Here is a 70,950-nt window from a genome sequence, read left to right as displayed (position 1 = left end):
AAAACAAAAAAGACATGTTTGGTTTCCTTCTTGATATTTGTGCTACCTGAACTCAGAGACCCAATCAGTCCTTTCTCCAAAATGGGCCAGCAGGCTAACTCCTTTCTGTATGAACTGTGTCCAGTGAAGACCAGCTCATTTGAAAGAGAGCTAAGCCCTTTTTAGAGAGTGTCTTGTGTGCTATCTTTAATCATACAGCTAAAGGCTTGGTGATATGTCTTTGGTGTACAGGCATGTGGCCTCCAAGTTTTACCAGCTTTTCGTGACAGGGATTGTATAGTTTCCCGGCACAGTGCACATTAATACATAACAGTTTTCTGTGAATGTGATTTGTTACCATTTTTCTGAGTTGCTTTTTAGTTGAGTTGATTCCTTTGATATCTTTATTTTTCTAGGAATGGGCATTAATACACAGAATCCTCGAATTTCAGGTCCGAATCCCGTGGTTCCGATGCCAACCCTCAGCCCGATGGGAATGACCCAGCCGCTTTCTCACTCCAATCAGATGCCCTCTCCCAATGCCATGGGACCCAGCATACCTCCTCATGCGGTCCCAATGGGGCCTGGCTTGATGTCACACAATCCTATCATGGGGCATGGGTCCCAGGAGCCTCCGATGGTACCTCAAGGACGCATGGGCTTTCCCCAGGGCTTCCCTCCAGTACAGTCTCCTCCTCAGCAGGTTCCCTTCCCTCACAATGGCCCCACTGGGGCACAAGGCAACTTCCCAGGTGGAATAGGCTTCCCAGGAGAAGGCGCACTTGGTCGTCCCAGCAACCTGCCCCAAAGTTCAGCAGACCCAGCACTTTGCAAGCCTGGAGGCCCTGGAGCTCCTGACTCCTTCACTGTCCTGGGGAACAGCATGCCTTCGGTGTTTACAGACCCAGATCTGCAGGAGGTAATCCGACCTGGAGCCACCGGAATACCTGAGTTTGATCTCTCCCGCATCATCCCATCCGAGAAGCCCAGCCAGACATTGCAGTATTTCCCTCGAGGGGAAGTCCCAGGCCGCAAACAGCCACAGGGTCCTGGACCTGGCTTTTCACACATGCAGGGGATGATGAGCGATCAAGCCCCTAGAATGGGATTAGCATTACCTGGTATGGGAGGCCCCGGGCCAGTAGGAACTCCAGACATTCCTCTTGGTACATCTCCATCGATGCCAGGCCACAACCCAATGAGACCACCAGCCTTTCTCCAGCAAGGCATGATGGGACCTCACCACCGGATGATGTCACCAGCACAATCTACAATGCCCGGCCAGGCCACCCTGATGACCAATCCAGCTGCTGCTGTGGGCATGATTCCTGGCAAGGATCGGGGACCTGCTGGGCTCTACACCCACCCGGGGCCTGTGGGTTCTCCGGGCATGATGATGTCCATGCAGGGCATGATGGCACCCCAACAGAACATCATGATTCCCCCACAGATGAGGCCCCGGGGCATGGCTGCTGATGTGGGCATGGGTGGATTTAGCCAAGGCCCTGGCAATCCAGGAAACATGATGTTTTAAGCTGCTACGATTGGATGTGCCGATCCTTGTCAAGATGAGATTCCAGGTCCTGCGAGCTGCTTTGACGGAGTTCCAGGAGTCCTTGCTGTTGGTCACGCAATAGGAGAAGAGAGACCGGGGCTGCTTTGAGGGAGGAGGGGACCGAGAATGTATGGATTTACCGAAAAACCACAAACTATTCATTTAATCAACAGGTGTGTGTGTTTTTTTTTTAAATTTATTTTTCAAAAATTATTTTTGTGGACTTGGGGGATCCCGTGATGGCACCTACTTTTGGGAATCTGTAGCCGTGCTTTGAGAATTGCCGTCGGTCATGTGTTGCACCGTTCTCTGTGTGTTTACGTCCTTTGGACTGGCTTCTCCCGGACTTTCTGTTTCTGACTTTTGATTTGGGCTTTATTTTGTGTGTGTGTACTGTACTATATTGTAAAAGGGATTTTAGCCAAGACTTTAAATCAGTCTTTGGGGCAAGAGGAGAACAGGAATGCTGAGCTGTTTACTCTAGATGGAGAGTCCATCTCCAGACCTTGGACTATTTTCTTTCAACTCCAGTGTATAGAAAAACCAAACTACGACCTCAGAGCAGAGTATTAATGAAAAGCACAAAAAAAGGAACTAAGTTCAGTGGGGGGCGGGGGGCGGGGGGAGATTTTTCTTTTTAAAAATACTGAAGCTTGGGGCATTTGTTCTTCAGTTCGCGTGCTCCTCCGCACGGTCTGTCTCTCCCAGTATACAACCCACCCTCACAGTTTTCTCTCCTCCTCTGGTTCCTTGGTTAAGTGTGTTTCCGTCCCCGTGACCCTGCTGGCGACCCTCTGCTTCCCCTGTCCTCTGCCCCTCGGCAGCTGCAATACCCGGGTTCTCCGGGGCAACACTGGGGAAGCCTCGCCCTGCCTTGGACGCCCTCGGCCTCTCTGCCCTCCAGCCCCCGCCCTGGTGTACTATTCCTTCCCACCCTGTTTCTTGTTCTCCTTTTCTTAGGAATTCCCAAGTGATTTTTATTAATGTGGGAATGGAACCGATGCTAAAAGCTATCCAGGATTTTGGGGTTTTGTTTTAAATTTTGTGTTCCTTCCTTCTCCTCCCTCTTCCCACGCGTGAAATGTTCTGTGTAATCTTCATTAAATTTGGTACAAAACCACTCGCCAGAGCTGTGGTGTCAGAAAAATAAATATATTGTTTCTTATAAAACTGAACTCCTCCTTTGTGCATTGGATTCCTGCTTCTAGAGTATTGGACGTGCTGGTGCCGTATGACCGCAGTGCGGGTACTGCAGTCGGCCGTGTTGGTTGCCATGTGACCACAGTGCGGGTACGAGGAAGTGGCCTTCTCAGGAGTCTCCTTGCTGTCAGTGACTATTTCTTGTGGAGGTGCTCTGCTCTCAGGACATCCAGGCATAGCAAAAGAGCAGCCCCTCAAAAACCCTGGGATCTTTCCTAGAGTGGTGGTTCTCAGCCTTCCTAATGCTGCGACCCTTTAATATAGTTCCTCATGCTGTAGTGACCCCCAACCATGAAATTATTCTTGTTGCTACTTCATAACTAATTTTGCTGCTGTTCTGAATCATAATATAAATCTGTTTTCCCACAATCTTACATGACCCCTGTTGAAAGGTCATTCGACCCCTAATGGGGCCGTGCCCCACAGGTTGAGAGTAACTGCTTTAGAGCAAGAATTGGCCTTTTCTAGGTGAGAGCCCCCAAAATAGCATAAATCAATTAGGAAGGCCAAGGTGTGCATCTCTAGGTATTTAAGTAAGCTCTGAGCCCTCCCTGATCTTCCTGATGTAAGATATTACCACACCCACACAGCCTCTGTTCCAACTACCCACGGGATTTTGCGGTCGATTCTATCCACCGCCCTCCCCAGCCTGCCCCTGGGGACCTCTGTTGACCATACCCAGTCTGCACAAGCCACTTCCCACCACACAGGCCTGGCACATAGGAGGCGCGTATCCTCCGAGGTACACATTGAGGAACTCTGCTGTGTTCGTGCACTGTTGATTTTGTTCAGTTTGTGTATGCCTTTTGAGCCGTGAGCGCTTGGAGCTCGGCAGTGAGTGGGCGTCTGTGTGTGTGTTTGTTCTTAGGTGAGAGAGGCTGAGCAAGGAGCAGCAGGTGCAGTGCAGACTTAGCTGCAGTCAGGCCTTTACAAATTGGACTTCCCTGGTGTTTCACACTGTTACCTGCGAATGCCGTTCCCCGTGACAAGTGCTTTTGAGAGCCGCTTTTGTTGTCAGCTGTACCGTCTGTCTGCTCCGTAACACGGGAACCCCAAACAGGAACCCACGCTGCCAGGCTCCTCAGTGTGTGCTTTAGTTTTTAAGGGGACCTATGAAAAACATGATAATTGTATTTACAGATGGGATAGTTGAGCTCACAAGCTTAAGAAGTGACTTAACCCGTTCTACTGTGTTGATATTGGACAATACATTTTATGTCGTGGAGACATCAGGCTAGGAAAATGATTGTGATTCATAGATTTAGCTGCCCTAGTTTCTGATATTTCTGGCCCTGTGTTACGTAGCGGAGAACAGGGTAACAAGTGACACGGGTCAGCTGGTCTGGCTGGGGCCGCTGCACTCCTAACTGTGTATTGCAGTATTGCAGTCACTAGAGGGTTTGGTCCCATGGCTACCAACCCAGGGTTTTTTAGTTAATCTAAAAGCAGGTGCTCACTTGGAGGAGCAGCAAGAGATGGGTAGCTAGGTGTGGAGACAGCCACAGCCTGCTAGGGGGCCGTGGGTGTGGCACTCCTCTCCTGCAGCCCCCTGCTGGACAACTTGGAGTGGTGCAGGTCAGCCTTCCGATTTCATGTGTTGAGTTCTTGTTTCTCATCAGCATCACCCAGGCACAGTTCATCACAAAGATCTCTGTTAAGCCAAGTTTATGTGGGGTTTAGATATAATTTGTAACTTAATAGGATTAGTATAGAATCAGATTTTGGGGAGGTTGAATGTGGATTTATGGAAAACTTATAATGCAAGGGGTTTTTTTTGTTTTTGTTTTTAAAGAGTGGCAAAGCTGTAATAGTGACATAGTGGAGGCTCAGCTGGTTTCTCCACCCAAACAGCTTGAGTTTGACTGGAGAAAATGGAATCATAACTTTCCATAGCTGGTTACTTTGGGACTAAGTGGTGTGGGGTGGGTCATAGCAGGTTTTAAGGGTTGGTACGGACTATGCAACATTTTCTCTATAAACTACTGTGATCTAAAAGAAGTCTACAGCTAGCAGTGGAAATATACAAATATATAATTGTAGCCATCTAATGTAGGGTGTGGCATGAGAAAATTAAATATTATGTGCCGTGCAAAGGGACTGAACCGGAGGCCTCACAGGTACCACACAGGCCACCTACTCCTGAGCTGTGTACCCCTAGGCTAAAGCAGTTTAATGACATTTGTCAAGGTGGCTTCTGGATATATCACCTGTGTGGGAAGATGGGACCCAGCATAGTTCAATAATGGGAGGGGTCTATCAGTTTAGTATTCTTGATATAGAGGTCCCACGTTTCAGTTGTTCCCTGGGCTTCACAAATTATTTAGGTGACTGTGACTGATGTGGCTAAGTGAAGTCACAGCACTCCACAGTGACACTGGGACCAACTCCCTTGATTCCTAGTCAGCAGCCAGGGCACCCTGGGAGCAATGGCTACTGTGTTCCATTTGAACACTGTTGATTTTTTGTTTGTTTTGTTTTTTATTTTGTTTTTCCTTTTCTGAGTGCTTTGAAAGTGCTGAAAAGAGGAGGGAGTTGGCCTTAACCCCCAAGACTTATTTACTCAGCCAGCGGAGACAGAGCAGTACCACATGGTGACTGCTACAGAGGAAAAGGAACAAGCAGCCACCAAGGAAGTTTCTTCAAAGGAAAGGTGACCTTCGTAGGGTCACTTAGGGGAGGGAGGGAGACACTGGAAGACAGTGGTGAAAGAGAGTGAACAGCAAGGGCTTTCAGAAGGAAGGCAGGCATCGGAGAGAGGGGCTGGATCCTGCAGACCGTGGCAGACCCTGGTGTGCTCCTCTACGCCTTGGAACTTAAAGTTTTAGGCAAGGAGGCCTTAGGACTAGTGCTCTAAAGTTAACTGACCTCTCAAGGCTTGGGTTTGATACCCAGCACCATAGGTAAAGCAACGATGTCAGGGGATGGAATTGGCTTCTGAGGAATAGAAAGCTGGGTGGGGGAGGGGCGCCTTGGGAAGCCGAAGGCGGTAAACAACCGCTTATTCTATAAACTCCTTAAGCCAGTCTCTTCTGCTAAAAAAAAGAATCCTATTTCCCAAGTCTTCATCTGTACTGTCCCTCTTCTTGTTTCTAGATTTTCTGTAATTTTTTTCAAACTCATATACTCTTATTTTTAAGAAAAAAAAAATAGAATCTTAACTTGCTCAAAGCACAAATCCAGTTTGCCGACAGCATTCCTTATTGGTGGGAGCTAAGTGGGAAAATAGTGTTACTAGGGAGATAGGCTATAACGATCATAGTAAGAAGGACTTCCTCCTGTTAGTGTTTTCTGCCCCTGTGTGAGTGACCACGCTGTGGCGCTCAGCTCTCTGCCTCAGTGCCTAACTGTGCCAAAGAAGGTGAGCAAGTGTGTGCCTGGAAGACCAGGACCTCGCGCATATTTAAAAGCATGGAAAAGCTCAGTTATTCCACCAAGCACAAAAGAAAAGGTGTCTCTTGCAAAAAACAAAAACAAAAACAAAAAAAACTCCTTCAGGGCCTCCAGCAATTATGAGCTGTCTCCTGGTGTCAAAGCAGAGGTTAGAGTCCTGCAGCTCTTTGCTTGTTTGAGGGACAGGTGGGCCATGCCATTGCGGGTTTCTGTGGGGCTCTGAGAGGTTTTAAAAACACTTGCTTGGGAAGCAGCCCCCTGCCTTAGCTTGCTCCAGCGGCTGGCTGGAGTGCAGGTAAGGCCACACAACTTACAAATCTCTAAGTTACCCAGTGTTCAATTAATTAGTGTGAATTTACGTTTTCAAGATTTCGTTTATTTGTTTACCACAGCAGACCGCTCTTTCTATTAAAGTCTCTGGGGGAGCCTGTGTGTGTTTGTCTTCTTTACCATGCTTGCAGGGCTTTTCAGCTTTCTCACTTTCCACACAGGCGTTCCTAGGCTACCTGGGGAGTGACTTCCCCTAGAGACTCCCACAAATCGATCTGTGATCTAAGCGCTTGCTTCCCTGCCTGCACTGAGGGCTGTGGAGTCCTCGCTGTTGGATGTGTCTGAGTCACTCCTGTTGTGTTCAGGCAAAACGTATTTGGTTACAAAGAGACTGTGCGTTGCTGTGATTTGTTTTGTTTTCCAACCACAGAAGGTCTCCTAGGTCTGGGTAAAGTTGTTTATACTAGCTATCAGTAGTTGAGCTACTAAAAAGGTTTATACTTTTGGGCTGGAGAGACGACTCGGCAGTTAATAGCATCTAAGACCGGAGTTCCGTTCCCAGCCCCCGGGGTCAAGTGGCTCACACCACCCATTACTGCTCACACCTGCATACTGCCCCCAGCAGATCCACATAATTAAAAATATTTTTTAAGCTTTATACAAGCACACAGACTTATTTATGTAACTGTGCAAATAACTATGTTTATTAATCCTTTGAGACATCATGCAATGTGTTTTGCACATATTTACAACCCCACAGCTGCCCTCTGACCTCCACATGCACACCGTGGTGTGTGTGCACCCTCTGCTCGTATCCCATATGGAAAACAGACAGTAAGGACTCAGTGAATACAGTAACATAAGCAGACCCTGTCTGTCGCGTTCATCTTTCCCTTGCTGTAGACATCCCATCAGCAAACATGGCAAGACTCTCTACTTAACCTTCTAGTGTGTCCAGTCACAACTGCTAAGTGCCTTCTGTATGCTGACAACAGGAAAGCTTTTCATCACTCCCATAAGTTCTGGACACACAAGTTACCTGAACACCCCAAACTTAACTGTTCAAGTTTCCCATGATGCCCTTGCCCCATCCCAGTAAACAGCATGTCTTCCCACCAAGTTCTTATGTAGGAGACATTTTTTTTAACCATTGTTTATTAATTATTTGAGACTATCATACAATGTATTTTGAACACATTCACCTCTCCCATTTCCTCACAAACCACTTTTGTCCTTCACCTCCCAACTTTAAGTTTCTTTTCTTTTTCTCTTCCCTTTTAAAGCCAAGTTTGTGTTGCCCAATAGTTTGGGAGTGGGGCTTGCCTTGGTGTGTGATTGACATAGCAGGTGTCAGGCATTTCTCTCACTCTTTGTCTGTGTCTGTGTCTGTCTGTCGCTGTCGTCTGTCTGTCTCTCTCTCTCTCTCTCTCTCTCTCTCTCTCTCTCTCTCTCTCCTAGAAGCTATCGGGGACAGTAGCTCCACAGTTGGTAGTGATGCTTTGCACCCACCTCTCACTCTCATGCCTGAGTTAGCATGTGCAACTTCCCGGTTTTGTCTGGAAATATCTTATTTCTTTGATGTTACCAACCAACTGCCTGGTCTTAGAATCTTTCTACCCCCTTTTCCTCATAGATCCCTGACCTTGGGAGGAGGGGTGTGATATGTACGTCCCATTTAGGGCCTATCCCTCCACAGTCTCTTACTCTCCAAACATTGACCAGTTTGCAGGGGTCTCTGTTTTAATTGCTATCTACGGCAAGGAACTTTTCTGATGAGGTCTGAGAGACGCTCTGATCTGTAAGCATAGTAGTAAGTATTAGGAGTTGCTTGACTACTGTGTCCGGTTAGCAGAATGGTATTGGGTCTCCCCAAGGCCTATGACCTTTCTAGCCACAGCTTCTTGTCTTCATTGATAGGGCCAGATACGGGTTCCATCTCTTGGAGTGATAGTGCCAGATACAGGTTCCATCTCTTGGAGTGATAGGGCCAGATACAGGTTCCATCTCTTGGAGTGATAGGGCCAGATACGGGTTCCATCTCTTGGAGTGATAGGGCCAGATACGGGTTCCATCTCTTGGAGTGGGCCTTAGGACCACTCAGAAAGTAGTTGGTAATTCCCATAGAATTCATGCCACTGTTGCACTGGTGGGCACATCTCGTCAGGCCAGCTGTTGTAGTTTGCTGGGTTCATAGCTTGGTAAGAATGAGGCTTTCTTTTCTCCCTCAGCAGTCCAGCACCATGAAGGCCAGCCTGTGAGTGCCAGCTTGGGTTGTAAGTATTATTTATAATCCTTGGCTTTTAACAAACTCTCAAATCCTCCTCTGTGTCTGCTCTAAAATGTATCTGAAATTTTCCCACTTCTCCCCCATCACTTCGGATCACCAACTATCACGTGGTACTGGTTTCTATTGCTTTTAATTTTAAAGTTATTGTTTTATATGTGTGTATAGTGGGGGGAACCGGGGAGCATGTGTGCCATGGCATACGTGTAAGAGGACACCTTTGTGAAGTTGGTTCTCTCCTGCCTTTTCGTAGGTTCTGGGGCTCAAACTCAGGCCACCAGGCTTATACAGCAAACACCTTCATCTGCTGAGCCATCTCACTCACCATCCCTCTGCTAACAATCTCCGTTTTCTCTTGCCTTTCTAGTCAGGCTACTTTCCACATTGTAGAGAGTAAACTTACACACACACACACACACAAATACAGACACACAGAAGACACAGACCTACCTTACAACATACAACATAGTCTCTGTCTGTCTGTGTGTCTGTCTCTCTGTCTGTCTGTCTGTCTGTCTGTCTCTCTCTCTCTCATACACACACACACCATAGTGTTTGTTTACATCCCTCTTAGCAATAAGTTATCTGAGCCTCTCTCTCTCTCTCTCTCTCTCTCTCTCTCTCTCTCTCTCTCTCTCTCTCTCACACACACACACACACACACACACACACACACACACACACCATAGTGTTTGTTTACATCCCTCTTAGCCATAAGTTATCTGAGCCTCTGTATGAAGTCAGGGGCCCTGTTTCCTCTTGCTCACTTGTTCACTAGCATCTGGTGCCTGCACTTGACAAGAGATCAGTAAATATTTGTTAAATGGACCAGAGAACAGAAGGAACAGTGTGAGCATGGATAGCTAGGAAAGATTTCGTGGTGGTTGTGACACATCGAATGGAGCCCGAAATACCATGGGTAGGGGATGCACAAAGACGCAACACAGCTAAGGGCAGAGAAGTGGGAGGGAACAGGTAGGTAAAGGCAGCAAAGCCAGCTGACAGACGGCCTAAGTAAAGCAAGCCTGTTGAGTAAGAGCGGATGGGACTGAAAAGATGGAAGGAAGAAGAGCTTCAGAAGCCAAGAGAAGGGAACTCATCTTGATGCAGGACCCAGCTGGGATGCACTCTGTAGTCTTTATCAAGGCTGATAGTTGGTGCACAACTTATAAAATGAGTCAGGCAGGTCCATGCGAAATGAACAGGGTAAAGGCAAACCCAAAGACTGAAAGAGCTTACAGCAGCATACTCAGGATTCGATGGTGGGAGACAAGGCTGCTGGCAAGGGGGGTGGGGGGTGGGGCCAGTGGGGGGGGGACGACCATGTTTTGAGGGAAGAATACCAAGACTTCATTAGATACAGGGAGAGAGGAAGAGTCAGAGGCAATACTGAGGCTTTGAGACTGAGCAACTGAAAGATGAAAGAGGTGATTTAACCGCGGCTCCTCCACTGAAAGCCGCGCAGCAACCCTGGCTACGCCACAGATACTGCCAGTTCCAACAGATGTTTAGAAGCTTGTGCCACATTAGTTAGGCCTCTGTGGTGATGTGAATGGAAATGCCCCCCCATAGGCTTCTAGGGACGGCACTATTAGGAGGTATGGCCTTGTTAGAGGAGGTTTCAAATGTTCAAGACAGGCCCAGTGTCACTCTTTCTGTTGCCTGTTGGCCCAGATACAGAACATCCATGATCCTTCTCTGGCACCCTGTCTGTCTGGGTGCTGCCATGGTTCCTGCCATGAGGATAGTGACCTAACCCTCTGAACCTGTAAGCCACCCCTGAATTCAATGTTTTTGTTTATGAGAGTTGTCTTTGTCATGGTGTCTTTTCACAGCAATAGAAACCCTTACTAAAACAGCCTAAAGCAATGGGTCCCAATTCTGCTCTTGGGAGTAGACGTAGAACAAGGCCTGTCTTGTTTCCTGTGCCAGGCTCCTAGATGGTTAAAATGGCCCTGAGGCTCCTCCCATTTCTGTCCCATGAACTTGTCTAGTTCGTCAGTTGAGACGAGTGAGACCTGCCTTTATCTCCCAGCTCCCTCACACTTCCTCCTCATCAGTTTGCACACACCCCGGAGGAAGTGTTCAGAGCTAGTCTGATCTCCACGCTCATGTGCAGTTACCCAAACTCATCTTAAGTTTCATTTTTCTGTACTGTCTCCTAGTCTTAATGATGCTAGAAGCTTATCCGAACATCCCACCTGTTGATTCCTTGTAATTCCACATTGAAAGGAAAGCTATTCTAATTTTCTCACAAGTGATGGAAAGACCCAGAATGATCCTGAAACTTTGAGGCTTTAAAAAAATTTTTTTATTCATATTTATTTTTATAGTAAATATAAAAAATGCACAGTGTACACTTTATCATTTTAACCATTTTAGGTATACATGAAGACGCTATATATTTAGTGCACTCGAGTCACTGCATCTACACTGGCTGTTTGGGGTCAGTTTGACACAAGTTAGAGTCATCAGAGAGAAAGGAGCCTCAGTTGAGGAAACGCTACCATGAGATCCAGCTGTAAGGCATTTTCTCCGTCAGTGCTCAGTAGGGGAGGACACAGCCCATGGTGGGCTTGGGCATCCTGGGCCGGTGGTTCTGGGCTCTATAAGAAAGCAGGCTGAGCAAGCCAGTAAGCAGCACCCCTCTTTGGTCTCTGCATCAGCTCCTGCCTCCAGGTCCCTGCCCTGTTTGACTTCCTGTCCTGACTTCCTTTGGTGATGAACAGCAATGTGGAAGTATAAGATGAATAAACCCTTTCCTCCCCAACTTGCTTTTTGGTCCTGGTGTTTCATTGCAGCAGTAGAAACCCTGATGAAGACAGCATCCATGACTACCATCTATTTCCAGAGATTGCCCATGATAAAAAACTGAAGCTGTGCATGTAACAACTGCCCATGTCTTTCCTTTGGATTCTGGCAACTGCCTTTCAACATTGATTTTAGGAATCTCCCATGAGTGGAATCATATAATATTTGGGATTTTGTGACTGGCCTGTTCCACTTAGCATATCTTTAAGGTTATCCATGCTGTAAATATGACAGAATTATGTATGTTTTTTTAAGGATAATTGATACTGTATTATATAATGTCCCATATTTTGTCTAACTACTCATTGTATTTTTTAAGATTACTTTTTATAAGTGATGAAGTGACCCAGAATGATCCCAATGCCCATACTTTTTCCTGAAACTGTTAACTTAGAGCTAATCTTTACACTGATATCAATTCAGCAATTTACCCAAATTGTAAACGTACTTGTATAATCCTAAGTTTACCTGTTATCTAGTTTGCCTTATGCATTTGCCCATCAAATAACCCATTCTCTCTGTAGCTCTTAGCCTCTATTTCTGTGTCTCTCTGTCTCAGACACGGTCTTGCTATGTAGCCCAGGTTGGCCTAGAGCTTTCAGTCCTCCTGTGTCACCACCCCCAAGTGCTAGAATCACAGATTTACATTACTATGCTTAGCTCGTTCTTCCTTCCTTCCTTTGTTTCTTCCTAATTTATATGTTTGTGTGTGTGTGTGTGTATGTGTGCCTGCAGAGGCCAGAAAAGGGCATTGTATCTCTGGGAGTTATAGCCATTATAAACTGACATACATACATACATACATACATACAATAAACTGACATACATACATACATATATATATATATACATACATACATACATACATACATACATACATACATACATACATACACACACACACTGACCTCTGGAAGAGCAGCAAATGCTTTAACCTTTGACCCATCTCTCCAGCCTCAGGACTCTCTCAGTACCTAGAAGGCTAAACACTCATCCAGCAGTGAACTAATCCGAGGTGGCCCTGCACTGCTCCCACCAGACTCATGCTAGTGAAGAAGTCAGGCTGTTTACAAGCCCAGGCATAATGGGAAAGATGAGAGAGAAACTGCTGTCGTCCTAAGCTGGGTGACCTAATGGGAACAATTTTAGCAAATTTCCTGGGCATCTTCCATCTGTTGGCCTATTAGTCCAAAGGAGCAAGGAAGTCATTTAAGTACCATTTCCAAAGGATGATTGCTGCTTTCACTCCTGAGTGCTCATAGCCTCTGTTTCTGGGAACAAGGCATCACCAATCTTAGATGCTGTGATCCATGGTGGATTTTAAAAACGGAGGCTACCTTTGCCTTTGTATTTTCATTCTCTGAAACTAGAAATATGGGTCTCTTGGTTGTTCATACATTGCTGTGTGACAGAACTTATGTGAGTTCCTTGTCTGCCTTGGGGCCATCAGCTTTGGAGATCTGGACACATTCAAAGCCTGGCGCTCTACCGTCACTTCGTCAAGATCATCAGCCCTCTTAACACTGCTCATTTGGCCATTTCAGCCTGAAGACAGGGTTCTTATTTTGGAGAGATTTATTAGGAAAGCAGAGAATTTGGAATTGTGCTGGTTCATGTTTTGTCAACTTGACACAAAATAAGGTCATCTGGGAAGTGGCAGTAGCCTCAACTGAGAAAACGCCACCATCAGATTGGCCTGTAGGCAAGTCTGTGGGAACTTCCCTTGATAAATGATTGATAATGGGAGAGCCAAGCCCGAAGTGGGTGGTATGGACAGGTGATTCTGGGTGGTATAAGAAAGGTAGTGTAGATGACGGTGACCCTACAGAGCAAGCCAGTCAGCAGCACCCTCATGGCCTCTGCATCAGCTCCTGCCTCCAGGTTCCTGCCCTGCTTGAGTTCCTGTCCTGACTTTGCTTTCTGGTAGACATTAAGGTATGAAAGGAAATAAGCCCTTTCTTTCACAAATTGTCTTGGTCATGGTATTTATCACAACAGTAGAAAGCAAACTAGTACTGGAATTAACTGGCTTTACTAAAGACTGAACCCTGGGCTACCACATGCTAAGGCAAGCACTCTATCAACTGAAAACACGCCCTGGCACCAGCCTTTGGCTTTTGAGGTAAGGTCCTGTGATGCAGCTGAGCTTGTCTAAAAGTTACAATCCTTCTGCCTGAGCTTCCCAAGTGCTGGGGTTATAGTATGCACACCACAGGTTATGGCTTCTCGATTATACTTTCCCTCTATCATGGGCCTGCTTTTACTTCTATCACCCCCAGAAGAATCCCTTGGTTTTTCTCCCCACCTGACTTTACCCAAGTTTATGGCATCCTCATTAAAAGTGAAGGAAGCTGAGGAGAGGGACTCATTAGGGCTTCAGTGGTGTCAGGTGATGTGTTGTCAACATGTGACAGGTGAATGTGAGTGGCAGCGTGGGCTGCAGCTCTGGACTGCCTGTGGACATGAGGATGCTCTTCCTGAGTGTGAGAGAACAGAAAGCCAAGCAGCGCTAAGGACTAAGCCTGCAAGCTCCATGGTGGGACTGGGCGAAGGAACTCAAGCTCGCAGGCAAATAGGAAAATGGTCCCCACCCACCTCCACCTCCAGACAGGTGAGGAAAGGGAAATCCAGGTGGGAAAGAATCTGTCACTGTAGTAGCTAAGAAAGCAGGAAGTTGAAAAAAGCCCAAATGGTGGGGACAATGGCTTCAAGGGCTAAAAGAGACAACACAGGATCAATGCCTTCAGGAGACAAAGAAGGGTCACTGATGGTGGTTCTTGTCTCCCAGGAAGCAATTCTTGCAAAGCAGAAATGGAGGTGAGTGTGTGTGTGTGTGTGTGTGTGTGCGTGCACATTATGTGAACTAGTAGGTTTGGCAGTCACCAGGCAAGTGCTGCAAAGTAGATGGGAAAAATGGAAAACAGAAGTAAGCAAAGTGTGAGGCAATGAAAACACTGTTTTAAGACAGAAAAGAAAAACTTCACTGAGTGAGAAAGATTGGATAATAGAATTCCTGCCATCCTTGGCAAAGAAATCACGAGACACAGAGAAGGAATCTGGGTGCACGGTGGAAGATACCATACAGCAGGTGAGGTAGATGCCACTTGAGGTGGGGGAAGCCCATCCCAGAGGATAGAGCAAGGAGGCGCGGAGAGAACCAAGTCCGCACTGAGGCCAGTTTTTGCCTCTAGCCCAAAGGCAATCTCAAGTCTGTTTTTGCCTCTCTCTGGGTGCCTGATGTCAAAGATACTTCTGTGAAGCCGATGTCAGATAACACAGGTGCATGCACTCAGGGAGGGTTTATCTGAGCGTTTTTGAGTCACCTCAGAGTTTGCAATGCGAAGACAAGATCTGAAGTGGCTGCAGCCATGAGTTCAAAGGCTTACAGATGCATGCCCTTGTCTCTTACACACACCACCACCACCACCACCACCACCACCACCACCACCAGCAGCAGCAGCAGCACTTTTTTTTCTCAGAACTGCTCTCTGGGACAGCAATGCATCTATGATTTGCAGTTGCCTCCTGGTGGCTATCTACTTCATGACGGGACCCAAGGGTGACACAGCGCAGCAGCCCTGACAACCCCAGCCTGGAGGAGAGACTGGAACACTTGGAAAATGGTCAGATTGCTCAATCTCTGCCCAGACAGGGTTCTCAAGAGCCTGGACCACTCAAGGACAAATGAAGGTCAGCCGAGCAGCCTGCACCCAAGGCTCCAAGGTCTTCAGAGAGAGAGAAAAAAAAAAAAAAAGAAAAAGAGAACAACTGTCACTATCGCAATAACCTGAGCAAGAGCAGGAGGCCTGGTAATGGTATTTCCAATGATGCTTTGACCTTAGACACCTGCTGGAGACGGGAACAATCACTCATGTAAACTGTGGAAGTGCTGCTAGAGAAAAAAACGTATTCATTAAGCAAAGGATATAACTGCATCAGTTGTCTGGTCGGGGAACTATGACTGTGCACAGGACAAAAGTTAGTTTTTCCAAGCACTTTAGTGCATCTGTCTTTAAGGTTTTTAAAATAAAGGCATGGTGAGAGAGAAACAGCAACAACACATCCCACTGAGTGTCACCTCCCTTGACTGCTCATGTCACCCTTAGTGCCACCTGGCTCTGTAGCCCACATGCAGCTCCAGCCCTATGGTTCTGGCTGGAGCCAAATTATGACTCTTCTATTTGAGGCCTCTTGCTGCTCCCAGTGTCGAGATAGCACTTCAAAGCCTTGAAGAAAGAACGATGTATCAGAGTAGACGTCCCAGTGTAGGAGGGTGAGGCAGGGACGGGATGGAGCATCCCCAGCCTACTTCCTACTCCCTGCAGTCCCAAAGCCTGGTCAGCCCCAAGTGGGGCTGCAGAGGCCCTGCTCCCGGGGTGAGGCCAGGGTCACCAGATTCTCAAGCACCTCTCTGCTCCCTCTTCAAGGTTCAGAACCATCAGATTAGAGGACCAAACCTCGTTCCCGACCACATGAAAAGCAAAATGCGGCTTTCTGACTCAGACTGTCCAGGAGGATGAAGGATGCCATGAAATCTCAGAACCGCAGACTCTCAGAGTAAGCAGACACTGGCCAGGGTGTGGCTCTGGCTAGATGCCAGTGCAAGCTCACAATCCTCTGGGGACACCACCCTCTGAGGTGGCCCAATTCATCCATGCACAGCTCTGATTCTTTCAAAGACCTCCCTTCTACTGATCTCGAGTCTTTATACGCTGTGACTTGTAGGTGCCTGTCTGAGTATGTCCTCCAGGCGCATTTGATATGTTTGGTACACCTCGGTCCCTTTGATTCTTTCCTCTTGGTGGTGGTTCTCTCTGCTCTCCACCTGGCTCTCAGAGCTAAGCACAGTTCTCTCTGACAGTGCGCATGCTGTGTGGCATAGGGCGGGGCCATCACACCCTTTATGCTGGGTACCAGGATGACCATTGTACATTTAGAATTCTAGGGACCAGGTCATGTTATTGATTCATACTAAACAGACGGCTTACTGAAGCCTGCATCCAATTGTGTGATGAGGTAGTTTGGTTCCAGAGCCTGTATGCCTAACCACTCCTGCTGCTGCATCTGTGAAAATAAACATAAATGTACTCACAGATACATAAGCAAATGCTATCCTGTGCAAGAGAGACATCTTTTTATTTCTTTTTAATTTTTGAGATTACTATGCAAGTACATCTCTCCCTTCCCTTCTTCCAGCCTCTTCCATATACCCTCCCCCTACTGTCTTTCAAATTCATTAGCTTCCTTTCTAATTGTTATGCATGCACATATGTATATATACATATACATTCCTAAACATAACATAATCAGTCTGCATGTTTTCAAGACTGACCAGTAGTACTAGACAACCAATTGGTGTGCTCTTCCCTAGGGACAATCTGAAGGAAGATGGGGTCCGAACTGACAAGAAGGACAGCTTTTCATGGTGTGGGAAAGGATGACAGTGTGGTAGGGGTGCGGCGGGAGAGGCAGGCAGGACCTGCTGAATTGTTGCTCCAGCATCCTGCTTAGTTATACCCACCTTGTCCACAAAGACACTGAACCAGGAAAGGCTTCCTTCTTCTACAAGATCCAAGAATACTCCTTCACACTCCAAGCAATGCTATGCAGTCCTCACCACATCAAGCCTGGTGGACGTGCAGCCACAGTTGAGAACCCATGAAATCTCTGTCCTGCTATGTGATCTTGGCCCTGTCACAGCCCATCCTACTTTTCATTTCCATAGGGTCTGCCGCTGCTGTATAACACTGCCTTATTTCTAGAGCTGAGCCACTGAGGTACTAAGTGGGGACACTTTGACCTAGGGAGCAGTCACTCTTTCTGGCACCCCCTCCCACCTCTCTCACTCCTATGGGGCCCCTGTGAGCTGCATCCACCCTGATGCATTTGGCTTCAGTTCCTAACGGCGCCCCTGGCTGCTCTCTCAGCTCTCAGAAGCCCCTGCTGGTTTGACCCCATCAAGTTCTACTTACCAGAGTGTTATACAGCCCGTACCTTAATTACACACTCAATCAGTTCCTCCCCAGCTCAGCAATTTGTGGTCTCTGAGCATCCCCAGCTGCTTTCCAGACGTGGCTCCCCCGGCTGAGCTTTGGCTGCCTCTGAAGCTCTGACTGGGTTTCTGAGGCCATGATGCCAGAGTTGAAAGCCTAGCTGCTATTTCACACCCTATTTCTTTCCAAATTAATTCTCTGATGAATACTGTCCTTTGCAGTGACTCAGTGCAGGCCATTTCCTTACATCTTTCCCTTGCCTTTGAGACTTTTAATCTCTCCCAAATCCATGTTTCTCTCTGAGAAGTCTGCCCAGAAAAAAAATAAAATAAATAAAAAGCCCTGTTTGCCTACCAAAATATAGAAAACAATTCTATCAGTGCCACCCAACCTCAGCATAGTTCTGCTGGCATAATTATGCCATGTCTCTGATATCAAATTATGTACTGGTCTTCTCCAAAACTGTGGAGCAACCCAGTGTTTGTGCATATAATAGCTGTTAAGTTCTGGGTTCCTTTAACCCCAAATTCAACATGATGTGGATTCCAAGTTTGTATTTGAACAACTAGCACGTTCCCAATACTTCCATAGTAATTTTGCCTAACACCTGCCCACCTCTCCCAGGCCTTGACACACAGCATCGTCACCCTCACAGCACACAGCAGAAGCCTTGCAGTGCTTTGACAGTTGCCCCAGGGCCGGGGCAAGGCTAGATCAGGTCCCAGATGGTCAACCCCAAGCAAGGTAGGTGTGTGGCTCGTGCAATCTCAGCACACTGTAACACAGTCGCAGAAATAGTACCTGCTAGTGGCGTGCCAGAGACCACAGTGGCCTCAAGACTCAGGCGGGCAGGGAGGGCAGGCAGACTTCGCTGGAACAACAGGAGTGAGGCCTTTGTGGTCATACAGCGCTTCTCATCTTAGGCAGAACTTCACATACCTAACCCATGTGACCCTTAGACAATACTAAGAGGGAGAAATCACGTTAGATCCCCTTTACAAGTGAAGTTCTAGAAATATTTTTGTTTGTATAGATACATTTGTGGTGCTAGGGATCAAACTCTAGGCCTTGTTTATGCTAAACACTGCTCCACAAGTGAGCCACACCCCAGTTCTACACAGTTGACCAGCAGAAGAGTAACTGACTGACCTGTCCAAAAGTAAGCAGAGGGGAGGACTTTAACCCAGCATGACAGGGCTCCAAGGTCAGCCCCATCCAGCTCTCGGGCCTTAGATTAGCGTCTGCGTCATAAAGACTGATTGTGCCCCACCCCCATTTCTTCAGAGTAAAGCACGTCTCAAAAACCAGGTAGGGAAAAGGGAGAAATGAGAAGGGTAGCTTTTTGTTGGGAGAATGCCTTTCAGTTCTCTGCAGCCAGCCTTCGGCAGAATTGGGGTTCTTGAGGCGAGCTGGGCAGGCAGGCAGGGTTGCAGAGTCCCTTGGCCACTAGAGGGCAGGGCCTGAACAGGGATTGCCCTCCCAACCAGCTGGACGGGCCTCAAGCTTTTGCAGGGCATCGCCAGGACACACCACTCCAGCAGCACTCCCTCCCAATGCCATCCCCGGCATGCAGCAAACACAGCCGTAGGCACTTTTTTTTTTTTTTTTTTTTTTTTTGCAAGCCCTATTCTCACAGGCCTCCTTTGAAGCTTTTTGAGGTGTCTAGGGCGTGTCCCCAAAAGATTCTAGCTTAGTAAGGTGCTAAGCACCACTTTAAAACCTGGAATTCAGGTTTCTTAGAGTTTCTCAGTTTTTAGAAGGACACTTGGTACTGGTGCTTTGAGGACCACAGTGAGTAGGATGGGTGCCCTGTTCCCCCTCTCTGGGTTGAGCTCTATTTCCTTGCTGTCTGCCCAGGAGAAGTTCCCTTTTCACTTCCCAGGAGAAAGCTTTACAGGAATCTGCACACAGCAGAAGCAGAGGCTGGGCTCATCCAGCATTTATTCCATGAACTTGCAGAACAGGGTTCCATAGGGCAAGCCTTGACTGAGGCCCCAGATGGAGTTACAGGCCCCTGGTTCAAGCCGAGGCTCTGAGAGGAGGCATGGGGAGCCGAGAAGGGGAAGGAAGCCTAGGGGGTCCTTTGCTTTGCCACTCTTGAGCAAGCCATCTTTAGGATTTCTTTAGCTCCTTTCTTGGACTCCCCGAGGAAGGAGTTCGGATTGGGGCCAAGGGAGGAGCTAAAGTTCCTTCATGCCCATCCTTCTCCCTCCACATGTAGGCCAAATTGTCTGGTGGGCGAATAGCCATGTTCCTTTCTCGTAGAGAGGAAAACACAAGCGCATAGAAGTTACATGACTTGCCTGGGTCACACCAGCACTGGGGGAGGGAGTGTGGATTTGAGTGTACCCTCAGGGTTGCTGCCTGGGAAGGCTTGCAGAGGGCTGGTGGGACTCAGGAGAGGAAACCCTCACAGGTGAAAATGTAGTGGAAAGCAGAGAGAAATGGAGAAAAGGCATTTGGGGGACTCTTTGCTCGGGAGAGGCTCACAAGTGAGACGTACTTATGAGGAATAAATGGTAATTATGCGTCTCAATCGCCTTTGAACCCAGGGACAGCCAGCCTCGGTGTTTTCCTTTGCTCCAGGCTTCCCCCTAGTGGTGAACAGGGGAGCATGCACACAAGGAGACATTGCCATTTAGAACATCTTTGCAGAAGTCCAGGCTACACCAACCCCTGCAGTTGTCTATAGACTACAATAGCATGCAAGACCCGTAATGAGTAACCAACGTCCAATGTGGAAGTGGCCAACAGAAACAGATGAGCAAGGATTGGTCAGCCAAAGGCAACAAGGTGCAGGGTCAGGGGGAGGAATGTGTGCCCCTCCCCAAAAAAAAGAGGTCAGAAAAGTAGAATTTTCTTTTCTTTAAATATAGTTCTCGGGGGCCGGAAGGGTGTTGTGGTGGGGCTAAAGGCAGTTGCTGCCAAGCCTGACGACACGAATTCGTTTCCCACATGGTGGAAGGAGAAAACCCGTTCCAGCGAGTTGTCCTCTGACCTCCGTATGCATACTGCATCGTACACGCACCTACCTGTGCATGCGAAGTAGACAAATGTAATAATCTCAGTATATGTACATATCTTCCTGGCCAGGGAGGTGTGTGAGGAACAGGGCTGGAAAGGTTAGGCCTCCGAACATGAGGGGAAACAAATGACTGACGCATTAGGAAGCCACAACAGTGACTTAGAGGGCTGAACATAAGCTCAGGAAAGTAGTGACAGAAAGGAGAGACCTGCCACTCAAACATCAAATATCTGAGCAGGTGTTAGGTATCACCCTACTGCTGGGGACACCTGAGTGGACGAGACGATGAACCTGCCTTCATAAGAGCTTACATTCTAGTCAGGGGGGTAAGTACATGAATTCATAGCTCTGAGGTAGCAAGGCCCTGACAAATGCTGTGGGGGACAGTATTTCTGAGACCACGGGCTGCAACAGAAATTCATTTCCTTAGCACTGGGGCAAGTCGAAGGTGAGGGGCCTGGCAGGGTTGGCCTCTCAAGACCTCTCTCCTTAACTCACAGAGAGCAGTCTTATTGTGTGGGTCCATGGAATCCCCTCTGTTCAGTGCCCCAATTTCCTATAAGGATGCAGTCACATTGGATCAGAACTCACCTATGTGACCTCACTGACTTGATGGCGTCTTTAATCTGTCTGAAAGAAGAGGGCCTCACACATCAAATAGGAACGTTTGGAGGACCTAAGAAGCCCATGATACAAAGTGACAGATTGTAGCAAAGGCTCAAAGTAGAGAGGTGAGGGGCCGGTGTGTTGTTCACACAGGATAATGTGGTAGCCTTTCAGAGACGGCAGTGAACCGAGACCTGAGTGAAGAGTGAGATCTAACCATATGGATGCCAGGACAAACATCCCAGGAAGCAAACAGGCAGCCTGTGCAAAGTGACTGCAGTAATTGCAAGGCTCTAGGCATCTTGGCACACTCATGTTCAAGAGCAGCAAGAAAGGCTTGGGGTTAGGGAAAGGTGAAGGTCTAAGGGCACAGACGTTTAGTCAGGGAGCATAAGTCATAATGATCTCCTGCACAGCATGCTGAACATGATTAATTGTTAGCATATGTGCCCTGCTAACCTGCTTCTAAGGACCTAGCAACCTCTGATGTCATCACCTGCCTCATCCAGGTGCATGCCAGGTGTATCCCTGATGAAAACGACCCATCAGCCTCTTATCTCTTATGCTGTTTCTCTCTCTCTCTCTCTCTCTCTCTCTCTCTCTCTCTCTCTCTCTCTCTCTCTCTCTCTCTCTCTCCCCTTTCTCTGTCATGGGCACCCTCCCCTTTTCTCCCCTTTCCTACAATAAATCTCCTTTCCTACCATTGCATGGCATCTTTATCATTACTGTAGACTGTTCTGGACTTTTATAATGGAATATCACAAATGGGATAATTTTTAAAGATGCACCTCACATAGTTCAAGACACTGGGATATCCAAGATCAAGATGCCAGAAGGCCAGAGTCTGGCTGTCTGCTTCTAAGATGGTGACATGTGCATCCTTGAGAAAAGGGATACTGTGTCACCATATGGAAGAACGGGACAGAACTGCTCCTGAAAGCCCCTTTCTCAGCGCCACTCATTGATTGATCCATGAAACAGTTGCTATGATGTAGACACCTGCCATTAGGCCACGTGCCCCAGCACTTTTACACTAGGGGCTGGGGTTCCACATAAAATTTGGACAGAAAAATGCATCCAAGTCACAGCAACTCTGTTCTCCTAAAAGTATGGATTTTACTTTTCACACAAAAAATGACCAAAGTGGTTATGTAACTGATAATTAGCTTGATTTAATAATTTCATACTGTAGATATGTATCAAATATTATATTTTGCTTTATAAATATAGATAATCATTACTCATCAATTTCAAATAAAATTTAAAAATTACTTGGGGAGGAGGGGAGGAATAAGCAAGAAGGCGGGACATTCCAAGGCCTCAAGGACCATTACAATGACTGGCACTTACTTTGAATTGAGAACCAGAGAATTTTGGGGGAAAGAGAATCAGGATTAGATTGTTTTTAAAAGCAGCACCTGTGTTGGGATAGACTGGGGAAGAAGGGCAGAAATGCAGGCCTAAAGGTTAGGAGGCCTTGGCAGGAGCCCAGGTCAGTGGGTGGTGATAAGCAACAAAGGGTCAGCTTTGGGTGTAGCAGGAAGAGTAAGAGAGTTCACTGGTGATGCGGTGGGTGCAGGCTATGGAACCCTCAAATGCCTTGGCCCAAGCAACTCAGTGAATGGTGACTTAGCTAGAAGAGGTACCCGTGGGAGGGGGACATAGAAAAGAGGGCTTCAGAACTGAAAGTTTATTGTGAGCTATGGGCAGTCTCATAGCTATGAAAATTTTAATATCTAAATTTAGTACCTAGTACATAGTGGGACTTTTGCAGATCTGTCAGCGATAAAATAATTACACAGAGTCCACTAATACAGTATAAGGCTTAGGCCTTTGCTGGGCAGTCTCCAGTTAGCTTTCTAGCATAACCTGACTGGTGCCGCCATGTGGCTAGCTCTACCTCTCTCCTCCCGAGTCCATCTGTTCCCCTGTGTTTGCAGGCAAATCTAGAGCGTTTGCCTTCTCCCAGTGTCCCCCTCTCTCACTCAGAAGTCCCATCTTCCACTTCCTGTCTAAATATTGGCCATCAGCTCTTTATTATAGCCAATCAGTAGTGGAACCATCTCTGGTACATTCTAACTTGCTTAGGCCAGTGAGGAAGAATGAACATTTACAAAATAGAAAACCAGGTGACAGGTCATAGGAATATCCTGCCAGCACTTAGCTCTCTGCCGGTAGCAACCAACAATTGAACATACAGAGACACACCTTCACTTCACACAGTGTATCCCAACACAAGTATCTAATTTAATATATAATTAATAAAATAATTTAATATCTAAACTGAGGTGCTACTGAGTAAAAAGAAGTGAGACCAAAATTCAGTCTTGTTGAAGTATAATTTTATTGTTCAATTGATATTTAAAATTACAGAACTGCTTGAAGTCACCAGGGGGTGACAGCAGGAGAAGAGAAAAAAAAAGGTCCAAAAACTAAGTTCAAGACATTTTTAACATTTAAAGATCAGGAAAGGGGGAATTCAGCAAAAACAGACATGTTGAAAAGTGGAAGAAACAAGAATGCCCTAGAGCCAGGGGGTAGTGGCAGCCTTTTTTTCCAGCACTTGAGGCAGAGACATCCAGATCTCTGTGAGTTCGAGGCCAGCTTGGTTTACAAAGCAGATTCCAGGGCAGTCAGAGCTATACAGAGAAACCCTGTCTCAAATGTCCTCCCGAGAGAGAGAGAGAGAGAGAGAGAGAGAGAGAGAGAGAGAGAGAGAGAGAGAGAGAGAGAGAGACAGAGAGAAACAGAGAGAGAGAGAGAGAGAAACAGAGAGAGAGAGAGAGAGACAGAGAGAGATGGAGAGAGACAGAGAGAGATGGAGAGAGACAGAAAGAGACAGAGAGAGAGAGCGTGAGCGCCCTCGAAGCCAACTGAAGAAACTGAAAATTGCCTGTTGCATTTGCCAGAGAGGTCACTGATGATTTTGACAAGGGCTGTGTCCATGGAGTGTGAGAGTGAATCCCTAATAAGAATCAGAGATGGCAAGTATTTTGAATAGCCTTGCTAGAAAGAAAAATGGCATAGCTGAAAGATGGGAAGAAATTTTAAGACAGGAGATTTTATAGCTTATTTGTATGGTAATGGGAACACAGGGTGGGGAAAGAACACTGCGGAGAAAGCAAAGCTGGAAGGCTGTCCTGGGATGGAAGTAACGAGAGGAAGAAGGGAGAGAGGGAGGGGGCCGAGGGAGGAAGAGGTGGGTTGCAATTCAACTAGGCTAGATTTGCTGTAAGATATGGACATTTCTTGGTTTTGCTTTCTTAGTGAAATAAGGTTTGCATCATGGAGCAGGGCGAAGAAGGACAGGGCATGGAAGACAAGATGGAGAAATGGGCGGGTAGCACAATGGAACTGAACACAGGGCCATGTGCGAGGAAACACCATCAGGCTTCTGGTCAGCCTTCCAGTCAGGGCCTGGTGGGAGGGAAGCCCGTGTACAGGACAGTCTGAAGGCCAGAATGCTAGGCCTGGGCTCTGCATCTCAGCAGCTGTCACGCAGACAGCAGGGAGGAGGGAGGCTTTCCTGTTGGCTGCTCTGTCTTAGGTGGTGGTTTGAAAGCATCACATATTTAAAGCAGATTCTGGCAAAGAATGAGAATGCTGACAAAGAAACAGGGTCACCCCCCCACCACCACCACCAGCAGCAGCAGCAACAACAGCCATTTATGAATATCCAATTAAAGGTGAAGCTCTTGCCACTTGGCTACGTCCCTACCTTTTTATTATTACCTGTGTATATTTTTTATATTATAGTAATAGGCTTCATAAATATTTTCATTTAATTATACCATACATTTGTCTCTGCTTTCTCTATTTCCTTTTCCTATATATTCTTCTACTTTCATGTCATCAATCTTTAGATCTATATTAACATGTAAATTTATATATTCTAAGACTCACATACAAAAACATTCATCTTTCTGAATCTGGCTTATATTATTTGATAGAATGATCTACAGTCCAATTCACTTTTCTGCAAACAACATTACTTTGTTCTTTAGAAGTCTGAATAAAACTGTTGGGTATGCATGCCACATTTTCCTGATCCATTCCTCTACTGATGGACATTTCCTTGTGGTTCATTGAGAATAGTACCAATGAGAATAGTACCACAGTGGGAAAATGGATGAACAGGTGTCTCTGTGTGGTGTGCCTCAGGGGGGAATGGATGCACAGGTGTCTGTGTGGTGTGCCGCAGGGGGGAACGGATGCACAGGTGTCTCTGTGTGGTGTGCCTCAGGGGGGAACGGATGCACAGGTGTCTGTGTGGTGTGCCTCAGGGGGGAACGGATGCACAGGTGTCTCTGTGTGGTGTGCCTCAGGGGAGAAGGGATGCACAGGTGTCTCTGTGTGGTGTGCCTCAGGGGGAATGGATGCACAGGTGTCTCTGTGTGGTGTGCCTCAGGGGGGAATGGATGGATAGGTGTCTCTGTGTGGTGTGCCTCAGGGGGGAATGGATGCACAGGTGTCTCTGTGTGGTGTGCCTCAGGGGGAACGGATGCACAGGTGTCTGTGTGGTGTGCCTCAGGGGGGAATGGATGCACTGGTGTCTCTGTGTGGTGTGCCTCGGGGGGGGGGGGAATGGATGCACAGGTATCTCTGTGTGGTGTGCCTCAGGGGGGAAACGGATGCACAGGTGTCTGTGTGGTGTGCCTCAGGGGGAATGGATGCACTGGTGTCTCTGTGTGGTGTGCCTCAGGGGGGAATGGATGCACAGGTGTCTGTGTGGTGTGCCTCAGGGGGGAACGGATGCACAGGTGTCTCTGTGTGGTGTGCCTCAGGGGGGAACGGATGCACAGGTGTCTGTGTGGTGTGCCTCAGGGGGGAATGGATGCACTGGTGTCTCTGTGTGGTGTGCCTCAGGGGGAATGGATGCACAGGTGTCTGTGTGGTGGGCCTCAGGGGAGAATGGATGCACTGGTGTCTCTGTGTGGTGTGCCTCAGGGGGGAACGGATGCACAGGTGTCTCTGTGTGGTGTGCCTCAGGGGGGAACGGATGCACAGGTGTCTCTGTGTGGTGTGCCTCAGGGGAGAATGGATGCACAGGTGTCTCTGTGTGATGTGCCTCAGGGGGGAATGGATGCACAGGTGTCTGTGTGGTGTGCCTCAGGGGAGAATGGATGCACAGGTGTCTCTGTGTGGTGTGCCTCAGGGGGAATGGATGCACAGGTGTCTGTGTGGTGTGCCGCAGGGGGGAACGGATGCACAGGTGTCTCTGTGTGGTGTGCCTCAGGGGGGAACGGATGCACAGGTGTCTGTGTGGTGTGCCTCAGGGGGGAACGGATGCACAGGTGTCTCTGTGTGGTGTGCCTCAGGGGGGAATGGGTGCACAGGTGTCTGTGGGATGTGCCTCAGGGGGGAACAGATGCACAGGTGTCTGTGTGGTGTGCCGCAGGGGGGAACGGATGCACAGGTGTCTCTGTGTGGTGTGCCTCAGGGGGGAATGGATGCACAGGTGTCTCTGTGCGGTGTGCCTCAGGGGGGAATGGATGCACAGGTGTCTCTGTGCGGTGTGCCTCAGGGGGGAACGGATGCACAGGTGTCTCTGTGTGGTGTGCCTCAGGGGAGAAGGGATGCACAGGTGTCTCTGTGTGGTGTGCCTCAGGGGGAATGGATGCACAGGTGTCTCTGTGTGGTGTGCTTCAGGGGGGAATGGATGGACAGGTGTCTCTGTGTGGTGTGCCTCAGGGGGGAATGGATGGACAGGTGTCTCTGTGTGGTGTGCCTCAGGGGGGAATGGATGCACAGGTGTCTCTGTGTGGTGTGCCTCAGGGGGAACGGATGCACAGGTGTCTGTGTGGTGTGCCTCAGGGGGGAATGGATGCACTGGTGTCTCTGTGTGGTGTGCCTCAGGGGAGAATGGATGCACAGGTGTCTGTGTGGTGTGCCTCGGGGGGGGGGGGGGGAAATGGATGCACAGGTATCTCTGTGTGGTGTGCCTCAGGGGGGAACGGATGCACAGGTGTCTCTGTGTGGTGTGCCTCAGGGGGGAACAGATGCACAGGTGTCTCTGTGTGGTGTGCCTCAGGGGGGAACGGATGCACAGGTGTCTGTGTGGTGTGCCTCAGGGGGGAATGGATGCACTGGTGTCTCTGTGTGGTGTGCCTCAGGGGGGAATGGATGCACAGGTGTCTGTGTGGTGGGCCTCAGGGGAGAATGGATGCACTGGTGTCTCTGTGTGGTGTGCCTCAGGGGGGAATGGATGGACAGGTGTCTGTGTGGTGTGCCGCAGGGGGGAACGGATGCACAGGTGTCTCTGTGTGGTGTGCCTCAGGGGGGAATGGATGCACAGGTGTCTCTGTGTGGTGTGCCTCAGGGAGAACAGATGCACAGGTGTCTCTGTGTGGTGTGCCTCAGGGGGGAATGGATGCACTGGTGTCTCTGTGTGGTGTGCCTCAGGGGAGAATGGATGCACAGGTGTCTCTGTGCTGTGTGCTTCAGGGCTATACCACAGAGCGGTACATTATATGGCAGATATAGTTTCAGTTTTTAGAACATCTTTGGGGTTTCCACAGTGGATAGATTAGGTTTCTATTCCCAACAGTGGTGTCTGGCTTCCTTTCCCCACATCCTCACCAGCAGTTGTTGCTGGTTTACTTAATTATAGCTTCTCTGGCTGGTTGAGAAGGAATCTCAATATGGCTTTTACTTTTTGTGAGGGTTAGGGTTGCCAAGCACTTTCTTTTTCATATACCACAAGGCACCTATACTTTACTCTTCACTTATTGAATTGTTTGTAGTTACTTTCCTATTGCTGTAATAAAAGACCATGTCAAGGCAACTTACAAAAGGAAGTAGTTATGGTTTCAGAGGGTTAGAGTCCATGATGGTGGAGCAAACGTTTATCAGCTGGAATGCTAGGATCTCTTAAAGCATTTTAAACTGCAAGTAGGACAGAGAGACGGAGGGAAGAAGGGAGGGAGGGAGGGAGGGAGGGAGAGAGAGAGAGAGAGAGAGAGCGCTTTTGAAACCTCAAAGCCCACTCCTCCAACAAGGCCACACCTCCTTATCCTTCCCAAACAGTTCTACCAAACTGGGGACCAAGTACTCAAACATATGAGCCTATGGGGACCATTCTCATCCAAACCACTAGAGTTTTTAGGTGTGTGTTGGTGGATTTCAGCTCAGTTCTCTATAGATGCTACATGTCCTGTCAGACTGGCAAAGATTTTCTCCCATTTTCTTGATTCTCTCATTGCCTCCTCTGCTGTGAGGAAGCTTTTAATTTCATGCAATTCCTTTCATCAAGTGCAACTTTTTCTTGAGCTAAAGAGTCCTTTTCAGAAAATCCTTGCTCCTGCCTGTATGTTCATGTTTTCCTCTCACCAAGCGACTCTGAGTTTCAGGCCTCCAAGGCCACTGTTCCAGTTTGATTTTTGTACAAGGTGAAGGCTAGGGAATCTAGTTTCTTCTACCTGTGACTATCCAGTGTTCCTAGCACTGTATGCTGAAGTTTTGTCTTTTCTGTGATGTTTCTGCTGGGTGCCTATAGCCATACACGTTTGTCTGCTCACTTCTATCAGCTTCTGTGTGGTTTTCATTGCTGGTGTTGATACCATGGCTCTGTAGTGTAACTTGAGGTATCGTGGCACCTTCCATACAGCTGTATTGCTTTGGTTATTTGGGTGCTTTTGTGCTTCTATATAAATTGTAGGGTTGTCTTTTCTGTTTCTGTGACGACTGTCACTGGAGTTCTGCAGCATTTGCAGTGAATCTGTAGTTTGCTTTTGGTAATATGGCCATTTCATAATATCAATAGTACGAATCCATGAAAATGAGCTGTCCTTCACCTTGAAGTGTCCTCAGTTTCTTTAGTGTTTTAAGGTTTTGTTGTACAGGTCTGTCCTAGTTTGCTTTCTGCTGCTGTGATATGCCGAGAGCGAAAGTGACTTGGGAAGGAAAGGTCATTTCACTTTACCCTTCTCAGTCACAATCACGGAGGGAAGGCAAGGCAGAACCCATGGAGGATGCCTGCTTGCTGGCTTGCCCCCATTAGTTATTGCTCAACCAGCTTCCTCATACAACCAGGAGCACCTGTCTTAGACATGGCAGTACCCACAGTAGTCTGGGCCCTCGCTCAGCACTCTGCGCATCAAGACAGTGGCCCACAGGCCTGGACATAGGCCTCGCTCCAGACCCCTCCCTCCCAGGTGACTTCGTTCTGCTTCGTTGATTCTAACCAGGACAAGGCCTTTCAGTTCTTTGATTAGTTTTCTTACTTTTTAAATCATTCTTACTTTTGAGGCTACTGTGATTAGGACTATTTTCCTGATTTCCTGTTATTGTTATATAAAAAGGCTGCTGATGTCTGTATTCTGATTTCTTTAGCCCACTGTGCTAAGTATTAATGAGATCTTTCTCTGGGGGAGTCTTTAGGTCTTCTAAGTACAGGGCCTTGTCATCTGCACATGGGGTGATCTGTTTTTCTTCCATGTGCCATATGGCTCTAGCTAAGGCTTCAAGCATCATACTGAATAAATGGAGTGGACACATTTACCTTCCGACTTTTCCATTTTTCCTTCTCTACCATATGGTGACCACAGGTCTGCCCTACGAGGGCCTTAATCATGAAGGAACATTGGATTTAACCAGAAGGCTTTTCTTGTCTACTGAGGTGATAGAGTGATTCCCGTCCTTAAATCTATTTGTGTTCTGTATTGTTATTTATAGATGAATGCTGAGCTTAACCCTAACTACTGTTCCCATGTTGACTTAGACCAAGACAGAATTTTCCCAGAAGGCTTCTTGGCTTGCTGGTGTAGCCCCTACCAGGAGGAGCAGGTTTGTTCCTGTGTTCAGCACACCCTACATAATACTCGGTCATGGCTGAGGAGACAGTGCACTAGAAGCCATGGGTTCACTTAGATTTCTCTACCACGCAACTGCAAAAACTTGAAGGCAGAACCTGCCACCTTTCTGATAACCATGACTTAACAGGGGCCTGAGTAGTTGACAGCAAAAAGGACTTGAAGTCCCAAAACAATGTACCACGTTGTGTTCCCCATAACCACAGCCAGGCTCTGACCTTAGAAACCAGGCCATGAGGCTGGAGAGATGGCTCAGCGGTTAAGAGCATTGACTATCCTTCCAGAGGACCAGGGTTTGGTTCCTGGCACCACATGGCAACTCACAACCATCTCTAACTCCAGGGGATCAAATACCCTTTTTTGGCTTCCATGGGGCACCAGGAATGCAAGTGGTATACACTGACTTACATATAGGCAAAACATCCATAGACATAAGGTAAAATAAGAAATCATGTCACAAAGTAGAGAAACCCCCTTCAACCTCAACTCTTTTATATAAAGGCACTTTATTTAAAAATCAGCTTGTCTGTGTAAACGAGTCAGTCTCCAAGTTCCGTGCTTGGGAGCAGAGTGTGCGGTGCTTTTCTGGGCTTACAGAGTAAACTGACATGGTACTCAAGAACTTGTCCAGTGGACAGAGCTTGTCAGGGCAGCCCCGTGGCACCTGCTCCTGTGGAAGAAACAGAACTCAGCAGGTCTGCAGCGAGCTCCATCCTCTGTTTTCAGCTGAGCCCAGCAGTCTCACACAGGAAGTAAGTATGAGCACACGTGACAGGCAGGAAGGTGCCACTGCCTCCAGTTACTGGAATAAAAAGCTCTGTATCCTGGCTGCTGGCTAGACTGGGAAGGCCTAGCCACATTCTGGCCCTGACTTGAAGAGCTAACAGCCCTGTCCCTGCAGAGCACTAGCTTGTCTCCTGGACACCGAGGATGGATGGGTCAGCCAAGATACCACCAATGCTGGCAATCAAGACACCTGTATAGCTTCCTAAAATGGGCCTCAGAGGTGGGTTGTACAGCCTGGCAGACACATGCAGGAGAGCTGGAGAGCACCCCTGCTCCCAGAAGAGGTCTGTAACAGAACTGAGATGTGGCCATGTTGTACCACAGGCTGAAGGCTGCCCTTGGCTCTATGGCATTCAGACAGAGTTGAGGCTCCACTGGGTCTGAGAAGAGATAGCAGACACCTCAGTCCCACCTCAGAGATCTTACCTTCCCATGGTAATAGAGCTGCACAAACCACTCCTTAGACTCTTGATGCTGGTAGAGTTCTATGGTCAGGTCAACAGCAAATGGAGGCCATTTGTGGTCAAAAATCCCCAAGGCCATTAGGACAGGTATGAGGGTTACGTCATGTGTGGCATAGAGGTACAGCTTTCTGCAAGAAGAAAATGGTGCTTCATAATCGCTTGCCTTGGGATCAAGAGGTCAGGATGTTGCCTGTCTCCTGAGTAGAAACAGCAGTTGCCTCAGAAACAAGGGGCAACTAGCAGCAGTTGTGCTGGTTTAAAACTCCTCTGAAGCAGCTGGTGAGCATCTACTCGCACTCCCACTCTCTCAAGGGGAAGGACCCCTAGAGAAAGTCTCTTTGCTTCTGCCTTCTGGCCCACTCTCTCATTGCCCCCTGCTGAGTTTCAAAGGAGAAACAACATGTGTGCCTCGGGGCTGCTAGCCCATGACTGCCGTTCCTCCTACTCTTGGCTACAGGAGTATAGTAGGGTAACCCCTGCTCCTTGCCGATTTGGGAATTTTTATTAATTCCAAAAGAATATTAAGCTGATTGGTCTTCAATACATTTCCTAAGTAGTTTTATGTAGTCAGTAATACAATAATCATTTTATTGTATCTGCTTGATGCCAACATTTCTCTCTTCAGCATGATCAAGGGCTTTACTGACTCTCAACCTAGGAGATTGGCATCAGCTCTTTCTTCAGATACAAAGGAGGAAAGTGGCAAGGAGCAAAAGGTGTAATAGATGCAGGTCCAGTGCAGGTGTGTGGAGGGCAGAGAGGTCCACTGCAGGTGTGTGGAGGGCAGAGAGGTCCAGTGCAGGTGTGTGGAGGGCAGAGAGGTCCACTGCAGGTGTGTGGAGGGGAAAGCGGTTCACTGCAGCTGTGTGGAGGGCAGAGAGGTCCACTGCAGGTGTGTGGAGGGCAGAGCGGTCCACCGCAGGTGTGCGGAGGGCAGAAAGGTCCAGTGCAGGTGTGTGGAGGGGAAAGAGGTCCACTGCAGGTGTGTGGAGGGGAGAGAGGAGCAGGGTATTGTTTACTGCTAGAAATCCTGCTCCCCCAAGCTCCAGGCCTGTGTCACCCCAGGAACTGAGCTCCCTAACCTTTCACTCTCATTGTGGGCTTTGAGCTGTGTTGTCAAGTCCACCCCTCTCTCCACACTCTAGCAGTACTTTAACATGAAGGGGCAACTAATTAAAATGCAGGTTCTGCTTTGGCAGGACAGAGAGGGGCCTAAGACAAATCTCCAGGCAGACCACAATTTCCTGAGCCCAGGACACATGACATTTCAAATCTAGGGTCCTAGCCTGGTGTCCCTGGCTTTGTAAAAGTAGAAGCAATATATGAGCCGTTTCCAATATTTTAAAAAGAACAGTTATCATACCTTCTGTACACTGAATGAAGGATTAAAACGAAGTCATCATTGTTTTGGACTATTAATATATCAAACCAGTGTGATACTAATATATCAGACATATATCCAATTAATTTTTTTTTTAAAAAAGAAAAGAAAAATAACACTGTGAACTGCTTGGGACCTTTTAAGCACTTACTTGTAGCCACTGACAGCCTGGTTCTTGATCCATACTCCTGGGTTCCTCCCTGCAGCCAGAGGCCCCCACCCCCATGCCTCTCTGGGGCAAAAGCATTCACTGTGCTGGGTACCTGGTCTTGCCGGGTGGGGTGGTGGGGTCCATAGCTTTGAGCAGGTTTCCCTCCAGGAGGTGCAGGAATGGGCCCACCGCCATCTGTATACCTTCCCTGTGAGACGTGAAGAGCGTTCAAGGCCCAAGGCCCGGGCAGGCACCCAGGAGAGGGATCAGTTCTGCCTCCCAGCCCCTCAGGAGCCCAGTCACACAAAGCAGAGAAAAGACATGGGACACAGAGGGCATATCGAGGGTGGGGGAGAAATGGCTTCTAATGGAGTTTGTGGGGTCTCTGTGAACAAAGACTCACAATGAAAAGCCATCAGGACACACTCTTCCCATAAAGGCAGCTGAGATGGAGACACTCAGGGAGTGGGGATTGTCAGGGACTAAGCCCCAGGCTGGAGCTGCGGCTCAGATGGTACAGTCACTTACTTCCAAGCCTGCTAGAACTGTGCGGAAGCTACACAGTGGAAAGAAGCTACGCGCTCTCAGGAGGTTTCCTCTCACCTCATGTATGGAAAGAAAGGAACTATCCCTTGAGGAATAAAACTGCGAAGCTGGGACGAGGAGGAGGAGCAAGGCTCAGAAATCACACAAAGCCCATGGAAAAGCCCTGGGAAGGAACGCCTGCCACCTGTCCCTCCACGCTGGTCCACGCCGGCTCCACCTTATGGAGCTGAGTCATAAATTCTTGCAGTCTCTTTCATCTAACTTTGTGAGCTCAGAGCTAGTGTCCTGTCACTTTCACTCTGGGTTGGCAAAGCAAAGAAAGGCTAGCAAAGGATGAAAGATTTACTGCGGGTGTGCTTCACACTCTTTACTGGAGGGTGGGGGTGAGGGCTCCAAAAACTAAAATAAAACCTACCACCCTTAGGATTCCGAGTACTCAACTGCATGAAAGAGAAGGAGGCTGGCTCGATCCGTGCAGATGTATTTTAGAAATGGCCGCCTTCGTCACTGAAGGAGAGGTAAGCGATGGATAAAGAGAAGGCCACCAACACTGCCTGAGGCATGTACCTGCCAGGTGCACAGGCCAGACAACCCAGCCTGCACTGTGATGTTGAAGAAAGCATGCTAGTGTGTGTGTGTGTGTGTGTGTGTGTGTGTGTGTGTGTGTGTGTGTGTGTGTGTGTGTGTGTGTGTGTATTACCCAGAGCTGCTTCATGATGTGGAAAGACGAAGTCGCAGCAGAAGAGGCATGGCCCATAGTGCCTGATGTGTTTACCCAGTGTGTTTGTGTGTGGACCGGCACAGCGAGGGCAGCAAGGGGTAGTTTTGGTCTGGCAGGACCACTTCATGAACAAAGCTTGGAAGCTGCTGGTCCCAGGAGTGGCAGCTGAGTGGTTTGGCTGGAGATGGTATGGAAACCCAAGGCTAGTACACAGATGGGGTGCTGACTCCAAGCCAATTTCCCTTAGACCCTATAAATTCTTGAAATGTTATCTGTTCCCCTCCCTCAACAGGGGCCCAGATCATCCCTTCACTTCATCCTAAGGGCTTCCAAATAACCTACTCTTAGTGCACACTGAATGCTTATAACAGGCATTCCAGAACAGTCCCAAGCAGCAGCAAGATGTGGCAAACAGGTCAAAGATCTGGAACCAAGTCCTAGTCCTGCCACCTGCCAAACGAGCCCAGGAAAAGTAGCCAGTCTCTCGCAACTCAGTCTTCTCTCTCAACAGTGACAGGGGGAAGAGCAGGGGTCTGCAGATTCTGTCGGTTCCTTTACCATAAAAACAGCAAAAAGTAACCCCCTCCTCCTACCCTGTGAGACAGGAAATCATTTGTAACTGAACCATTATCAACAGAGTGCAGCAAACTTCCTCCCTCCACTCCCTCCATCCCAATCTTTTGAAAACAAAAGACAGAGTATGAGACTCCTGGTCTGTGGAACAGGAGCGGAGGTGCAGGTCACCATGAGGGTAGGCTGGCAGAGCGGACTTTTACCCCTTCATACAGAGATGCCTGCTGACAGGTGTGAGGCAGCTTGTTCATTTGTTCTTGTGTTCTCTGTCTGTCTGTCTGTCTGTCTGTCTCTCTCTCTCTCTCTCTCACACACACACACACACACACACACACACACTGGGACCCCTCACCTGTCATCCGGTTGCAGCATGTACAAGGCTGTGTCCACAGCTCTCTGCTCAATCAGCTGGGCAAATCTCTGCAGCGCTGGGCAGCTTAGGAGGCTGTGCACCTGTAAGGGTCACTGAGATTGTTACAGGAAAACACTTCTTGCCTACTAAGGGCACCAGGCAGCTTTCAGCTGGTGTTTTGCCTACATGTATGTAGTGTCAGCGTGTTCCCTGGAACTGGAGTTACAGACAGTGTGAGCCATCATGTGGGTACTGGGACTTGAACTCAGGTCCTCTGGAAGAGCAGCCAATGCTCTTAACTACTGAGCCATCTCTCCAGCCCCTATAGGCACAGAATTGTAAGAAGTGTTTTGCACCCCATGATGGCTTCCATGTATTTTTAAGTTTTCAAAACTAACAATTTTTAACTTTTAAAAAAGAATAAAATGTGAGCCAAGGAATCAACAAATTTTATTTGATTTTTATTTCCCTAAAAATCATTTTAGAAGCTGTATGCCACATAAATACTTTTTATGAACCCTTCCCATATAACCTCAAATTTACTATACATAAGCACAAGGCACACTGATGCCCTGGGGGCACTGTCATCTCTGTAAGACAAGGAAAAAGACCTCACACTGCCTTCAGGCACCAGCTTTTCAGTCCCCAGAAGCATTCCCACTGTGTGATGCTATTACTGCACGAAATGTAATATATGTTTCAATGCATTTTAATAACATACATATTACATAAAATGTTATATGCATTCATAAAATGTAATATGTGTAATATATTTTTAGTACATAAAAAGATTCTATGGCTAAATCAATTTGAGGAAAACAGACTAAAGGATTAACCAAGTTACTTTACAGATATCTCAATATTTTACATTGATTGATTGCTTGATGGTGCGCGCGTGTGTGTGTGTGTGTGTGTGTGTGTGTGTGTGTGTGTGTGTACACTTCTGACTAAAGCTGCTTAGGAAATGCATTGAAGACCAATCAGCTTAATATTCTTTTGGAATATATGAAAATTCCCAAACCTACAAGGAGCAGGGGTTACCCTACTACACTCCTGTAGCCAAGAGTAGGAGGAACGTCAGGCATGGGCTGGCAGCAGGACCTGAGTCACACATGTTGTTTCTCCTTTGAAACTCATGGGAGGAGGAGTGAGCAGGTGGGTGGGAAGGCAGAAGCAAAGAGACTTGCTCCAGGGGTCCTTCTGTGCACGCGCACGTGTGTGTGTGTGTGTGTGTGTGTGTGTGTGTGTGTTGCGCGCACGCACGCGTGCGCACATGCGTGTGCACATGCCAAGGGTGGGGAGATGCAGTGCCACAGTGAGCATGTGAAAGTTCTCTCCTTCTATCATGTGGGCTCTGGGGATCAAATGCAGTTTGTCTGGCTTGGAGGCATCTTCACCTACAAAACCATGTCACCAGCAGGATCTCAGTGTGTAGGCTAACTTCCAACATTTGATCCTTTTGCCTCAGCATCTTAAAGTCTGGAATTATAGGAATGTAGGCCACACACAACTCAAATATCTAAACTAGGCTGATACTCATACAGACCATCCAAAAAGTGATGCGATAAAGAGGGATTCCCAAAGGCTTTGGAGCCTGAAAATGCTAAATGTAAACTTTACAAGGAAGGCATGCTGGGTGGCACACATCTGTGGCCCTAGCACTCAGAGAGTCTGAGGCAGAGATATCCCAGGAAGTTCTGAGCTGCATAGCTAAATCCTGTCTCAAAGAAAACAAAACTTGGGTTGGGAAGCTGAGTGACTTGGTAAAGTCCTCGCTGTGTATGCTTGAGGACCCGAGTTCAAGCCCCTGAACCAGCCTTGGTGGCACAAGCTCACAACTCTCTCTACTCCTGGGTAGAGAGACAGGCAGGTCCCTGATGGCCTAGCGTGCTTGCTAATCCAGTCCAGTTAGACTGTCTCAAAAACCCAGGTGGATATCTCCTGCAGAAAGACATCTGAGGTTGTCCTCTGACTTCCAAACATATGTGCACATGTACACATAGAAAAATAGTATGTGCATACTTTAACATAGTCTCTACTCATAGCCAAAGCACCACCCTCCCTCCACTCTCCCAAACACGCATGTCAGGCAATCTGTCTGGGAAATGAACTTCCAGAAACTGATCTAGAACTAACTGCCTGGGGTTCACGACTGTTCCTATCCCTCCTCAGTTGTTCAGGGCCCTTCAATCCCCACATCTCTCTCATTGGCAAATCCTATGACAGCAGCCTGCAGACCAGGGGGACTTCTGGCCAGTTCTAAGTTAGGAGCCAACCCACTCCCATGGCTCCCCAAACCCAGCACTTGCGAAACAGCCATTCTACCTGCTCAGCAGCCACATTGTCCAGGAGAAAGAAGAAGTCCACTTCATCACCACTGCCGATGCCCACACTTGCCTTCACCTTTTCCAGATCCTCTGAGATGCCTGGCTGCAAAACGGCAGCCTTCTTCCGGCCTCTACCAAAACCCAGAAGCTCTTGTATTACTATTGTACAGTGATTTGTAATTTACAAAATGTAATTTTCTTCAGCCTTTATGATCCCATGCAATCCTTTTAACAACCTGTGGAGTTAGTAATATTATTTCTATTTTACAGATGAACAAATCAAGGTTCCAGGAAGTTAAATGACTTATAAATGCAAGAATTTGGGTTAGAATAAAAGGCTAAAATTTCCAAATCCTATTCTTCGGCAGTTTCTACCCATTTTACAGAAACCAGCACATAGCTCAGATCTGCTGGAAACTGCACTCTCTCTGCTCTGGGATACATTCTTAGCCCGGCCCAGAAACGCCCGAGCACCTGCAACACCAGCGAGAGCTACAAAAGCCTGTTACCTGGTCTTGTCTCTCAGGGCCCGGCAGCTCTGAGAGTTGGGGTACAGGACTTCAGAGCTGGCCTCATCGGTTTGGATGATGACAGATCCTGGAAGGAGGAAGGAAACACAGGGAGGGGTCTCATTCCACTCTTCTAAGACCTCCCCCCCCCCCCCGCTTCTGTCTTTTGCTTCTCTGTGTCTAAGAGCTGCCCCAAGAGGCAGATCCCAAGGCCACTCCTGAAGGCAGTTCCTGCCCTGGCTCTGCCCTCCGTTCTCCTCCCAGCTGGAAAAGGAGCGGCTTGGTTCTGTCTAGCACATACCCCCTCCTTCTGGGCCACAGACCTGACTCATCTCAAAGACTGCCTGCCCCAGGCAGAACCAGGACTGGCATTGTGGGCATTCTAACACAGAACGGCTGGTCCCCCACTTCATCAGAATTATGTCCTTTGCTTCCTGCCTGGCACAACGTGAGCACTCACCGCCTCACACTTGGCAGCCACAGACACAGAGAGGAACTGTGCAGGGTGTACCTGCTGTGCTGCTTCGGCTCCCACACCAGCCTCCCACCATTCTGAAACTGTCAGATGAACTAAACTTTCTCCCCTTGAGTTGTTTCTGTTGCTCACAGTGATGTGACAGTGGCAAACACAGGTCTCACATGGGAATCTAGCAAGGAAACAGGACACACAGTCCTCACTGGTGAAAACCTCTGGAGTTGATGACTGTAACCACTCACTGATAAATATGCTAAAACCCAAGCAACCTTCTCACCTAAGAAAGGCTACGCACAACTGCACTATTGCCTAGCATCTCGGGGGGCTGAGGGTTGCCACTGAGACCAGAGCAATGGTGGAAGTCTTGGGTTCCAGCTAAGTGTGTCCCTTGCTCTCTTTTTCAGTAGTGCCTCGCTACTGTTCACAAGACAGGGTTAGCCTCTCCAGCTTGTGTAGAGGCCTGAGGAGTCAGGAGGCGGAGGTACATCCAATTCCTGCTCACTGTGGAGGTCGGGTTAAGGGCAACAGAAGGCTGGATGGGGAAGGACCCCAACAACAGGAGCAACTACAAATCCTCAGTACAGGGGGATCAAGAGAATAGGCATGGAGGAAGAGAAGGGGCTCTGGGGGTGAGAAGAGCGAGCTCCTCTAGCGCAGGTGCGACTTTCAGACACAAACACAAACCTCTCTGACGTTGGAAAAGGCCAGCCATCAGACACCGAGTAGATTCCAGATTCCGGAACATGTTGGTGGACCGGACACTGTGGGGGGAAATAGACATGAAGTGGCCGAGATGTTCACACAGAAACGGAGAACAGCTGGGAATGGAGCAGCTGTGAGCCTCTCAAAACCACATGCGGGATCCCACCAGGAGGAAGCCTCTCCTTCCTATAGCCCGGCTGCCCCTAGGGACCTGAAGGCCAATGGCTGCGACCTGCAGTGACTGCCTGTTCACGGATGATTATGACATGAGGGTAACCGCACAGTGGGAATCTAGGCCCCAAACCACCTTTAGACTGGAGGTAAGAACAGGCTACTCAGGGTCAAGACCTTAAGCGGTATCTCCTTGTCTGTGACTCACAAGACCTCTTGCGGGTTGAAGATGGGTGAGAGGAAGGGGGTATCCTCCACATAACTCTTCCTCAGTCTCTGCCCCAGGGCGAACATCTGCTGCATGCCCACCTTGGTCAGCTGCCCAGCAAACACGCCACCCTAGAGTGGGGCACAGATAAAGAGAAGATGGGAGATTCGACAGCTCAGCTCAGGCCAGGGAAACACCCCTGAAGCTCTGCAGTGGGCCTCCCAGGGCACAGTGGCATCACGCACCTTCAAGGTGGTCTTGTGGTATTCTGAGTCGAAGTGAGAGTGAGGTCTCGGGCCGCCGGCTAGATTGGTAACTGTGTAATCAAACTGAGTTTGAGGTGGGACCTCTAAAAGTTTGGGGCTCCACTCTACCTGTCGTGACCATTAAAAAAAAACAAAACAGATAGTTAAACCAACACCCTGTGGCCTCTGGAATACATGATTGGAAATAGAATCACTTGACTCTAGGCCTGTAACCTTTCCTTGGAAAGAAACTTGAATTCTACCTCCAACTAAAGGAAGAAACGACTGTGATTTATTATTCCTTGTGGCCTTAGCTCAAGTCCTATGTGTGCCACTCTAAGACTCTCACTGTTACAGCACTGTTGTCATACTGCGCCCATCTGACTGAATGGGAGAAGTAGCCAGGCTGCTTGGTGTGCAGCTGCTCAAAGGGTGAACAGAGTGAGTGAATGGGTGGGAAAATGAACGCATGAATGAATGATCTCGGTGACTACCACGTTAGTGACTACTTCTAAGGAACTGATGCATAGTTGCCATGCCCCACATCCACACCGAGGACCCTGCTGACCGCCTCTGCTTACTCCCGCCCCCCCATTTCCTCTCCTGTTTTCTAGCTTCTGAAACAAGTGGTTGCAATATACAGACGCCTTTGTCTCTTTCTTCAGTCCTCGCAATCTGGCTCCTGCCTCAACTGTATTATTTTTCAAAGTATCTCAGGCCTCACACCTCAACTGACCCGTGAGACTCTTACTCCTGTGGAGTCAGATATGATGTTTCTCCAGTGGCTCTGAACCTCCCTGACGCTGTGACCCTACACAGTTCCTCATGGTGTGGTGATCCCCAACTATAAAATTATTTTCATTGCTATGTCACAACTATAACTTTGCTACTGTATGAACTATAATGTTAATGTGTGTTTTCCAATGGTCTTAGGCGATCCCTCGGAAAGGGTCATTCAACTCCCACAGGGATCACGACCCCCAGGTTGAGAACCACTGTTCTGGCCAACATAACAGCTTCTCTCCCCAAGCTATTGATTCCCTCACTGTGACCACAACTACATACTCGAAACCCAAACCTCTGACTCCCTGCTGTCCCAGTCCCTGGAAGAAACTTTCATAGCATAGAACTCAAGAGGCTGCGGCCATGGCCCTGAGCTTACCCTACAGTTTCACTGGCTCTTTAAAAACCATCAAACTGCACCAGGCAAGTTCCTTTACTAGTCTGTCACAATCAGTAGGCAGCTTTCGGAGAACAGAGACCAAGCCACCTACTGGTCTTCTAGTCTGGGTGCAATTAACAGCTCTGAGGATCTCCGGGACCCCAAATGTCAGTCAGGTAACCTGATCTGGCCTTTCCTAGGTTCTCAGCTTAGAGGAAGGAAGCCATGAACATAAACGAAAGCAATGACACAGCAGAAGTCGGTGTCCTCCAAGACGCCAAACACTGCTGCCATAGCTCAGAGCTCGACACGGCTCTTCTGGCCGGAGCATTTGAAGGGATGCAGACCAGCAAGCACCTGAACTCAGAACAGATGAACCTCAGTGCAGTAACAGAGAAGTGGACACAGCAGTTTGTCCAGCTGAAGCAGGAATAAGTGCCCAGAGCCCCAGCCATCTGGCACACCACCAGTAGTGTGAAGGGAACATGGCTCCACGGGGTTGTTTGGACGCCAGTGGTGTACATCACAATTACAACAAACACAGAAGAGCTGGTTTTTGACATGTCACTGAAACCTACAAGATTCCATCTAAGGCATCAGGAACAGAGGAGGCAGCTCGAAGACACTGAGCTGGACCTGGGACGAGGGTGAACACAGCTCCATTTGAGGGCCTGGTTGTGAGGTAGCAGGAAGAGCAAGATTGAACATGGCTTTGGTTTTAGCGTGTGGGTTACTGTGGGCAGGGCACAGAGACACACTCTAACTACAACTAAGACAAAACGGAACAGCACAGCGTAAATCCTTGTAGAGCTCAGACTAAGCCTCCATTCTGGTTAAGTCCAGTGTCTAGCACAGAATCCCCTGCCCAGGCCCTACTCGGACTCACTAATCCTGAGCATACTCCCGCACAGAGGACCTGTGGTGCTTCCCGGGGACAATTCCAATGTCTGGGTCATGGTGAGTCAGATTTTCATGCATGGATGATATATCCATTCATAGATGCTGCTACCCGCTCCCTCCCGCCTTATCCTCATTCCTGCTGTTGAGTTTATAAGTGGTTAAAAAAAAACAAAACCAAAACAAAATAACAACTCAAACCAGGCACAGTGACAGGAGGCTGAAGCAAGAGAGCTTTGGTATAGGTGACTGTCATTCACAGTGTATATTGTTAACTGCTGAACTGCAGTGAGCTAAATGCTAACTGATTCTGGCATTGTCATTTCTATGAAGAATCTCCTGCCTCAATGTTGTGTAAAAATTGTTCTCCATCATCTCTGATTGGTCAATAAAGAACTGAACAGCTAGCCCAGCAGGAGAGTTAGGGCAATTTGTGGGGAGGTGGGTTCCAGGTGGAGCAGAGAGAAGGGGGTGGGGAGAGGAAAGTCACCGGGCCATGAAGAGGAGGTCTCACAGAGGGAGTTGCCATGGGGACAAAAATGGAGCAGAAGCAGCCAAGGCGAGACTGGAGGACAGGTAATAAGGATATGGCTGGGAGGTAGGGCAGGCTGGCACAGACGAGTTAGCATAGATGAGCATCTGCCCAGCTATAGTGCTTAAAGCTTAGTAATAAATGTAGCAGTGCTCTGTCTTATTATTTGGGAGCTAGAATGGGCAACAGAAAAAACTACTTTAATTCTACATACTTTGAGTCCAAGGCCAGCTGAGCTACAATAGTGAATTCCAGGCCAATCCAGGCTTCAAAGCAAGATCCTGTTTCAGAGGACGGGGCCGGATAGGGGAGAATTACTTGATAATTTTACCTAACATATAAGTATAAATATCTAAACATCATCTTTAAAGAGAAAATTAGGGGGCTAGAGAGATGGCTCAGTGGTTAAGGGAGCTTATTGCTCCTGCAGAAGACAAGGATCCAATTCCCATCATCTCCATGGGGGCTTCTGACTGTCTGTAACTCCAGTGCCAGGGCATCTTCTGTTCTCTCACCTCCATAGTCACTAGGCACTCTTGTGGTCCACAGACATACACAAAGACAAACAGACACATACACAAAAACTACAAGGGAAAAAAATAAATCTGAGAAAGTTAGATGATAGCGATACCTAAAATATGATTTAAAGTAACTAATTCAAAGTAAGTAAGAAAACAGAGCAAAAATTAACGCAGCTGTAAGGCTAATAAAAGCTGTCCGTGGCAAAGATGCAAGCAAGACAACGGCTCAGGAGAAGCACACCACCCTAAACAGAACAGACAAATCTCTCTCCTGGGGCCTCATAAAGCGGATAGCTGAATGTACCGGACATCTTCCTCGTAGACACAGAGTGAGCTCTGTAGGACTGTTTCTCTCTGCTCCTTCAACATAGCATAGACACTGCACCACAGCGCAATGCCAGGCAGGCAACTCCACCATGTACATAGAGATAGATACACCGAAACCTTCCAGGTGAAGGCTTTAGGGAAAAGCAATGGTCTTAAACATTGGCCAGGAATTTTTAGATTGCTGATATCCGAGCCTCATTGGGGGCTAAGCACACCTAGATTTTTATGGGGCAGGATCTCCACTCAGCAGGTCTTTCTTTCTTTCTTTCTTTCTTTTAAAGGTTTTATTTATTATGTATACAGCATTGTGCCTGCAGGCTAGAAGAAAGTACCAGATTCCTTTATAGATGGTTGTGAGCCACTATGTGGTTGCTGGGAATGGAACTCATGACCTTTGGAAGAGTAGTCAGTGCTCTTAACCTCTGAGCCATCTCTCCAGTCCCAGGTATTTCTAAAACACCAGAGATGAGATGTTCCTGAAATGCCTGGGTACCCTGCACCAATTAAATTTTGATCTCTACGAGGAAGACCTTGGCATGAATTATTTATTATTTATTTATTTATTTATGTTTTTTGAAACAGGGTTTCTCTGTGTAGCCTTGGCTGCCCTGGACTCGCTTTGTAGACCAGGCTAGCCTTGAACTCACAGAGATCTGCCTGCCTCTGCCCCCTTAAGTGCTGGGATTACAGGTGTGTGCCACCCTGGCTGAATATTTTTTTTTTTTAATGTTTATCAGTGTTTTGGCAGCCTGTACACCTAAGCACCACACGTGTGCCTGGCTCCCACGGAGGCCTGAGTGCAGTGGAGGCCCTGGAACTGGGGCACACAATTTTGAGCAGCTGTGTAGGTGCTGGGAATTGAACGAGAGTCCTCTACAAGAGCAGAAAATACTGTAAACTGCTGAGCCACTGTTCCTGCGCCCTGGGCATGAATGCTACCCCAGAAGAATTCAATACCCTGCCAGGGTTTAGAACCATCAACCCAACGGAGCAAATGAACCAGCACATCCTTCATAAATTATTCTCTCAGCTGAGCTTTGGGCAGGAATTAAGCAACGTAACATGCTCCTTGGTTCATCTCTACTGTCAAAGACAGACAAGAACTTAACAGGGAACTGGAGTGTGCCGAACATTCTAAAAGCTGAAGTACTTCCCTAGGGGGTCACCTTGCCACTGTGTGGAAGAAACCCAGGAAAGCTGAAAGCAGAGCCAAGAGTCTTTGTTTGGAAGTGAATCTGGAGCAAGTTCCGTAACTTTATTTCCAAAGCACAGTCTTTTGGTAGGACAGATCAACTGTTACTCAAAGCATAATTAAACAATTCAGGAGAAATCTATTCTTATAACAATGCCACTTTGTACGGCTCTGTGAGAACACGGGACCGACGACACGTTCATCTATAAACCAGTCAGAAATCAGAAAATGTAGCGAAGGTGAGTTTAGTTTTATAACTGCTGCCACACAGTCTGTTCTGATAATAATTAATGGCAGAATAAAAAGGGCTAGAAGTGACAATAACCATGGATATTGAAAAGAAAATCCTAGAGACAATATCTAGAAACAAGTCACAGGAGGCTGACGGCACTTACTCACAGCCTGAGAGTTGGTTCCTCCCCAGGATTTTATGCACAGAACTCGATCCAAGAAAGCCAGACACGCTTAAAGCTTCTGCCCAGGGCTGGAGAAATCACTCTGCAGTTAAGCAAGCTTGCTCTGAGGACTGCAGTCTGTTCTCAGCACCCACATCATATGGCCCATAACCACCATCAGTTCCAGGAGATCTGATGCCCTCTTCTGCTTCTCAGGCACCTGCTTGCACACCTACACACACACACACACACACACACACACACACACACACACAGAGAGAGAGAGACAGAGAGACCCTGAAAGTATTTCAATGTTTTTGTTTGTAATGAATTGACTAGGGCTGTTTCTCCCAGTTCCATTGATATAGACTGGTGACATCTTGTCAAAGCACCCCAGTGAAGCCAGTGCTCTACTGGAACCTACCAGTACAGGCTGGTACACATAAGGTACGTGTGCTGTTTATATACACTGGGTCCAGAGCTAGGCACACTTTATTCTTTGCTATCGCTGATAACTATATCTTTCTAACCCTCTATAAAAAGAATAAGGGTACACAAAGATAAGCGTGTGTGGACCAAAGAATAAGAAAACGCTGGAGATCTACTGTTAAAGTCCCTACACGGTGGGGGTTGGGGGAGGGGGATCACAGAAACAAAAAGCAAGCTGCAGTACCAGACAGAAAGTAGTATGGCCATAAAAGAGGCCGACTAATGACCTGGTAAATAACCGACTGCTAGAATGTATTTATGTGGAAAGTGCCCCGGAGGCGCGACCTTTTCATGTGTGACCCTCTTTAAAGACCTGATCTTGGGCTGAAGATAAACAGGATTTCGCGAAGGCAGATATGAAAATCCCGAGTGTTCCAAGTGGACAAATAGCACGAGTAAACTCAACATTTGGAACCTTGGGGACTTCTGTGCCCTATCCTTTTTCACCTAACAAAGCAAACATTTCTAAAACAAAACAACGCTAATTATTTGTGCTTTAATCATAATTATCCTGACTTATAGCCACAAGACTAGCCAACTTGATTTTTTTTTCTTTCTACCACAAATCCTTTCCAGATTTCTAAGCTGTGTTAAAGAACCCCAAGATACAGTCCTAGTTGTCACCTATAGGACTTCATGAGATCCCAAATGGTTTCCAGCAAGCACTGAGAAAATCTGTGCCATGAATAGCGTTAAGGGTAGCCTCTTGTACAAAGGTCTCTGACACTACCTACCAGCGAAACAGGCACTTACAAAGTCTACTATACCCATGGACTCAAGTTCACCCAACTCCAACTCACACGCAACAAATTAGAATCTGTATTTAAAGATCCCCTAGGCCACTCCTATGCATCTTTTAAAAAGTTACACTACACCTGGAAACTCAAAGTTTGGGTGGCTGCCCTAGCAAGGAAGGCTTATACACTGGTAGTGTGGGGGATGAGGATGTGGAAGCGGGCTCCAGGCCACAGGCTGAGGGCCAGTCTGCTGTTTCCCTCTGGTCTGGACCCAGCCGGAGCCCCTCTACGGCAGGGGGTACCGAAGGTGTGTCCCCCACGAGCCCCTACATGGGTCGCCTCTCACCTGCTCCTCCAGCGGGAGTGGCTTGAGCGGACTCCGCGCTCCGTGTCGAAACACGACCTGTACCATTTTCAGCTCCAGGAGACTGCGGTCCACCGGACGCTGGCCATCCGGCGCCCGCTGCTCGGCCAGGGCCACCCGCCGCTGGTGGAAGCAGTAAGCCAGTGAGGTCAGAACACCCACAGGGGCCCACACGCGCATGCTGGAGGCTTTGGAAGCTGAGGGCTCCGCAGGCTCGGGGACTCAGCAGCTGCCCTGAAGTTCGCGGGGACTGGAAGGCAACCACATCCAGCCCTCACGATAAGCGACTCTGGCGGGGCGACCCGGCGACACTCGGGCACGAGGGGCGGGAGTCTGGTAGAGAGAAGGGGGCGGGGGGAGCAGAAAGACTGCCTCTTAGTTTAAGCCCAGCCGACGCCGGCTGCTTTCGCTACTGGCTCAGCCGGGGCAAGAACGAGGACCTGAAACTTGCACTTCAGAGGAGGCCGCAACAGGAAGAGCTACACCGACACAAGGGCCTCGGGTCCACATTTTATAATCAAGCTCCCAAGTGCTTTCTTGCCCTCCCAAGGGCCGGAGCAAATTAAGTCTGCGCATAGGAGCACGGGAAAGTAAGTCCAGAGACTTCTTCCGATCTGGAAACTCAGACGCATAAGAACTACAACTCCCACAATGCTGCGCGCGGCCGAGGGCTCCAGGCAAGGCAGTTCCGTCGGCCCCTAGCCGTATTCATGGTCCCGCCCCCGTCCACCCATGCTTTTAACTCCTCAGCTCGCCCATCACTGGGCTGAGGCTGCTAAGAGGCCCCAGGTAATTAATGGGAATGCATGCGTATGGTTTTTTTTTTTTCCCCTTTGCAGGTTTGCCTGGGATGAGCAGGGAGGAAATGAGAGTAAGAGGGTTAGGATTAGGGGACTGTGGAAATAATTCCCTGAAGCTCCTCAAACTAAGATTCTAAAGCCTGAGACATCTATCAGCTAAATGCTTATTATTTGTGAGGTTACCTTTCCCCATTTTGTTGAAGAAAAATTGAGCTAGGCATGTAGTTCAGCAGTGGAACACTCTCCGAGCATGCGCAAAACGTTAGAGTCTGCAAGTGGGTGAGAGGGAAAAGGGCTGCCCTAGAATTGAGCCACCAAAGAGTGTAAGGGGCGGCCTGGAGGAATGGCTGTCACAGTATGGCTCTGTTGTAATTATCCTGAGGTGTTCCTCTAATCTCTTAACTCAGGCACGGTATTTTCGGCTTCAACTCAGAAGTGAATTTCAAAACAAACCAGTAAGAAATAGATTTGAAGTCTGTCTGGAATAGAAAGAAAAGAAAGAGCAAAGCACACCACAGGGCATACATGGCCTTAGGTGTGTTACATAATACCAGAGCTTATTAGAAGCCATTTTAGGCAAAAGAGTTACAACAGAGAGATGCTTAATGAGAGAGTAAACATCCAAGAGTGGGTCTAGCCTTTCCACAAGAGATGCACAGCAATGTCTTAGCAGTTGCCGTATTTACTGTTTTAGTAGCTCTCAAGATACAAGGGGAAGGGTTGCTAAGACCCCCCCCCCCTTCTTTTTTTGATGAGACTCCAGGGCATCATCTTTGATAGTTTAGGGTCTGGTAACATAAAACTAGGCACCACTGGATTTCTACCACCAGTCTCAGATTACAGTTGGGCTGGGAGAATGGCCTTAAGCAAACATGAATTTTCTTGGAATTCTTGCCTCACAGTTGCTGAGAGTTTTGTTTTTTTGTTTTTAACCAGACTCTGGGTGGGGGGCTCCTTTTTCTTCTTGTGCCTCCATACTTTTCTTTGACATTCTATGCTAGCTCAGACCCACTTCCAACTAGGACTCACCTCTTTAAGTGTCTGTCACCTCGCAGTAGCCAGTCAAAGTAGTAGGTTGGGATCTTTACGATAGAGTCACACATACTCCACCGCCCATCCCCTCCCCACCCCAGCACATTGCTGCATTTGAGACTGAACCTTCAGTACATGAGCTTTTGGGCAAACACTTAGATCCTAAATACAACAGATGACAAATGAAGGCCTTCAGGAGCATCAGACAACAACAGTACATTGGAACCTAGGTAATGCAGTGCAACACTAACAGCTGGAGTGTGGCTCTTAGACAGGTGAGGGGGAAACACGGTATAGTTTCAGTACAAACAGATCCTGGTGTGTGAGCAGCTTCAGCCTCTTTGGCGTTCTTCACCCGTTGGAGAGCCTGCAAGGTGACGCAGGGTTGATATCTAGCTGCCCCACCCTGCTCTCTGGCATCGCTGGCACCTTTGGCCTGCATGAGCAATAGCAGTGCCATGCCATCAGGACCGTGGGGAAGGGTGGCGTGTGTCTGTGGTAGATCTTTGTAGGAAGTCACAGCAGGTGGAGCTGGCCAGTGACAGCACTCAGGAGTCCTGTCAGTATTCAGTGTGTACTGGACAGTAGTGGTGGCTGAAATAGAAAGGTGAGATGTCCTGAGATCTGCTCTGGGGACAGACCCAAGAGGGGGAATTCTGATTTTCCCTTTGTTTTACTGCCTACAAGGTAGGACTAATTTGAGACGCAAGCCCTCTTCTCCCAGTAAATTTTCATTAGAGTTGCACTTACTATTACTTGAAACTCAGTGTTAGCCATGAAATTAAAACACACACACACACACACACACACACACACACACACACACACACACACACACACTTACTGCTTTATTTCCAGTGGTGAACATGGTGCCTGACTCATTGTGAGTACTTGTTAAATATTGGTTAAAAAGAAAAAAGATAGACTATGCCATTGGAATAGTGTAGAGGTCACTGACTATTGTGTCATTATCACTTCCTGTGTAAATCTCCTGAGAAGTTTGAGTCCAAGCATGGTGTTAGTACTAGAATGAATAGCAAGAGATATGAAGATTACTTTCCCGAGACTTTTGCTTTGATGGTTTGGAAGCCAGGAGCGTAATTTGCAACCAACCTGTAATGTAGTTGTAATTTTTCCTCTGTGGTGTGAGACACTGTGGATTGGATGGGAGCAGACTTGGAACAGATTCAGTTAGGCAGCTGTAGCTGCAGTCCAGGGAGAAGACGTGGGAAGTCATGAACAACGAGGGAGGAGGGAGAGAGGAAGCGCCAAGGTAGGCTCTTGAGCTTTGGATCAAGTAACGTCAGATGATGTCATGCACCATGGAAGGAGGTTAAGCAGAAGCTAGCAAGTGAACTTGGACTGTGTAGATTACGAGGTACTTGAAGTACCTGTGAGGCATTCATGTAGAAACACCCTCTATATAGTTGGTGGTAGAGTTTGGAGATGAGAGCAGGGGTGGCCAGAAATGTCTCTGCGGGACTTTTCTGTTCAAGGCTGATTTTTTTTTCTGGGGTGGGGGGTGGAGTTTAGAGACAGGATCTGTCTGTGTAGCCTTGGCTGTCCCAGACTCACTTTGTAGACCAGGCTGGCCTTGAATTCACAGTGATCCACCTGCCTCTGCCTCCCGAGTGCTGGGATTAAAGGAATGTGCCACCACGCCCGGCTTCAAGGCTGATATTGTAAGACTTTGCGTGGGTGAAAGTCTTGGTGCAGTAGGATGGTAAGAGGTAAAGTGGGGTCTGAGATCTGTCTCTGAGAACTCTCCATTCAAGACTTAAGTATGAAGGAAACCGAGCAAAATATTAAGAAGGAACCGATAGCTGATGTGTTTGATCCCAGCACTCGGAGACAGAGGCAGGCAGATGTCTGAGTGTGAGGCCAGCCTGGTCTAAATGGAGAGTTCCAGTTCAGCCAAGGCTATAACATGAGACCCTTTCTAAAACAAAAACAAAACATAAAAGGACTGAGCAGTAATCGTCAGAGGAAAACAAGAGTAAACTGTTAGCCCTGTAAGGCTGATGGGATTCAACACCAGTCCTCTTTGGCCGATATAGAGATAGCAGCCTTGGTGAAACAGTGGCCTCAAACTCAAGGAACATGGGAGTGTGTGGGAAGTGCATCAAGATGAGGACAGTGAACAAGAGGTGCTACATTCAGTCACTGGAGGTGACTGGCTGGGAAACTAAGGGAGACTGGTCTTTTGAAGAGAAAGCTATGTTTGTGTTAAATGCTGATAGACAGGGAGGGAGAGGCTAAAGATGGGATTTGGGGTCTAGAATGCTCCTCAGAAGGTGGAACACAATGAGAAAGGAATTTGGGCTACATAATTAGGATCCAATGGAGTGATTCGTGTTTTCTCCACTGATGAGGCAAAGAAGAGGCCCAACAGAGTGCATTGGTAATAGGAATTTAAGGAGCCTTTTTCTTCCATAGTTTCTTTTCTCTGCAAGCACACAGTGTATTGGTGGGATGGCAACAGTATTTTAGTATGGAGACTTTGAATAAAATGGAATTGTCAATAGGCCAAAATGAAGGCAAAGGGAATAAGTGACAGACATAATTCTTAAGAGTTGAATCAAGGCTCTGGGAAAAAGTATGGTAAAGAAGAAAGGAGGAAAGAAAAGCCTTTGACAGTAGAAGAATTATACCTTTCACTCCTCACGGGGCAGAAACAGAGGAGGTAAGGATAGATGCTAAAGCCAGCAGCATTGGTTGTTTAATCTCCAACAAATAATCTCCCTCCCAAAAAAGTGTCTAACAACCTTGGAAAGGTGTTGAAAACAGTAATAATAATTGAATGTTCAGTTATTACTATATACCTGACATTCAGTGTACTAATTAATTCTTATTGTAACTCAAGTGGCAGATCTATCCTATTGCTATTTCATAGAGAAAGAACCTGAGCTTAGGCGGTAGATAAATAGCTTGCCTAGGGATGCACAGATCTTCTGTGATAGTGACGTAATCTAAAATTTCAATCCTGGAGTATTTACACTATGAGCTATATATATTTCACTTAGGAAGAGGTGGTAAGTTATATGATGGTTACCATGGTTAATGCCCTTGTCTTTTCTGTTGCCATGGAAAAATATACCAGAGACCAGATAATATATAAAGAATACAGATTTATTTGCCTCATGGTTCTGAAGGATGAGAGGTCCTGGAGCGTGGCACTGGCATCCTCTTGGCCCTTCTTGCTGTATTACATACAACGTGGTGGAGGGTATCAAAGGTTAGAAGGTAAGACAGTAAGGGAGAGTTCTCAGAGGTAGATACAGGGATGAAGCTAGAAGTGGCATAGTTTATAACAAAGCCACTCCTGCTGGCACTGAGCCATCCCTGTAGAGCCAGTCTACTCCATGGTTGAGGGTTTCACCTTTACGACCTCTCAAGCGCGGCCACATTGGAGTTCCAGCACATGTGCTGTTGGGGTAGACAGTCAGAAAGGAGCAATCCATCTTGTATGTGAGATTGAAACTTTGTCTGTCGTGACCTCAGTTTAGCGAGCCTCTTTCTGCCTTCCTCCACTTCCATCCCCAGTGGACGTGTTCCTACCTGCTCATTGTCTCCACTGAAAATAGTTTAGGACTTTGTGTTGCAAGTCACCGAAAACCAGACTCACTCAGGCTGACGCAGCAAGAAAAGAGAAGTGATTAGCCTACGATATCCACAGCTTCAGGAGAGTTGCCCCCATGCTTAGCTGGAAACAAGTGTTATGGTCTAAGTGACGTATGCCATAAAGTCACACCATGTGACAGATCTCATGTGGGAGAGGGTATACGGAGGCGGCGTCTGGGGGGAGGGGGGAGGGAAAGAGAAAGTGGGGGAGGGGGAGGAACAGGCCATTTATAAGGGGATGTGCGCAAGGTATGTGACAGTAGGAATGTCACCTTTGGAAGCTAGTTAAGATGTATCCTGCTGTCACTGGGTCCCTGGGGCTGGCTATGGTGGAGATGCCTGATTGCTAATATGTCTCCCTTTTGTTTATCAGAAAGTCGGAGGAACTAGAAGCGGGTGATGGTGAGGTGGTGATAAGGATGTCATGCTCTTATACTACTTCCTGCTGTCTGGGGTTGCCATCACTCAGGGCACTGTTGAGCTTCACCATGAGGGGCACACTCAGTAGTTGTGAGCCTCAGGCAATTTCCACTCCATATGGAGTTTTCAAAGACCCAGGGGTTGGAGGCATTGAGCTGTTCCTTATGTTTTTGGAGTTCTGTTTGGAGTTGTTGGGTTTTGTTTTTTACTATACCTGACTGGTTGACATAGAAGCAGCATTCCTCTTGGAGGAAGAGGCAAAGGCCACCTTTTTCAGCTATAAGAAGCTCTCATCCCCCTTAGATTTGAAGGACCACTGCAGCCATGGAGTCAGTTTGTCCTTGAACAGCGAGTATGGTTGGGCCACCTGCTGGAGGTCCTGGGTAAACTGGGAAGAAACTAATGATACAAGGTTAGGGAAGAGGTCAGTCCTGCTGCTCAGGGGTGACACCCACAGTTATTCCTGTGACAGGTAAGATTTGAGCTGCCCTTTTCCTGTGCTGGGCAGCTACTGAATCCACATCCGAAATCGCTAGAGGTTCCTCTCCGTGTATCAGCCCAGCTTGGGGAGGAGAAATTCTAGCATGCAAACTCCTGACCAACCAGCAGGTAGGCAATGGCAGTCCTGAGTGTGGCGCTCTTTTCTTTAAACTCTACTTTATTTGGGGTGTTTAGGCCTTAACCTCTCTTTCAACCCCCCAACACTATGTAGGAGAAAGAAGGTTAGTGGAGAGAAAGGGCCCCTTTACTTCTCCCAGTTGTTTTTTGGGTCTATACCAATCTCTGTCAACAGCAGATGTACCAGAAATCTCCTCCAGGCTGCTGCACCCCAAAGCATTTCTCTTCATCTGTCTTCTCCAAACTGCCAAACCATCCATCCTCTGGAATCTTCAAACTGCTACATGCCACATGCCACTCAACAACACCACAAAACCCACCACACCCTCTCTGAGCTCTTATTTATATCCTCAGAGACCTAGACCACGCCCCTCTCCATGCCCCATGGGGCAGGCTGTTACCAGCTGGCAAAAGCCATGCCCACCACAAGACAGTTAACCGCTGTGAACGAGCTCAAGCTGAAATCCCACACTTGGGATTAAAACAAAAACGTATTTACACAACACAGCTGAGTTTACAAAGAACCCGAAACTTCTGTTATACCTAAGTACCACAAAGAGTCTAGGTGTTACGGACTGTAGGGCCTGAGGCTGAGATGAGGTATTGAGAGTGTTGCAGTCTAGGGGATTTGATTCCCCTTCAGAATGTGACCCAGATGCCTTAAAGCAGTTTGCCATGCCAAAGAGGCTGGTATGACAAAGGTAGGGAATCATGGCAACACCAGGCTCGGGACAGCTGGTACATGGTGAGGTAAAGTTATCTGGCAAGGTCACTGGAGAAGCTGTGAGTGGCAGTTGTGAACTAGTCCTAGGAGGGACACACAGACAGCTATCTCCAAAGTGGCCAGGCTGTGTGACATTAAGAAGCCAGTAGGCCGAGGTCAGAGTCTGAAGCAGGAGATGAAATGACAAGTTTGTATCATTTGTTTAATTACCTCTTCTACTTTCCCTATGTCCTGGGGTTGGATAATCGGGACATATTTTTTTCTGAATACTAACTGTGCTTACCGGGTAGCTGGGGTTTAACGGGTGGTTGAGTTTACCATCAGTGCCTGTTACCCACCTGGGACTTTATGGGTCCTAGATATACAAGTCTTGTCTTGTAGGGAGAGGTGAGAATCAAGGCGAGGTTTGAATGGCGAATGGCATTGGCAAGACCGGTATGCGCAGCCTCCATGTCTGTCTGGCCACTCCTTATAATAATAACCTTCAGTCTGATCAAAGAGGAAACAGATAAAAAAAAATAGTAAAATGCAGGAGTGGTGGGTATAGGGGTGAGGGGAATTCTAATTGGCTTCTAGCAACCTGCTATGGAACAATTTCTCTACCCTGTTTGGAGGGATTGTTTGTTATAAGTGAGGGTTTCTTGAACCTTGAATCTCCATGTGTAAGAGTTACCCTGGACAGAAATAAACAAGAGGAAAGGAGGAAGAGTCTGTATCCGGTCCAGTAGAGTGGAGCACGACTGCCAGAGTGGAGCCTCATACTTCTAGAATGTGGACAAGGTGCATGCATATGTGGGAGCCAGAGTCGGGGCCTCAGATCTTATGTCACTCTCTTAATGTCTCGAGACAGGGTCTCCCAATGAGCTGGAAGCTTTCTGTTTCAGCTTAACCTGTGACTGGCCCATCAGCTACATAGATCCTTTTAACTCCATCCTACAATGCTGACATTCTAGACATGAGCAGCCATGTTCAGCTTTTTCTCTGGGTGCTATGGATTTGAACTCAGGTCCTCATATTTTCAGAGCCAGTGCTTTTGCACAGTGAGACATCTCTCCAGTTTGAGTAGACAGTTCTCAAAAGATGACGTACTAGTAGCTAGTAAATATATATAATATATGTATATATGCATTTATTTAATATATAAATAGCTTGTAAATATATTTATATATTATATGTGTGTATATACATTATATGTAATTTATATAAAGTGTTCAGCATCATTAGTTATCAGGGAAACACAAAACTACAGCGAGAGGGCATTTCATATTTGCAAGAATGGCTGTTACCAAAAAGACTAAGAATACCAAGTGCTGACCAGGAGGAGACAAAGAAATTCTTGTACATTGTTGGTGGGGTGTAAATGACTACTTACAGGAGACGGTATCAAGAGACTTCAGAAATTTGAAAATGGACCCTTGCCGGCCACTGAGATCCGATTCCTCTCATACACATGCCTTGCTTCACTCCTTGGGCAACCACATCTGACAAACCTGATATGACTGGGATCAAGAAATATGGTAGATTGAAATTAGAGACAGAAAGGCAAGAGTAAAATCTGTCTCCATAAGAAACGATTGGATAGGAGAAGCTAGCTGGGGTACAGTAATGAGTGCCTGTGTGCACCCTACACCCCAAGGTAGTGAGTGCCTGTGTGCACCCTACACCCCATGGTAGTGATTGCCTATGTGCCCTTACACCCTATTGTAGTGAGTGCCTATGTGCACCCTACATCCCATGGTAGTGAGTGCCTGTGTGCACCCTACACCCCATGGTAGTGATTGCCTATGTGCCCTTACACCCTATTGTAGTGAGTGCCTATGTGCACCCTACATCCCATGGTAGTGAGTGCCTGTGTGCCCACTACACCCCATGGTAGTGAGTGCCTGTGTGCACCCTCCACCCCATGGTAGTGAGTGCCTGTGTGCACCCTACACCCCATGGTAGTGAGTACCGGTGTTTACCCTATACCCCATGGTAGTGAGTACCAGTGTTTACCTTACAGCCCATGGTAGTGAGTGCCTGTGTGTACCCTATACCCCATGGTAGTGAGTACCTGTGTACACCCTATACCCCATGGTAGTGAGTGCCTGTGTGCCCCCTACAGCCCATTGTTGTGAGTGCGTTTTTGCACCCTACACTCCATTGTAGTGAGTGCCTGTGCACCCTATACCCCATGGTAGTGAGTGCCTGTGTGCACCCTATATCCCATGATACTGAGTGCCAGTGTTTACCCTACACCCCATGGTAGTGAGTGCCTGTGTGCCCCCTACAGCCCATTGTTGTGAGTGCTTTTCTGCACCCTACACCCCATTGTAGTGAATGCCTGTGTGCCCCCTACAGCCCATTGTAGTGAGTGCCTGTGTGCACCCTACAGCCCATTGTAGTGAGTGCCTGTGTGCACCCTACAGCCCATTGTAGTGAGTGCCTGTGTGCACCCTACACCCCATGGTAAGTCATGCCTCAGTGAAGTGGAAGTTTCTGGTTTCTTTGAAGACTCAGTTGTCAATGTGTCATTTGCGTTGTTTGAAAGTATGCGATGTGAGAGTGTTTTTCCACCACTGAAGACAGCCTCGTGCCTTTGTTAGCAGAAAACAGACCTGTGAGAAAGCACCTGATGTTTTGCTGGAAGCTGTCTCATGCAAGGGGCGTGGTTTTTGCCAGCTGCAGAAGCTACCTTGTGTGGTCTCTGAGAAAAGAGAAATAGAAGCCCACAGACAGTAAGAAAACAACACGTTTGCACTGCATTGCGACCTTTTCATCACTTTGCTGGTCTTTGTTTTTCTGCAGTTCATGTCACAGAGAGAAATGCTCCAGAGAACTTCTTGTGGTACTCTGGCTGATTCTGGCTGTTTCTGCTGACTTGTACGAATTAGTCAGAGTCTTATTGTTTCTGCTGGATCATGCCACTGCTGATGATTCCTGTGGCCTTTTCATGTTTGTTATTTGACTGGACTGCTGCTGGTATCCTGACAGTGAAGAGTGGAGTCGCCCCAAGGAACTACTTCTAAACAGGTCCACAACCTCCTTTTTCTATTAACCTTCTTTCTCCCCTACCTCTGGTCAGGGGCTTTGAAGGGAGGTAGAAGTGTTTAAGAACCCTAAATAAAGTGGGTTTTTGACGAATCTGAGCCTACACCTCAGAGATGATTAAAGGTTGTCACTGAAATCAGTTTCCTCTTTCACTTTGTTTATTAGGTGTTTTGCCTGCATGCTGTCTGTGCGCTTTGTACTTTCCTGGTGCCCACAAAGGCTGGAAGAGGGTGTTAGATTCCCTAGAACTGGAGTGACAGATGGTTGTGAGTCACCATGTGGGTCCTGGAAATGGAACCTGGGTCTTCTGGAAGAGTGGCCAGTGCTCTTCACCACTGAGGACGACTCTCATGTGTCTAAGGTAACAGGCTTCAGTTGGCTTGCCAGGCTTGGCTGCAGGTGCCTTTACCTGCTGAGCCATCTCCCAGGCCCAGCATTGCTGCTTTCACAGTCATAAAACAAAGTGGTAGTTGGGAATTTAAAATGTCAGGGCTAGGTAAGAATTCTAACTTCAGCCTTGATTTAAAGCTGAAGTCTACCCTCTCTGCCAGCTTGCTTTGCCCTGGGGCCTGAAGCCTGGAATTTGAAAGTAGGAAGGCAAGGGCCTTCATTTTCCTTGCTTTCCCTGCTCTGCTTCCTCCCAACCCTAGAGGAGGCAGACAGAGCTTCAGAAGGATTGGCAGAGCTTCTGGTTGATTAGTGCTGTGCAGATGATCAAGCTTGGCCTTGATATTCAAGGCTGACTTCTCGTCAGGGACTCCATGCTCGCTCTGAGAGTTGCCGATCCATGTGCTGTGCAAAGCAGTGCAGCTCTCCTGTGGGCTCTGGAATGTACCTCAGCCGACGTCCCCTTAACAACCCTAACCCTGACTTCCATCTACCCCCGCTGTGCAGCTGTCTTCCTGTCATCATCCTAAGGTGGTGATTTTTACATTCCTAAACTATTAGCTGTGGATTCTAAGTGTAGAAGTACTGTACCTATCATGTGAAAATATTCCTTGGAGCTAGAGGCTATGACTTTTCCATTTTTATATCACCAAAGTCTTACATACAGAATGTACAGAACATTTGCTATATTTAATATAAGTTGCTCAATAGTGTGGTGGATTATGAAGGTTTCAGAAATGACTAATTCCGTCTATCTACTGAATATGCAGTGAGTGAGTTTCGTGTGTCCATTGAGGATACCAGCACAGACCAGAGCATCCTGCCCCGGGAGAGCTCATAGTCAGCAGAGGAGGCTGGTACATTATAGAGAGTCACACAAATCCTCAATAAAGTGTGCTCTGAAGTTTGTATATAGAAGGAAAAGTTGGTTCTAAGCAAGGGGCTCTGGAAGTCTTCACAAAGCTGGAGTGATCTAAACAGTTTGGTTTTATTAATCATATACTATAAGATCAACCTTTTCACGTGAATAAGTCAGGGATGTTTTTGTAGATTAGCAAAAACTCTTCGTTCTCTCGTATCCAGTCCCACAGCATCTTCTGTCCCCAGAGAACCCCAAACCCATCCACAGTCCCCCCTTTTTCCTTGTTCTTCCCTTGAGCCCTTGGCAACTAATAGTAACTTACCTTCCGAGTCTATGGATTTGCCAGTTCACATTTCAAATAAATGAAATCATATAATATGTGTCTTTTTTAACCTGGCTTCCTTCATCTAGCATCATGCTTATAAGAAATACCTATGTATCATGAACTACCCATGTGGTATGAATTAAAACTTCATTTGAATCATTAAATAACATTCCATTGTATGGATACTGTCTTAGTTAGCTTTCTATGAAACATCATGACCAGAAGCTACCTGGGAGGGAAGAGTTTATTTTGGTTTAGAGTTCTGACTCATAGCCCATTATGGAAGGAAGTCAAGACAGGAACTCAAGTAGGGGAGGAACATGGAGGCAGGAACTGAAACAGAAGCCATGGAAGGATGCTGCTCTCTGGCTTGCTCCTCATGGCTTGTTGGGCCTGCTTCCGTATAGCACCGAGAACCACGACCCCAAGGGATGAAATCACCTACAGTGAGCTGGGCCCTCCTACATCAGTCATCACTCAAGAAAATATGCCGGGCTGGAGAGATGGCTCAGAGGTTAAGAGCACTGACTGTTCTTCTAAAGATCCTGGGTTCAATTCCCAGTAACCACATGGTGGCTCACAACCATCTATAATGAGATCTGGTGCCCTCTTCTGGCCCGCAGGTGTACACGCAGGCAGAGTGCTGTATACATAAATAAGTAAATAAGTCTTAAAAAAAAAAAAAAAAAAAAAAAAAAAAAAAAAAAAAAAAAATTGTAAAAAAAAAAAAAAAAAAAAAAAAAAGAAAAGAGAGTGTGCCACGGGCTTGCCTACAGGCCAATCAGGTGGTAACTTTTTCTCAATTCAGGTTTATTCACTCTTCTAAAATAACTTGTATCAAGTTGATATAAAACTAGGCAGCGTTTATCCATTTGTTAATTGATAGACATTTGGTTTGTTTCCACATTTTGCCTATTGTGCATAATGTCGTTATGGGCATTCATCTATAAACTTTTGTGTGAACGTATTTACCTTTTTGAGTCTGTCTATACGTTGTGGAATTACTAGGTCTTGCACTGAATCAGTTTTAGAAGACTTCATAGTTTGATAGTAACTAGACTAATAAGAATAAGAAATATTCTAGACCATTATTTGATCCTGACTGTCAGACACTCTGTCCAAGTGGCCACTCATTTCAGGAGCCCTTCTCACCTTCAGAGTTAACTTTCAGTGTTGTTCTAGTACCTTGTGACTTTAAATCCTTGACGTCCCCTTCTCTTTGGTAGGAACTGTAGTTGCTTCCTTAATGCAATGCTCATCCTCTGCCTTGGCCCATTTGAGATAAGCTATGGTGACTGTAAGAGTCAGTCATTGTTCCTCATCCTCCCGCAGCCTCTGCTCTGTGGACAAGCCCAGAGCTTCAGGCATAATAAGCCATTGGGATATTGGCTTAGGGAGAGCTATATTGTCATTGCTCTGTTCTTGACATCTCTTAAGTCATCTGGAAATCAATTCACTCCCTCCTCCAGCTACTGAGTTTCATGGATTAACTGTTGCGCATATTCTTGTATCATATTTTGACTTGATGAGTTTTGAACAAAGAGTATGCTATGTGCCCCCAGGAAGATTTTCTTCTATAAGGAATAAGACTATGGGAGCAGGCAGAGTTGGTCATACAAATAACAAACAGACAAAGCCCCAACAGGAACAAAGCACACAGAGCACTCTTCCGTGGGCTGATTTACCTAGGGTGCTGTCCTGAAACAAGATACTTTATGTTGCTTTCTGTGCTGAACAGGGCGGTTCTCCTCTGTTCACAGGCAGTCTTCATTTAAATACCCACACCAAATGCCACCACCATCCAAAATGACCCCCTTGGTTCCACAGACAATATCAAGCTTCAACATCTGCAATTTGGGGGCATGCTAACGTGTTTTTGATTGCCAGTGTTCATCACTGGTCTTTTAACCAATGCTTTATATGTAAGAGCCACTTAAAATATGGTCAACTTAATTAGCACAAATGATGACCATGTGTCTGGTGGAGCATCAGCCACTACACCATGCTTGTCCCAGCTTCATGGAGGACAACTCACTGAGGCCTACCTCAAGCTTTCCTGAGTTTATATTCTGAGCCTGCGCAATATGGGTCATACCCAGAATTCCAAATTTTACACTCTTGTGACTCCATATGTCTATTAAGATTGTTACACTTACATTTTCTGGATGGCATTCAGAGATAAACAAGAAAGTGTGATGTGTAGGCTTTACATAATCATTACATTTCCTTTCTCCCATAACACAGAAAAGCAAGTGCGTTTGTCAAGATGTTTTTTAGTTACAAGGAACAAAAAAGATCATTCAATGTTTTAAACTACAACAACAAAAACAGTGAATCTTGTAACAACAACAACAAAAAAAATCTGTAAAGATTTGTCCTTCAGGTACTGTTGAGCCAAAGATTAAATGGTATTCTCTCTCTCTGTCTCTTTGTCTGTCTGTCTGTCTGTCTGTCTGTCTGTCTCTCTCTCTCTCTGTGTGTGTGTGTGTGTGTGTGTGTGTGTGTGTGTGTGTGTGTCCAGAAGTCAACTTGTCAACTTTTAACTGTCTTTTCAGTGGTGCTATACCTTGGTTTTGAGGCAGGATTTCTCACTGGACCTAGAGCATGAATTCTGCTAGGCCAGGTGGTCGTTGAATTCCAAGGGCTTACCTGTACTAGCATCCTCTAGCCCCCTCCAGAACTTGGATTTCAGATGCATGGCATTGTCTCAGGATATTTGATCACACTGTGACCAAGAGTATTGTAAACAGGATTAAATAAAATTAACCCTAGGTCAAGAGGCAGAGCAAGCAACCAGTTAATAGGGAGTGAACATAGGAAAAGCCATATAGAGGAAGAGGAAGTCAGGAGGAAGGACAGGGAGACTGCACAGGAAGTAGAAGGGAGGAATATTCAGTTCGAGGGTGGTGGTTGTTTGTTTGTTTGTTTTAAGATGGCATGGGGAAAGAAGGGTGGCCTCTTTTTCCTTTGGGACATCGGCTGAGGGGGAAGGTCAGCTGGGTGCTTTCAATGGCTCTCTGAGCTAGCAGGCTTTCACCATAGTATCTGGCTCCCTAGTCTTTATTAGTAAAAGTAAGCCTTTGAGATTTTGTTAAAAACAACACTTTGTCCTGCCTGCTTTACGTACATGCTGTGGATCTGAACTTGGGTCCTTGTGCTGTGCAGTGGGCACTCACCGACTGAGCCTAGACCCTAGATCATACTATCTTAGTGCAAGTCCATGCTCTCTGTTCCTCAGCCCAGTCTCTCCTATGTCTTCTTTGTGCTCTGGTAAGCCTTCTCCTCAGTCACAAATGGCTGCCAGCAACTCCCATGTTCTATTTCATTGGAAGCTCAGTCAAAAGAAGAAATTCCTAAATTGTTCTAGAAAGACTTTTCGGATTAATTCTATCGAACTTTCTTGGGTCTTAAGCCCATTTGCTCAGAGAAAGAAGAAACACCTGAGTCGTGTCCCAGCCCCATCTCCAGTACTCAGGGAGTAGACTCAGCAAAGCAAGCCTTGGGGACTGAGGAAACTCTACATCTTCCTATGTGAAGGAGAAATTCCAATAGTTAGGTTGAGCTCCGATTTAGAGACAAGGATATTCTAGCTTAGGAAGTTAGTGTGTGTTTTTAAGGTCTTGCGAGAGAAGACTAGGTCTCACACATGTCCAATCTCTAATTCTAGGGGTGTCAGAGATGCCACACTTTTAGAGAGCTCATACATCATCAGTCACAGCCTTAATGCTTGGCCAGCCAGTAAGAATCATTTTACTTTAATGTGGTAAAACAGCAGCACATAGATGTTAGCATCTTAACCTGCTCCAGTGTCCAGCTCAGTGACCGTCACAGTGCCATCACCAATCAAACTCTAGAAAACTTTCATCACCCCAACTGAAAGTCATATTAATAATATTATTAATTAATACTATTAAATAATAATTCTCTATGCCCCTTTCTCCACCCCAAGATCTGGGAAGACCCACCGCCTGTCTCTCTAAGTCTGACTCTTCTAGAAGCTTCATAAAAGTGGAATAAAAATATTTCTTCTTTCATGTCTGTCTTATTTAGTATAATGTCTTAAATGTTCACCCCATCATAGCAGGCACCAGAGTTTTATCTCTTTTAAAAGCCAAGTGATGTTTTGTTGTATGGATTATCGCAATATGGTGTTCTCAATAAAAATGGCCCCTATAGGCCCATAGGCAATGGCACTATTAGGAGGTGTGGCCTTTTTGGAGGAAGTGTGCCACTGAGGATGGGCTTTGAAGTTTCAGGTGCTCCAGATAAGCCCACTGGGTCTCTCTCCTCCTTCTGCCTTCAGATCTGGATGTAGACCTGACCCAGTCTACAGCTCTCAGCTCCTTTTTCAGCACCATGTCTGCCTGCATGCCGCCATGCTTCCCGCCGTGACTGTGAACTAAACCTCTGAGCATAAGCCAGGCACCACTAAATGCTTTCCTTTATTGGAGTTGCGGTGGTCATAGTGCGTCATCACAGCAAGAGAACCCTAACTGAGACACACACCATGACACACACTGACACACACTGACAGTCATCTGGGTTATTTTCACTGTGATACAGAGAAGCAAATATTTGGTCAGCCTGGCTTTCAGTGCTTTGGTTTAGGCTCATACACAGGGTTATGAATTGGATGGTAATTCTGCATTTCACTTTTTGAAGAACCGCTGCAATATTTCCCATGGTGACGGCAGCATTTTACATTCCAACCTTGATTTGTAGGAGTCCAATTATTTTACATCTATACTTGTTTTACGTACATCCTTGTGGGTGTGCTGTGACTCTCACTGTAGTTTTTATTCTCAATTTTCCTGGTGATTAGTGCTACTGAACAACCTTTTTCATGTGTTTTACTGTCGGTTCTGTTTCTTCTTTGTCTTGAGATTGGTTCTCACTAGGCAGCCCAGACTTGATCCTCCTGCATAAACCTCTTGAGTGTTGGAATTACAAGTGTATACCCCCATACTCATATTGTATTTGTTTTGGCAAAAGATATGTGTGAATTCTTTGCATACATTACAATTGGATTGTTTGCCATGTGTGTTGTTGAGTTGAGAGTATTCTTATATATGTTGGATATCAGTCAGTTCTTTATCAAATTTGTGATTTTCAAAGACATTTGCCATCTGAGCATTGACATTCCATTACATTGAATAGTGCCCTTTGATTTTAAATAAGTTCTTAAGTCTATGAAAAGTCCAACACATCTATGTTTTCTTTTGCTATGTGTCTTTTTGGTGTTACACTTAGGAACTGCCTTTGAGATGCAAATAGTGTCTTGCTAGCCACAGACCATGTATGTATTGGCCATTGCCTGTCTTCATTTAGTTGAGGTTTTAGATATAGAAAAAGAGAGAAGAGGTGGTACCTGAAGGAGTTTGGAGGAGGCTGCTACAAGGAGTGAAAGGATTTTTTACCAGTGTTTGGGCTGTGCCCATCTCCTAAGGAAATGGAGGAGAGTTGCTTGTGGGGGACAGATGATGCCCAGGGAGAAGCACAAGTGTTACTGATGTCACAACTCAGTTACCGTTAGGTGGGATGCTCTTAGGGGGGTGTGGTGACAGCAGCAGTCATAAAAAGGCTGTGCAGTGCATTTTAGAAAACGTTCCTTTCTTCTCCCTGATTCGGCATTATGAATGAGGAGAGAATTGTTATATGCAAACGTGCTACATGAGCTATATAGAGTAATACTATTAATATGTTTGCTCAATAAACACACATAAAAATTGAGCATAAGAACTGGACTGAAGAGGGAAGTGGCAGATAGAGGAACGTACCACACACAGCTCCTCTTTGCTGAGGAGAATAATGGACACAGAAAGCCACCTCAGCACAGTCAGGCCATTGTCCCAGTGCGGGGCATTATGATCTGCAGCATGCTTGTCCAAAGATCTCCATGGTGGGGGCTGCGGCTACCGCTAGTGCCTCGAAATTTGCCCTCAGAGAGCAGCAAACATTCGCTGGCGCATTGCATTCCTCTGCACACCTGAGGAAGCCTTTCCCTCTGGTGTTAGTGTCTGGTGTTGGTGTCCTTTGCTCACTAAGCTCCTAGGTCTCCAGGACTTGCCTCTAAAACCCCATGCCTCTGGCCTCCACTAGAGGGCGCATCTGCAGTTGGGGGTGGGAGAGCAGGGAAGACTGGCTGCAGCTATTCTCTCTCTCTCTCTCTCTCTCTCTCTCTCTCTCTCTCTCTCTCTCTCTCTCTCTCTCTCTCTCTCTCTCTCTCTCTCTCCTCTCCTCTCTCTCTGTGTGTGTGTGTGTGTGTGTGTCTCCCCCTGTCTTCCTATCCCCCTCTCTCCCTCTCCCCCTTCTCCCAAAACTCTTTTCTGAAGCGTGGTTAGTTTGTTCCAGGAAAACCCAAACCAGCCAGTAGCATGTTTCTTTTTGCAGCTGGGAGAGGAAGTGAAGGTCAGGAGGAGGAGGAGGAGTCCTAGCCCTCTTTACACCCCCCTTCCCACTCTGCTCATCCCTCACTGAGGGTGGCACCTGCCTCAGTGAGCAGGGGCTAAGCATGGTGAGGCTTGAAGCCTGTGTGTTTCTCACACTCACCACGGAGGCCTGTGACAAGTCCTGCTTAGAACATGTAGGTCAATCTTGAGTGTTGGGCCTTGTCTTCCGCCTTGAGACAGTCTCTTGTTGGATGCCGTTGTGTATGTCAGGCATGAATTGATGTGAGAAGACCCATCTTAGCTGTGGGCAACAGCATTCCCTTCTCAGGGGATACTGGGCTGCAAAACGGAGAAATGGAACTCAACAATAGCTTGCATTTGTCTCCCCAAATGTGTGTGTCACGCAGCCAGCCTCCTCCTGCTGCCACGGTGCCTTTCCTTCCTGCTGTCATGTCTTCCCTGCCATGGTGGACCGTGTTTGTCTTAGCTAGGCCTCTATGGCTGTGAAGAGACACCATGACCATGGCAAGTCTTATAAAGGAAAACATTTAATTGGGGCTGGCTTACAGTTTCAGAGGTTTAGTCTATTGTCATCTGGATCAGCAGGAAGAGAAAGCAATACTGGGCCTGACTGGGGCTTCTGAAACCCCCAAGCCCACCCTCAGTGACACACTTCCTCCAACAAGGTGAGCCTATGGAGGCCATTTTCATTCAAACCCCCAGAGTATCCCTCTGGAACTGTGAGCCAAAATAACCTTTTATCTCCTTAAGTTGCTCCTGTCAGGGTATTTTAGCACAGCAGTATGAAAAGACATTAAGATACTCAGTGTTGCCAGCTTTTTCATCTGTGTTGCCATTTTTTTCCTCATTCGTTGTGTAAGGGCAAAATTAATGTCATATCCTATATGTAATTTATATTTTGCGTTTAATACCATGTTCTGTATGAGAACTTTTCCTCCAGGTGACTTCACTGCTTTCTGCGTTCCGGGAAAGACCACGCACTGCCATAAACTAAACCTGCCTGAAGGTCGACGTTCCTGTGACCCACAGCTTTCCCTTGAGATCCAGCGTCCACCCAGTCTGAACCCACCAATGAGTTGCTTTAGCCTGCTGTTACCAAAATCTGCCCGGCCTAAGAATATAAAAGCCCTAAGATTCTTCTGTTCAGGGCCGCCTCTCCCTAGGGTGAAGGTCAACCCCAGTGTGCTGGATCAATAATAAACCTCTTGCTTTTGCATCGAGCCAGTCTCCGTCTCTCATTTGGGGTCCCGGAGTCTTACAGTTGTGCTGACCTTCTGTTATTAGCCTCCTTCTCCAGCCCCAGGTTGACTTCATCTGCTTGACTACATCCTCTTTCATGTCACTGGTTCTTTTCACTAGTATACTTTTTAATTTTTTAAAAAAAGTTTTAAATTTTACCTACGTCTGTTCATTGAGAGTTATGGCCAGCTGGAGGCCTTATGGTGACGTTGCCCTCTTTTTCCATGTTTCTTATATTTCTGTGTTATGGCTTTTACATGTTTGCTTGGGAATCTCTTTGGGTTTCACTGGTGTACCATCTTATTCTGCAGCCTGCTCTTGAGTGCTCACTCTCCAGTATCACCCAGTGATGACTAAACAAGTGTCTGGATGAGGTGTCTGCTTCAGCGACACTGGGGAGCCATGTGGCTGGAGCAATGCTCTACGTGGCGGGCTTCTTCTTGGCATGCTGCCCGTCATCTCCCTCACACATTTCAGCTATTTTCTCACTGCTTTTGTGAGTCTCCAAAGGTCTTCCCTTTGCTCTCTTTGGAATAGAGTGTATTCTTTTTTTATACTGACTCCTTTCCCTGACTGGGGAGAGTGGAAACAGTTCCTAATTTGATATCTTGCCTGAAAGTCTCCTATATGATTTAAAAGAATGTGCTTATCTGTTTCTAGTTTAGAAAAGGAAAGATTTTTTGATAAAAAAAAATCTGAATTTCTAGCTGTGCTGGAAATTTTAAAATATTTGGCACCTTGAAAATATTTGGCACATTTCCACTTTTAAATGGCCTGGCGGGGGCGGGGGGGACCCTTAAACAACTCCACTGGGGAAGTGGAGATGTGGGAGGCAGAACCTGCCTTGTGTGCTGAGATGGTCTTCTTGGTGGTCTTTGGGTTGGGCAAATGGAAGCATCCTCGTCCTCAGGGAAGCCTGCCCCAGGCAGTAAGGTTTTACGCAGATCGTTTACCTGGAGTGTGGCTAACTACCTGAAGAATTGCAAAGGCACCCAGCTGTTGCTCAAGCATTTGTATACTGAGAAAAGGGGTCGTGGCAGGTGTTATAGGCCTGACTGTCCTTCAATAAACAGCAGAGAACAGACCACAGAGAACGTGGGCTGGGTGGCTTTGATGTATCATGTGGCTTCACACAATACAGAATAAACAAGCCATTCTAATTACAAAATAAGGGTCACAATGTGCCCAGTCAGAGAATGGAAGATAGCAGGTGCCTCTGGCCTGACAGCTAGCTGGACATACCAGAGGCATCTCTCAGTGTTGTGACTTGAATGGAAAATGGTCCCCTAAGGACCTATCCATTGATGGGCTATTTTGGAAGGAATAGAAACTGAAGAACTGGGACTTTAATTGAATGGAGAGGGTCCTAAAGGACTGTATCTTGTGTCTTCCAACACACTCATTCATATTCTGTTTCTCTCTTTCCCCCTTTCTCCTCTGCCCATCCACCATGGCATAGCAGTCACGGTCCCCCATTCTCTACAAAGGTGCTCTGCCTCACCAGAGTTGCCCCCCAAACAGAGTCAGATGACACTGGACTGAAACATCTGAAGCCAGGAGCCCAAATAAGCCTTTTCTTCTCGGAAATGAACTTCACAGGGCTGGAGGCTGGGACCATATCAAGCTCCCACGCCCACTGGCCTGTTTTCTTGTTGCAGGACCATTTATTGCACCTGCAGACTGGTGTTGGTCATGACTGGCAGTTAAGGAGTATGGTCATGTGCATATTTAAAGCGGTGTGTGGAAAGAGATGCCACATGAGGAATTGAATTATAAGATGACAAAAGTTGACAATAAGAGGTCGTGACCTTGATACTCTGTATGGTAGTTTGAATAAGTGTGGGTCCCATAGACTCATGCGTTTGAATGCTTGGCCCATAGCAGCACTATTAGGATGTGTGGCCTTGTTGGAGTAGGGGTGGCCTTGTTGGAGGGAGTGTGTCATTGTGGGGGCTGGATGTGAGGTCTCCTATGCTCAAGCTATTCCCCAGTGTGACTCATAGTCTCCTCCTGCTGCCTGCAGACCAAGATGTAAAATTCTCAGCTACCTCTCCATTACCATGCCTGCCTGCATGCTGCCATGTTTCCTTCCATGACAGTAATGGACTGAAAATCTGAAACTGTAAGCCAGCCCCAGTGAAATGTTTTCCTTTATAAGAGTTGGGGGCTGGAGAGATGGCTCAGGGGGCTAGAGAGATGGCTCAGAGGTTAAGAGGATCGACTGCTCTTCCAGAGGTCCTGAGTTCAATTCCCAGCAACCACATGGTGGCTCACAACCATCTAGAATGTATTGCAGGCCCTCTCCTGGCCTGCAGGTGTACATTCAATTCAAGCAGAGCACTGTATACGTAATAAATAAATAAATCTTAAAAAAAAAAAAAAAGTCATGGTCATGGTGTCTCTTCACAATAATAGACACCCTAACTAAGACATTCTGGATTAAGAACTCAAAACACTATGACATGTGACAAAGAGGAATTCTGGAGCAAGTGGGCTGTTCTCATGGGCTACTAGGACAAACTGAGAAGTGAATTACAGTAAAGGCTGAATTTCAAGCAGCCATAGAGGGCTAGTGTAGCTCCCCAGCCTCGGAGCTCTGCTCTGTTTCAGTTTCTATGCCTGATTCATCTTCTTCTGCATGGTCCATTGCTCTTTGATTCTGAAGAGCTGACTCCCCTGTCTTCATTAGGATTTCAAGGTGCCCTCAAATTTCTGGGAGTCTCTGGTTTTCTGTCCTTCCTAACTTTCTCTTTCTTCCTTCCTTTCATCCTCTTAAAATAATTCTTTTGTAAAAAAAAAATATGATTAGTCAAGATTTAATTACAGATAGATAAATAGAATATTTTTAAAGGGAGGGCAGAATGGAGAATGAATGTAAAACTAGATCCTGAAGAATTCTAGCTCTTGGTTACAGTGGACGAACTTGCTGGGCCCAGAGAAGCAGGAAAACTTGGTAACTACCCAAGTCACAGGAATCATGCAGTAAAAAACATGCCTAACAACCAAGTGCACTAAAACCAGAAGGGATCTGTGATAGTCTTTGAGAAAAAAAAATCCTTTCTGCATCTATTGTTGAAGGTCAACAGAGGCAGTCCCCTGGGGTGGCTCCCTATAATGTGCTGCCCTGGACTTCAGTACTGTTGGGAAGCAGTGAGTTTTCTGCTTTCCTGTAAGCATAGGACTCCGCCCACAACGGGTAGTGGGTAGGGTCACTTTTGATTGTTTGCCGAGCCCTGCCAGCCAGGCCTCCTGTTGCGGACAGCGGCGGTCAGATTCCTGCTCAGCCCCTGCTTAGCCCCTCCTCAGCCCCTCCTCCATCAATACCATGTTGGATTTGAGCGAGTTTCTGGAGCCTCCTGAGCTTTACTGCCTCCATTATAAAAAGGGGCTGCACCTACGTTATGGTTTTGATGGGAAGAATGAAGAAAGGACCACATGTAAATCATTCAAGCACAGTGACTGGCAAATAACCATGGTCCCTCCTCCCTCCTTCCCTCCCTCCCTCCCTCCGCCCTTCTGAGGTGCATGTGGCAGTCAGCTGAAGCCAATGGTCCCCTGTTTCCTCTGCCAGCCTGTGCCCGAGAGACAGACAGAAGGAAGTAGAGGGAGGGAACACTCTTTTGTTCTCTCTTTACTCAACTTCAGAAAATAAGTACTCTTAAAATAACTTCTCTTAAAATTTAACTTGAGGTTTTTTTGTTTTGTTTTGTTTTTTTGTGATAGTTACTGCTACTACAATAAGGTCTTCTCTCCTTGAAGAGAAGTTTTTGTGTATTAATGAAAGTTACACACTGAAGGAACCTAATTACCTACCCATTTATCATCTATCTATCTATCTATCTATCATCTATTACTTATCATGTATCTTGACTATAGAGCAATTATTATAAGAGTCAAACTCCACCACTCTCAACCCCACCTGGTGCTACCTCAGACTTAAAAAAAGTAGCTCATAGTATTTAGGGAAAATCAACACACTATTTAACTTTTGCAGTATGGGCCTTAATAAAATAATTATTCTCCCTTCAGTTTGAGGAATAAAGGGATAAAAGGGGACCCAAGGTTGAGGAGAGAAGGCAGCCTGTAGTTAGGGAACTCCAGCATACCAGCTCAAAGCATTGCAGAATATTCGGGGCGGCAGGCCGCTGATTCTCTGCGACTCAGGACTTAATGAGCCTCAGGGAACTAGGGCCAGTAGGAGCTAATGATCGCCCACTTTAATAATCACAGCTAGTAAAGAGGGACGCCCTGTGGAGTCCCACACCGAAGCATTTCTCCTGGAGGAAAGGACAGACAAGCACTGCAGCCGAACACAAGTACACTACTTGGGTGCAAATAGAGGGGGCATTTTGAGTACCTACGGATAATGGTATAATATGGTATGAAGCCCGCCTGGTAAGACTTAAGAGAATTCTGTCTTGGATCTAACCGCTTTGAATACTTTCACATTTTCCTCAAAATTTGAGTGTGGTCCACCCAAGCTATATACCTCTCAAAAATCAAGGACAAGAATCTTTTTTTTTAACCTTGAATATCATAACGTGGGAGAATTGAGTAGGCCAGAATGAGCCCATATTCTGGAATTATAACTCTATATGTTTATCATACAGCTAACTCATGCATGAATGCACGCAGATTAGCAGGGCATAAGACTCAGGAAGCCGAAGGACTTCCAAGGTTTAGGAAATTATAGGAACTTACAAAACTCAAAATGTTCCAAAGGTGGAGGACTTGTAAGCCCCCTCCATAAGGTTAGAAAAACAGCAGGCAATGGCTGACAGAGAAGTCTCTCTCTGTGGAGCTGCCCGCAGGCAGGGCAGGGAGTTCCAGAGATGCCATGTTCCGAGATGTCCACCCATGCTGGTGGCCCTGCCTTTGAGGGGCCTGTACTTCTGTAAGTAAACCCTCAGCCATGCTCTTGTAAGTAGTAATAAAATAAACCCATTGGTTTGCTGGACTTGAGTGGAACACTGCCTTGGTCTGTTGTTACTGTCTTGCCTGGGGTGAAGGCATGTGTGTTCACATCTCCCATAGAAAAGGCACCCAGTGCCAGTAATCAGGCACAACTCACAACCCTGTTTGTTCTAGATGTAAAGATTTTTTTTGCCATGTGCTCTGCCATTTTCCTTCCTACACAAGCTGTACGTGGCTTTCAGCTTCTGTCTTCCATACATCCTGATTTTTGCACTTGTCCCTTCCTCCATTAAAAAAGGAGACATTATCAACCAGGAGCTGCCAGGGCCCCTGCATCTACCCGTGGGCCACTGCCGCCTGTCCTCTTTAACACAGATGACTCCTCAGCCTTTCTGAAGTCCAGAGCTTCACTTCATCT

General features: G+C 47.1%; 2 protein-coding genes and 1 long non-coding RNA gene across 8 annotated transcripts in view; 2 read left to right on the top strand and 1 right to left on the bottom strand.

Moving 5' to 3' along the window:
- Positions 1-2,670, top strand: part of Bcl9 (BCL9 transcription coactivator) — a 115,600-nt gene extending 112,930 nt beyond the window's left edge. For 5 of the 6 annotated variants that reach the window (XM_051166008.1, XM_051166012.1, XM_051166009.1 and 2 more), the window contains exon 10: positions 396-2,670. In XM_051166008.1, coding sequence (XP_051021965.1) covers positions 396-1,513 — 1,118 coding nt within the window. In that variant the 3' untranslated portion in view covers positions 1,514-2,670. The remainder of the gene's footprint in view (positions 1-395) is intronic. The other variant, XM_051166010.1, reaches the window with a different exon arrangement.
- A 24,164-nt stretch (positions 2,671-26,834) lies between these two features.
- On the top strand, positions 26,835-27,645 carry LOC127206338 (uncharacterized). Its single transcript, XR_007832791.1, has 3 exons — positions 26,835-26,905; positions 27,367-27,408; positions 27,534-27,645. It is a non-coding gene; the product is annotated as an uncharacterized LOC127206338 (long non-coding RNA).
- Positions 27,646-30,387: 2,742 nt separating this feature from the next.
- Positions 30,388-46,637, bottom strand: Acp6 (acid phosphatase 6, lysophosphatidic). Its single transcript, XM_051165744.1, has 11 exons — positions 46,133-46,637; positions 39,535-39,663; positions 39,290-39,420; positions 38,893-38,969; positions 38,478-38,480; positions 37,734-37,821; positions 37,223-37,355; positions 34,898-34,998; positions 32,818-32,913; positions 31,136-31,301; positions 30,388-30,593 (listed from the first exon to the last, which is right to left on the bottom strand). The coding sequence occupies exons 1-11, from the start codon at positions 46,328-46,330 to the stop codon at positions 30,441-30,443; spliced, it is 1,275 nt and encodes a 424-aa protein (XP_051021701.1). The 5' UTR covers positions 46,331-46,637; the 3' UTR covers positions 30,388-30,440.
- Positions 46,638-70,950: the final 24,313 nt, after the last annotated feature.

This window comes from Acomys russatus, chromosome 23 (genome assembly GCF_903995435.1).
Source record: "Acomys russatus chromosome 23, mAcoRus1.1, whole genome shotgun sequence".
Lineage (NCBI taxonomy): Eukaryota > Metazoa > Chordata > Mammalia > Rodentia > Muridae > Acomys > Acomys russatus.
The sequence above is the reverse complement of the archived record's forward strand: the minus strand, read 5'-3'. Positions and strand labels throughout refer to the sequence as shown.

Bases quoted from the DNA above. Each gene is read 5' to 3' on its own strand.
- Acp6 (XM_051165744.1), bottom strand. From the start codon at position 46,330: ATGCGCGTGTGGGCCCCTGTGGGTGTTCTGACCTCACTGGCTTACTGC. The intron at 39,421-39,534 runs GTGCGTGATGCC...GCCCCACTCTAG, and splicing joins ACCACAAGACCACCTTGAAG to GGTGGCGTGTTTGCTGGGCA. The intron at 34,999-37,222 runs GTAGAATGGCTG...TGACCCTTACAG, and splicing joins ACAATGTGGCTGCTGAGCAG to GTGCACAGCCTCCTAAGCTG.